This window comes from Oncorhynchus mykiss, chromosome 8, assembly GCF_057628025.1.
Source record: "Oncorhynchus mykiss isolate SJ-2025 chromosome 8, ASM5762802v1, whole genome shotgun sequence".
NCBI classification, from domain to species: Eukaryota; Metazoa; Chordata; class Actinopteri; order Salmoniformes; family Salmonidae; genus Oncorhynchus; species Oncorhynchus mykiss.
The window spans coordinates 13,048,478-13,120,566 of record NC_143029.1 but is presented as its reverse complement, the minus strand read 5'-3'; the positions used below and the strand labels follow the sequence as shown (position 1 = coordinate 13,120,566).

The 72,089-nt window shown below is 41.3% G+C and overlaps 3 protein-coding genes across 3 annotated transcripts; 1 reads left to right on the top strand and 2 right to left on the bottom strand.

Moving 5' to 3' along the window:
- The first annotated feature begins 39,910 nt into the window (after positions 1-39,910).
- rd3 (retinal degeneration 3, GUCY2D regulator) lies at positions 39,911-52,245 on the top strand. The gene is made up of 3 exons (XM_021611563.3): positions 39,911-40,435; positions 47,457-47,783; positions 49,001-52,245. The coding sequence occupies exons 2-3, from the start codon at positions 47,491-47,493 to the stop codon at positions 49,368-49,370; spliced, it is 663 nt and encodes a 220-aa protein (XP_021467238.1). The 5' UTR covers positions 39,911-40,435; positions 47,457-47,490; the 3' UTR covers positions 49,371-52,245.
- si:ch211-22i13.2 (uncharacterized) lies at positions 50,089-54,886 on the bottom strand. Its single transcript, XM_036984797.2, has 7 exons — positions 54,456-54,886; positions 53,595-54,267; positions 53,345-53,479; positions 51,991-52,052; positions 51,815-51,910; positions 51,611-51,703; positions 50,089-51,468 (listed from the first exon to the last, which is right to left on the bottom strand). Exons 1-7 carry the CDS (start codon positions 54,456-54,458, stop codon positions 51,418-51,420), a joined length of 1,113 nt encoding a protein of 370 aa, XP_036840692.2. The 5' UTR covers positions 54,459-54,886; the 3' UTR covers positions 50,089-51,417.
- Positions 54,887-55,131: 245 nt separating this feature from the next.
- rhag (Rh associated glycoprotein) lies at positions 55,132-70,856 on the bottom strand. Its single transcript, XM_036984796.2, has 10 exons — positions 70,454-70,856; positions 61,307-61,490; positions 60,944-61,094; positions 60,043-60,190; positions 59,279-59,445; positions 58,844-58,981; positions 58,406-58,527; positions 58,041-58,111; positions 57,760-57,833; positions 55,132-57,432 (listed from the first exon to the last, which is right to left on the bottom strand). The coding sequence occupies exons 1-10, from the start codon at positions 70,641-70,643 to the stop codon at positions 57,361-57,363; spliced, it is 1,317 nt and encodes a 438-aa protein (XP_036840691.1). The 5' UTR covers positions 70,644-70,856; the 3' UTR covers positions 55,132-57,360.
- Between the last annotated feature and the right edge of the window lie 1,233 nt (positions 70,857-72,089).

Sequence of the window (72,089 nt, the reverse complement as noted above, 5' to 3'; positions counted from 1 at the left end):
TAGTGCTGATGACTTGCTGGTTTAATCTGACCAGACACCTTTCTGAGGATGTTTCCCTGATCTGATTTTTAATAGATATAGTTTTCTGTTGACTACCTATTCGTTTAGCTTTTGTTGCATACATTGATGATGTAGCCTGTGCTTACAAATGTGCTGGCTAGGAGGAATCATTTTAACCTGTGAGCTTTGGTCCACCTGCTCTAGCCTTTTTTAGAGAGCATTCAATTCAGCCCTGTGTCCCCCCCCCTCAACCACCCCCAAACCCCCTTTTCAAACAACCCTCACCCCACCCACTCATCACACAACCTGGCTGGACTCCAGTGAACAAGGCCAGTGAGACAGATGGTCTGGTCCTCCACGGACATAATGACCAGTCCTACCATGCTTCCCCCATAGACCGCTGGGTGGAGCAACCCAGTGCTGCAGTGAGGCCCTGTGAGGCATAAACCAGTGGTCAGTCAGTGAGGCAGAACCCAGTGGTCAGTCAGTGAGGCTCTGTGAGGCAGAACCCAGTGGTCAGTCTGTGAGGCAGAACCCAGTGGTCAGTCAGTGAGGCCCTGTGAGGCAGAACCCAGTGGTCAGTCAGTGAGGCCCTGTGAGGCAGAACCCACTGGTCAGTCAGTGCAGCTGTGAGGCCCTGTGAGGCAGAACCCAGTGGTCAGTCAGTGCAGCTGTGAGGCCCTGTGAGGCAGAACCCAGTTGTCAGTCAGTGAGGCAGAACCCAGTGGTCAGTCAGTGCAGCTGTGAGGCCCTGTGAGGCAGAACCCAGTTGTCAGTCAGTGAGGCAGAACCCAGTGGTCAGTCAGTACAGCTGTGAGGCCCTGTGAGGCAGAACCCAGTTGTCAGTCAGTGCAGCTGTGAGGCCCTGTGAGGCAGAACCCAGTTGTCAGTCAGTGAGGCAGAACCAAGTGTTCAGTCAGTGAAGCCCTGTGAGGCAGAACCCAGTGGTCAGTCAGTGCAGCTGTGAGGCCCTGAGTCTCCACTGTTGTTCCAGAGAGCTAGCTGCCATCGCTGTCCCCTAACCCCTAACCCTCCCCCACAGAGTACAGATGACCTCTACAGTTTGGTTCAATGGGCTTGGCACACTGCGACTTTAAGGGCAAGAGATAGTTAAATAGTTACATAATACACTGCTGACAGGCCAGTTTCACGTCTGCTTTCTCCACAGAAAAACAAAATAATAAGGGTACCGAAACTACCAAGTTGAGGTCATTGAAAGTTGGTTCTGAATCAGAAGTTTTTTCAAGACATCAGATCACACAGACAACCCTGAATGTGGCCCTACCAGTACAAACACCCATCATTTCCTATAAATAGATTAAGTAACCAAAATCAAACTATTAGTAATGAAATACTCTCTACATTTGTAATAATAATGTCCACGGTGTAGGATCGGGGTGAATCAGGATTTGGGAGAAATGATTGTCTGCAGCCAGTCTGACTTGGAGTGATGATTCAGCCAGTTTGAAGGGGAATGAGGATGAACCATTGAGAATGTCAGTTATATTGACAAGCTCATAAGAATACTCTGTAATGGGAATGATCTAGGCAAGGGGGATATAGACTGAGAGATAGGCATAGTAGGGAACTAACCACTCAACTACATAGTTTTATTGAACTAGTCAGTTAAGAACAAATTCTTATTTACAATGACAGCCTAGCCCAGACACCCCTGGGCCAATTGTGTGCCGCCCTATGGGACTCCCAATCATGGCCATTTGTGATACAGCCTGCAATTGAACCAGGGTCTGTATTGATGCGTCTAGCACTGAGATACAGTGCCTTAGACCATTGCACCACTCGGGAGCCCTATAGGAGGGTCAACACCAAAGGATTAGAAAGAGAAAATAACTGCCAAAATGGATTATACCATAATGCCCCACCCCTCCCCCCACAACACAGCCCCTTCCTCGAAGTCGAATCACATGACAACTGTGTATAGGATCTGTCCCAAATGGCACTCTATTCCCTATGTAGTGCACTACTTTTGAACAGGGCCCCTAGTTGAGCACTATATATGGAATAGGGTGCCATTTGGGACACAGTCCTACTGAGAAAAGACCTGTCCCATCCCTGGGAGATTAGGGAATGTTGTAATGTTACATGTAAAATGATGGTGATGCTCACCCAGGAACGAAGGCTCACATGGTGGCCAACAGTGACACAATACCAGGTTGACACTCTTAGCTCAAAACTCTCTCTGCTGAAATACATTTTTTCTGTCACTCACGTTTGATGTTTTGTCTCACTTTTTGAGATCAAATGTTTTGGGTAGTTACAATAAAATGGAATAAACTCCAACACGGGAGATCTTAGATTCTCCACAAAACATGTAATGTTCTCTATGCACCTGGAAATAGTGTGCAAGCTATACTTTTTTGTGACAGACCCACACTGTTCATTCAATGCAAATAATTGTATTTTACTCAAGGCAGGTCTCTTCTACTGCTTCATAGAACAGACACCATTTTGAAGGAAGGGAGTGAAAGAAGGAAGGAGAGAAGAAACGAGGGGGAGAAAAGTAAAGGAAGGAATGGGTTAATGTTCCCCCAGGGCTGAGTATACTGTATGCCTCATGCCTCACTCAGCATTTTCTCAGACTTTGATCATAGTTGAGTTGAGTGGGTTCAACCTGCAATAATGAACGCCTCACTGATAAACCAACTGCCAACGACATCAACATGACCCAGGTGTAATACTCGCCCTCTTTATTGTGTAATCAATAGATAAAGCATTTAGCACAACACCTTAAACTAACATCTCATGGCTCTAGATCAATTGGCCCATGTGAAAGACAAGCACGGTTATCAATTACTTATACACATGTTGATGTTGTTGTTATAATAACTGTGTGTGTACTGTTATATCTTCAGTTGACTTGAGTTCTGGCCCTTCAACTAGCATGATCAAAAGTAGAGCCAACACCTGTTGGCAGTGTTGGGGAAGCTACTTCTGAAAACATAGTTTACCAAACTACCAATTACTTCACACTGGAAGAACTTAAGCCACACTAAAGCTATCCTAAAGAAACATATAGTTTACTTCACTAAAGTTATTATGAAAAAGTAGTTCACTACATCCAAACTACTTTGAAAAATTATCCTATGTAAATCTGAAATGTCATAGACACAAATTGCAACATGTCACTCTGGAGTATCTGATGATGGCGCTGGGGGGATTCTTGCCGTCTTATTGGCTCTTAACCAAACATGCTATTTTGTTTGTTTTTTCGCGTTGTTCTCAACTTGTTTTGTACATAATGTTGCTGCTACCGTCTCTTATGACCGAAAATATATTTTGGACATCAGAACTGCAATTACTCACCTCAGATTAGAGAAAGAGTTTTTCTTCAATGAGTCGGACGGGAGGGATATAATACAGACACCCGACCAGGCCCAAATCCCCAGCGTTCGCTGGAGAAGGAAACAGAGATTTTGCTGAAAAAGATCAGGGTGCCTTATGAGGATCAGGTGACAAGTGGCTAATCTGCCTTTGCCTTTCGGCATGCTAGCTAACGTTGCTGGAAAATAAATGGGATGAACTGAAAGTATATTTAAAATACCAACGGGACATTAAAAACTGTAATATCTTATGTTTCACCGAGTCGTGGCTGAACAATGACAGTAAGAACATACAGCTGACGGGTTATACACTCTATAGAACAGCAGCCTCTGGTAAGAAATGGGACGGGGGCCTATGCTTAAATGTAAACAACAGCCGGTGCACGATATCTAAGGAGGTCTCTAGGTTTTGCTCGCCTGAGGTAGAGTATCTCATGATAAGCTATAGACCACACTATCTACCTAGAGAGTTTTCAGCTGTATTTTTCATAGCTGTCTACATACCACCACAGACCAATGCTGGTACTAAAATTGCACTCAATGAGCTGTATACCACCATAAGCAAATAGGAAAATGCTCATCCAGAGGCGGTGCTCATAGTGGCAAGGGCCTTTAATGCAGGGAAACTTAAAATCAGTTTTACCTGATTTCTATCAGCATGTTAAATGTCCAACCAGAGGGAAAACAAATTCTAGACCACCTTTACTCCACACAGAGACAGGTTCAAAGCTCTCCCTCACCCTCCATTTGGCAACTCTGACCATAATTCTATCCTCCTGATTCCTGCTTACAGGCAAAAATGAAAGCAGGAAGCACCAATGACTCGGTCTATAAAAAAGTGGTCAGATGAAGCAGATGCTAAACCACAGGATTGTTTTGCTAGCACAGATTGGAATATGTTCTGGGATTCTTCTGATGTCATTGAAGAGTACACCACCTCAGTCACTGGCTTTATCAATAAGTGCCTCGAGGACGTCGTCCCCACAGTGACTGTACGTACATACCCCAACCAGAAGCCATGGATTACAGGCAACATTCGCACTGAGCTAAAAGGTAGAGCTGCTGCTTTCAAGGAGCGGGACACTAACCCGGAAGCTTATAAGAAATCTTCCTATGCCCTCCAAAGCGTCAATACAGGACTAAGATCGAATAGTACTACACCGGCTCTGATGCTCATTGGATGTGGCAGGGCTTGCAAACTATTACGGACTACAAAGGGAAGCACAGCTGAGAGCTGTCTAGTGACACGAGCCTACCAGATGAGCTAAATAACGTCTATGCTCGCTTCGAGGCAAGTAACACTGAACCTCTCTAAACCTCAGCCTCTCCCTGTCTGAGTCTGTAATACCAACATGTATCAAGCAGACCACCATAGTCCCTGTGCCCAAGAACACTATGGTAAACTGCCTAAATGACTGCCGACCTGTAGCACTCACTTCTGTAGCCATGAAATGCTTTGAAAGGCTGGTCATGGCTCACATCAACACCATCATCCCAGAAACCCTAGACCCACTCCAATTTGCATACCGCACCAACAGATGCAATCACTATTGCACTCCACACTGCCTTTTCACACCTGGACAAAAGGAACACCTATGTGAGAATGCTATTCATTGACTACAGCTCAGCGTTCAACACCATAGTGCCCTCAAAGCTCATCACTAAGCTAAGGACCTTGGGACTAAACACCGCCCTCTGCAACTGGATCCTGGACTTCCTGACATTCTGCCCTCAGGTGGTCAGGGTAGGTGACAACACATCCGCCATGCTGATCCTTAACACGGGGGCCCCTCAGGGGTGCATGCTCAGTCCCCTCCTGTACTCCCTGTTCACTCATGACTGCACGGCCAGGCACGACTCCAACACCATCATTAAGTTTGCTGATGATACAACAGTGGTAGGCCTGATGACCGAGAACGATGAGACGATCTCTCCCTCAACATGATCAAGACAAAGGAGATAATTGTGGACTACAGGAAAAGGAGGACCGAGCACACCTTCATCCTCATTGACGGGCTGTAGTGGAGCAGGTTGAGAGCTTCAAGTTCATTGGTGTCCACATCACCAACAAACTAACATGGTCCAAGCACACCAAGACAGTCTTGAAGAGAGCATGACAAAACCTATTTGACATGGGTCCTCAGATCCTCAAAAGGTTTTACAGCTGCAACTTTGAGAGTATCTTGATGGGTTGCATCACTGCCTAGTATGGCAACTTCTCGGCCTCTGACCGCAAGGCACTACAGAGAGTAGTGCTTATGGCCCAGTACATCACCGGGGCCAAGCTTCCTGCCATCCAGGATCTCTATACCAGGCGGTGTCAGAGGAAGGCCCTAATAATTGTCAAAGACTCCAGCCACCCTAGTCATAGACTGTTGTCTCTACTACCACACGGCAAGCGGTACCAGAGCGCCAAGTCTAGGTCGAAGAGGCTTCTAAACAGCTTCTACCCCCAAGTCATAAGACTCCTGAACAGATAATCAAATGGCTACCCAGTCTACTTGCATTGCCCTCCCCCCACCCTCTACTACTCTCCTGCTACTCTCTGTTATTATCCATGCATAGTTACTTTAATAACTCTACCTACATGCACATATTACCTCAATTACCTCGACACCGGCGCCTCCGCACATTGACTCTGTACTGGTACCCCCTGTATATAGCCCCGCTATTGTTATTTACTGCTGCTCTTTAATTATTCGTTTGACTTATCTCTTACTTTTTTTTGTATTTTCTAAAACTGCATTGTTGGTTAAGGGTTTGTAAGTAAGCGTGTCACTGTCTACACCTGTTGTATTTGGTGCATGTGACAAATACAATTTAGCTTATTAAACACAAAAACAATGTTTCAGTGAGGATTGGGCAGGACAGATGTCGGAAAAGAAAACCAAATATTCCCCACTTCACCCATATTTGATATTTCATTTAGCAAAAAAGTAGTGTGTAGTTTTATTAGTTAGCTACAACACATGTCAAAAAGTAATGTGCTGAAAAAACCACCAACATTTGAATTTAGTTCAACTACCACCAAGCTGAACTACATGTAGTTTATTACTCCTCAACACAACCTGTTGTTAAACCTAACACTTTCAGTAAGATGCAAAAGTTCACAAATGATCAAATCTGAACGATTGTCGACATGTACAGTGGGGCAAAAAAGTATTTAGTCAGTTTTAGTTTAGTTTTTTGCCCCACTGTATGTAACAATGAAAAACAAAGGAAATGTTTAGCTGGGGACGTTCCAGTATCTGCATGCTCCTATCAGACGACCTTGTTCCGGTCATCATAAAGGCTTCAGGATTATGAGGAGCTATATCATTAACAATAAAGATGCATTGATTGACAGCGATTGCAAAACAAATGACAGGATGTGCAGAGGAATGTTTGGGAAAGACTGATAAATTCAGTTCATTGAATTCTATTTGGTAACCTTGACGATTTACATTTTCACAGTCTCGCTAATCTTTCAAGATAAACGGAAGTATTGGGTTACTTATTGTACAGGAGATTGGTTACTTATTGTACTGTGCTCCATAGTGTAAAGGCCTTTAGTGAAACTGGATGCAATGTACAGAGCATTGTGGATTACTGTAGTACATCATGCTACTCCGCTTAGCAGTGCACTGAGCATCACACATGTAATTGAGTAACTTACTGTACAATCTACATAGCCAAAAGTACAACATGGAATATTACAAGACTGAAAAACACACCATTCCACAGCAGCCGACCGCGTGGTGTATTCTACTCAGATGGCAGACACCGCTTGGTGTATTCTACTCAGATGGCAGACACCGCGTGGTGTATTCTACTCAGATGGCAGACACCGCGTGGTGTATTCTACTCAGATGGCAGACACCGCGTGGTGTATTCTACTCAGATGGCAGACACCGCGTGGTGTATTCTACTCAGATGGCAGACACCGCGTGGTGTATTCTACTCAGATGGCAGACACCGCGTGGTGTATTCTACTCAGATGGCAGACACCGCGTGGTGTATTCTACTCAGATGGCAGACACCGCGTGGTGTATTCTACTCAGATGGCAGACACCGCGTGGTGTATTCTACTCAGATGGCAGACACCGCGTGGTGTATTCTACTCAGATGGCAGACACCGCGTGGTGTATTCTACTCAGATGGCAGACACCGCGTGGTGTATTCTACTCAGATGGCAGACACCGCGTGGTGTATTCTACTCAGATGGCAGACACCGCGTGGTGTATTCTACTCAGATGGCAGACACCGCGTGGTGTATTCTACTCAGATGGCAGACACCGCGTGGTGTATTCTACTCAGATGGCAGACACCGCGTGGTGTATTCTACTCAGATGGCAGACACCGCGTGGTGTATTCTACTCAGATGGCAGACACCGCGTGGTGTATTCTACTCAGATGGCAGACACCGCGTGGTGTATTCTACTCAGATGGCAGACACCGCGTGGTGTATTCTACTCAGATGGCAGACACCGCGTGGTGTATTCTACTCAGATGGCAGACACCGCGTGGTGTATTCTACTCAGATGGCAGACACCGCGTGGTGTATTCTACTCAGATGGCAGACACCGCGTGGTGTATTCTACTCAGATGGCAGACACCGCGTGGTGTATTCTACTCAGATGGCAGACACCGCGTGGTGTATTCTACTCAGATGGCAGACACCGCGTGGTGTATTCTACTCAGATGGCAGACACCGCGTGGTGTATTCTACTCAGATGGCAGACACCGCGTGGTGTATTCTACTCAGATGGCAGACACCGCGTGGTGTATTCTACTCAGATGGCAGACACCGCGTGGTGTATTCTACTCAGATGGCAGACACCGCGTGGTGTATTCTACTCAGATGGCAGACACCGCGTGGTGTATTCTACTCAGATGGCAGACACCGCGTGGTGTATTCTACTCAGATGGCAGACACCGCGTGGTGTATTCTACTCAGATGGCAGACACCGCGTGGTGTATTCTACTCAGATGGCAGACACCGCTTGGTGTATTCTACTCAGATGGCAGACACCGCTTGGCTGGCTTATTATGGACCACATTCCATACTCCTCAACCCCCCCCCCCCCCCTCCCTCATGACATCACTGGGCACTCCGATAGACCCGCTAAGCCCAAGATGAATAGAGCAGCAGGCTGGATGGAGGGCGCAGGCAGAGGTGCCACATTCTCTATCTCACTGCTCCCAATCGAGAGGCAGCCTGGATTCAGGCCTACAGGACAATAGGACAAACCAAGGATGTACAAAACCAGGGAAGCTAAACTTAAACGGACTGATCATCTTTTGACTGAACATCATATGTGTAAGTTTGTGTTGATTTCTGTGTGAAATGTTCACCTCGTTTTCCCTGAGGCCTATAAATGGACAACATGTTATTTCATTGGGCCGTCGTTGTTTTTCTTTTTAATGGTGCAAAGATTAAAAGGATAAGGGCCCAAGAACTGATAAAACCTTTGACCAAAGCAATAATGTTGGAGTGATGCGATGAGACAAGCATCTTCCCTTTTACAATCATATTACTACAGTAGATACATTCTAACATACACTTGAAAAAGTATTTATCGTATCAATCAATTAATCAACAAAATACTATGTGTATTGCGCTGTTAAAAAAGTATATTTATCATAGGGAGTGTAATTTATAATCTCTCCTTCTCGCTCTCCCTCTCCTCCCTTGTTCAAAGAGCCTTGGGGGGACATTCAGTGGCTCTTTTATCTGAGGAAAGCAAGGTCAAAGCCATTCTAGAACACACACGTGCAAGCACACACACTCCTTGTCACGGGGATGTGCAGGAGAGAAACAGGAGATACAGAATAAACAACACATTATCAAACAACCTCTTGCTAAATTTTTCACAATTTATATGGAGCTCTCTCAACACAACACAGATCTAAACAGGGCTCTGGTCAAAGGTATAGCACTATATAGGAAATAGGGTGCCATTTGGGGGGGATGCATCCCCTCTCTCACTAACTTATTTTCTCTCCTTCACTTCCTGTTCCTGTGTGTGTTCTTCCTGTTCCTGCCTGCAGCCAGGGTGGGTCTTTCTGCAGTAGTCCACTCCTCCTCAGAAAACAGAAAGGTGATTAATAACTATCTCTCTCTCTTTCCTATGTACTGCCCCCTCTATCTAACACAGTGTTTCCCAAACCTCTCTTCCAGCACCCCTAGCCATTTAACATTTGTATTTATTTTTTACTGAACTAGCACATCTGATGAAACTAAAGAGGAACTTGGGCATTAGTTGAATCAGGTGTGCTAATTCAGGAATAGTTGAAATACATGGAAGAGCTTGGGGTCCCAGAGGAGAGGTTGGAGAACCGTTGGTCTAACACGGCTTTCTCTAATGCTGTGACTGGTCAGGTAACGACTGTTACAGTGGTCCTCTTTAACACGGCTTTCTCTAATGCTGTGACTGGTCAGGTAACGACTGTTACAGTGGTCCTCTTTAACACAGCTTTCTCTAATGCTGTGACTGGTCAGGTAACGACTGTTACAGTGGTCCTCTTTAACACAGCTTTCTCTAATGCTGTGACTGGTCAGGTAACGACTGTTACAGTGGTCCTCTTTAACACGGCTTTCTCTAATGCTGTGACTGGTCAGGTAACGACTGTTACAGTGGTCCTCTTTAACACAGCTTTCTCTAATGCTGTGACTGGTCAGGTAACAACTGTTACAGTGGTCCTCTTAAACACAGCTTTCTCTAATGCTGTGACTGGTCAGGTAACGACTGTCACAGTGGTCCTCTTTAACACAGCTTTCTCTAATGCTGTGACTGGTCAGGTAACGACTGTTACAGTGGTCCTCTTTAACACAGCTTTCTCTAATGCTGTGACTGGTCAGGTAACGACTGTTACAGTGGTCCTCTTTAACACGGCTTTCTCTAATGCTGTGACTGGTCAGGTAACGACTGTTACAGTGGTCCTCTTTAACACGGCTTTCTCTAATGCTGTGACTGGTCAGGTAACGACTGTTACAGTGGTCCTCTTTAACACAGCTTTCTCTAATGCTGTGACTGGTCAGGTAACGACTGTTACAGTGGTCCTCTTTAACACAGCTTTCTCTAATGCTGTGACTGGTCAGGTAACAACTGTTACAGTGGTCCTCTTTAACACGGCTTTCTCTAATGCTGTGACTGGTCAGGTAACGACTGTTACAGTGGTCCTCTTTAACACGGCTTTCTCTAATGCTGTGACTGGTCAGGTAACGACTGTTACAGTGGTCCTCTTTAACACGGCTTTCTCTAATGCTGTGACTGGTCAGGTAACGACTGTTACAGTGGTCCTCTTTAACACGGCTTTCTCTAACAAGATGCTGTTGGGGGAAGAGGAGGAGGGATTAGAGGACCACCCCACCGTGGCCTTTACAGGTGAGAGACAACAGAATACTGGAACACACCCAAACCCCATGTCAGACCTGTGTAGTTTGTGTATGCCGTAATGGAATTAACAAATCAACCCCATGTCAGACCTGTGTAGTTTGTGTATGCCGTAATGGAATTAACTTTCAGACTATGAATTCATGCCTCTAAAGCCATAGGCTGTAGTGTGACTAATCTTGGTAATGCTTTCCTAATATTTTCCACTGCTAAATCTTGATATATAGCCCAATAAGCCTGTACAACCCAATAGCTGAGACCAAAGCTCCCCAGGTTAAATGTGCTTTTGGCCAATCTGGTGGCTTAACTCCTTCAGCTAATCCATGGCCTATTCATACTTATTTCTCAAATAAAATATAGCTTATCATTTCATCCATGGACAGGAGGTTATAAAAGGTTGGGTGAAAGTAACTCAAAATGCCCCAAAGGGCAGATTACCAGGTCAGAGAGTAAACAACTGGAGGTTCTACAGTGTGCCAGGTCTAGAGTGGTCAAATAAGCACATGCCAGTGGCCAGGCCATGCCAAGCCAGTGGCGAGGCCAAAAGCCGATGGCTCCTCTAGAATCCTGGGACCACATTCATTAACTGTGAACAACAATCATTTGTGTGTATTTGAGCAATTTCAGCATTAACCAAAATTGTAATTTCTTGAACAGGTAAACTGACAGCTTCCATCAAGATGACCTTTGACACATCTTTTGTTTTGTGTAGCTTGTGATAAATCTTGTGTTTTGTGTGTGTGACAAAGTGGAAATTCCATCCCGACTGGAGAGTGAACTCACACTACCCTCCACACTGTTGCACAACTACATACTCAATAATAATAGTACAAATATTTTTTTAGGGGGGGGGGGGGGGGTGCTTATATTTGTCCTGTTACACACTGGTACAAGTGTCAGTGGGTCATGGAAATGTGTTTCTTCATATCCCAACTCCCCCTGAGACACCCGCAGGGAGTGGGGTCACGGTCAGGGTCACAATTGTCTGGCGCCCCTGGAGCAATTGGGGTTAAGTGCCTTGTTCAACATCGCTCCCCAGGCCTATCAATAACAAAGACCCAGAAAAACCAAGGGGTCCATAAAGTTGTTCAATTGTGTTTCTTTCGGGCGAAACTGGACGAGACGCTGACTTGAGCTGTGGTCAGTGTATTGCTGTGAATACTAGAAAAATATAACATAAAAAAAACATTCTCAGTCTCAAAATGCCTCTCTTGGTTGCACTTCCCTTTGCAACACACTAACACAATAAAGGCGGGTTGAATAAAGAGAAAAAATACCTTAAAAAATCCATAAATGTATAATTATTTTGCAATTTATATCTACAGGCTACATGGAGGTTTTTCTTTCATTATTTAAGGCATTAGTGCATAAACCTAAACTTTAGGGCTTAACTGTTTGCGTGCCAAATAGCCTACACAGCCAATCGCCAAATAATGATTTTGAAACTGTTAACGTCAATCCATGGAGGCAAAAAGGACATTATCGAAGTTTAATTCAAGAAGACAAAAGCTGCAAAAGGAGAGTTGAAAATAAGGGAGGGCCAGAAAAGTCATGTTTGGAAAAGATTTGGTGAAGTGGTAAAAGACGACGTTGTGTGTGATGATTGTTTGGAGCCATGAAAATTCAACAGTCACAAGACGGGACTTCAAATAGGCCTATGGCATGTCAAGAGAACTGTAGACTACTGTTAAGATGTGTTAAATGGAAACTGAAATCTGGACACTGACTGTAGATCTATAACCTCTCACATAGCCTTAATAATAACTCCTGCAGAATTAAGCAATTCATGCAGTAAAACGATACAACGAATGTAGGCCAAATTTGGGCTTGAGAACAAGAGTGGAGAAATATGATTTCTTTCTTTCTGCATCTTGAGAGAATGCAATGCTCAGTTTGATACCATCTAGAGTAAAGCATTCATTATATCGATCTATTACATTATTCTGTTGAGAAAGGGTTTATTTAGTCTACTACGGCAACATACAGGAATACATGTAAGAGATTACAAAAAATGGTAACTGTAATCCGTTACATGTAAGGGATTACAAAGGGATTACAAAGGGATTACAAAGGGATTACAAAGGGATGTAAGGGATTACAAAGGGATGTAAGGGATTACAAAGGGATGTAAGGGATTACAAAGGGATGTAAGGGATTACAAAGGGATGTAAGGGATTACAAAGGGATGTAAGGGATTACAAAGGGATGTAAGGGATTACAAAAACCGTAACTGTAATCCGTTACGTTACCAGCAAAAATATTGTAATCAGATTACAGATACTTTAAACGACGGTCTACCCCGGCCAAACCCTAACAACGCTAGGCCAATTGTGCGCTGCCCTCTATGGGACGCCCAATCACGGCCGGTTGTGATACAGCCTGAAATCGAACCAGGGTCTGTGTGAAGTGGGAGTGAAGCCTCTAACACTGAGATGTAGTGCCTTAGACCGCTGCGCCACTCGGGAGGATTCATTTTAAATTCAGAAAGGATGTTTGCGAAGAAATATCTTTGACACTTCTCTGTTTTCTCAATGACATTCAAATCATCATTGAAAAAAGGTGCAAGTTTAAGTTTGCTCCACCTGAGGGAGTCGGATTGTGGATGTTGTGGATGGCTGTCTAAATCTAAATGTGTATTTGAACCCAATGATGGTTAACTTCAAAAAGTTTAAACTGACTATTAATCATTGTTTTTGAAACCAGTGGATAGCCAGTGAAAAAGGTGCTCTTAAAACAGCTGCACAGTGCGGATCCCAGCCTATGGAATAACAGCTGCACAGTGCGGATCCCAGCCTATGGAATAACAGCTGCACAGTGCGGATCCCAGCCTATGGAATAACAGCTGCACAGTGCGGATCCCAGCCTATGGAATAACAGCTGCACATTGCGGATCCCAGCCTATGGAATAACAGCTGCACAGTGCGGATCCCAGCCTATGGAATAACAGCTGCACAGTGCAGATCCCAGCCTATGGAATAACAGCTGCACAGTGCGGATCCCAGCCTATGGAATAACAGCTGCACAGTGCGGATCCCAGCCTATGGAATAACAGCTGCACAGTGTGGATCCCAGCCTATGGAATAACAGCTGCACAGTGTGGATCCCAGCCTATGGAATAACAGCTGCACAGTGCGGATCCCAGCCTATGGAATAACAGCTGCACAGTGTGGATCCCAGCCTATGGAATAACAGCTGCACAGTGTGGATCCCAGCCTATGGAATATAAGTGGGGCTTTTATTGCTCAATCTAATTGTCCTAATGGACACATGCTCAAACTCACACACTTCTGATAGACTTAGAGGTAATCTGTAGTTGCTACATCCATTTTTGGACTTTTGAATTTATAAATAATAAATATATATATATATACACACATATATATCCATTGATTCTTGAAGAATATAACTTATAAATGCCTTATGAGTTTAGTTCAACTGTCCTACCCCTTTAGAACCCAAAATATAAGCGTGTTTACTCCAATGTTTGTAAACATTGTAAACAAACACTGTATAGCCTCATAACCTGGTTAAAACAATAATGTTGATATCATGGATGGTCATCCTTGCATCTATTTTTCTGTCTATTAATCTGAGAGTGGTTACATTTGTCCAGGCCCAACCCTCTGCTTTTTACCAAAACACAGGAGGGGCGACCGTTTTGTTATTGTTTCATCTGTGGAATTGCCCTTTAAACAGCTGCATACTATCAAGACATCAAAGTGTCACCAACAAAAAGGTTAACAATAGGCCTATAGAAAATGCAGCATATGGTATTCATTGTTCACATGTAAATATCACTTTTCAGTAGTGCTCAAAGCATGCCATTCCACGAACGCAGCATTTATTTATCAACTCGAATCAATGAGCCCAATCAGTCCTCCATGACAACAACATCCTAAACAACAGAATAGCGCTGGCTAATAAGTCCTTAGTTTTGGGGTCATGCTCAGGTAAAACAATTTGGCTAATCTGTACTTCCATATTTCCAAGTCTTATTCTTGGAGATCAAGGGGTATAACATTTTTTGGAAGTACTGGAATTCTGATAGACTTTGGTTTTTAATGTAAATATATAATTTAATCATATTATTATATGTAGTAGAAAGCGATGGGTTAGAAGAAGCCTACATAACCAACCCATAAAGTAAAATGTAGCATCCATATATGGCCAGCTACAGTATGTAAACTTTAACATTGATTTACCTTGCAATATAGGAACGCACAATCCCTCCATCATTGATCAGACTGTCCGCAATAGGCTGAGAGAGGCTGGACTGAGGGCTTGTAGGCCTTTTGTAGGCCTGTTGTCCTCAACAGACATCACCGGAAACAACATTGCCTATGGGGACAAACCCACCGTCGCTGGACCAGACAGGACTGGCAAAAAGTGCTTTTCACTGACGAGTCGCGGTTTTGTCTCACCAGGGGTGATGGTCAGATTCGTGTTTATCGTTGAAGGAATGAGCGTTACACCGAGGCCTGTACTCTGGAGCGGGATCGATTTGGATGTGGAGGGTCAGGTCATGGTCTGGGGCGGTGTGTCACAGCATCATCGGACTGAGCTTGTTGTCATTGCAGGCAATCTCAACGCTGTGCGTTACAGGGAAGACATCCTCCTCCTCATGTGGTACTCTTCCTGCAGGCTCATCCTGACATGACCCTCCAGCATGACAATGCCTCCAGCCATACTGCTCGTTCTGTTCGTGATTTCCTGCAAGACAGGAATGTCAGTGCTCTGCCATGGCCTGTGAAGAGCCTGGATCTCAATCCCATTGAGCACGTCTGTGACCTGCTGGATCGGAGGATGAGGACTAGGGTCATTTCCCCCCTGAAATGTCCAGGAACTTGCAGGTGCCTTGGTGGAAGAGTGGGGTAACATCTCACAGCAAGAACTGGCAAATCTGGTGCAGTCAATGAGGAGGAGATGCACTGCAGTACCGAATGCAGCTGGTGGCCACACCAGAGACTGACTGTTACTTTTGATTTTGAACCCCCCTTTGTTCAGGGACACATTATTAAATTTCTGTTAGTCACATGTCTGTGGAACTTGTTCAGTTTATGTCTCAGTTGTTGAATCTTATGTTCATACAAATATTTACACGTTAAGTTTGCTGAAAATAAACGCAGTTGACAGTGAGAGGACGTTTCTTTTTTTGCTGAGTTTATAATGACAAAAGAGAAGCTACATGTATCTAATTATAGACGAGTTGTCTAACAAATAGCCAAATGGGGTGGGGGGGGGGGGGGTAGACGTGACAGATACCGGAAATAATCACTGCCACCTAGTCAGATTAGCATAAAGCTAAATGTGCCAGGTTCTGTAATGGGAACAGCTAACATGAATTGTTTACTACGTCAACGATTTTAATTAGCTGATGCGCATTTTGAGTCAAGAAAAAGCTTGACTGTAAAAATGTTTTAATGTTCGCAAGTATGAACCCAAGATGTTGCACAAGATCCACATTTTTATAAATCAAATGTATTTTGTAAAGCCGTTTTTACATCAGCAGTTGTCAAAGTGCTTTACATATACCCAGCCTAAAAGCCCAAAAGAGCAAGCAAGCAAGTACAGTAGCTAGGAAAAACTCCCTAAAACGCAAGAACCTAGGTAGAAACCTAGAGAGGAACCAGGCTCAGTGGGGTGGCCAGTCCTCTTCTGGCTGTACCGCGTAGAGGTTTAAGAGTACGTGTGTCCAATTAAGGCCAGATAGTTTTTCAAGATGTTCAAAGGTTCGAGCAGTGTGAAATAATAACCATGATGGCTACATCAGAGCAGCAGAATGGGATACAGCAGCATGACCAGGTGGACTGGAGACAGGCACAGCCAGGATGTCCTGAGGCAGGTTGTCCTAGGGCTCTGGTCCTCCGGGAGGGGAGACATAGAGAGAGAGATAGAGAGGAATTAGTGGAAGCATGCCTAAGATCACACAGTACACCAGATAGGACAGACTGACCCTAGCCCCCGCGGCACATACAAGCAATTGCAGCATAGATACTGGGGACAGAGACGGGGGTCGGGAGACACTGTAGCCCCATCCAAAGTCACCCCTGGACAGAGCCAACCAGGTAGGAGTTAACCCCACCCACTCTGCCAAAGCACAGCCCCCACACCCCTTAAGGGATGTCAACAGACCACTAGTGCTACCTTGAGACAAGGTCGAGTAAAGCCCAGGAAGGAAAATAACATCAGAGACTCAACCTACATTATGGAGTTGAGCATAGTGAAAAAGACCTGGCATGATGTAATGTGCCCTCCCAAAGACAGTATGGAAGAGCGCAGAGGCTAGTAACTCAGCCCCTTTAATATGGTCATAAATAAGTAAAAAATAAGCACATTGTGATTCATTCATCATAATCATCATAATCCAATTCCATGTATTCAATACAACGGTTGGTTTGCTCATAGTTTTCCATTGGCGCAAAGAACAAAACTGATATGATATGATTGTGTAGACCTCAATCCACACCCTAAGCAAAGCTCTATAATGGAAGGTCACAATGTTGGAGGTAGAAGTAACCCGCCCCCCAGGTGGCACAGCAGTCTAAGGCGTCACTACAGACCTGGGTTCGATCCCAGACTGTCACCACCGGCTGTGACCAGGAATACCATAGGGCGGTGCCAGATTTTGGGCCCCAAGAAAATATATCATATTGGGCCCCAAGAAAAGATATCACATTGGGCTCCACCACCACAGGCCACTCAAACCCTGCGCAATTGCTGTATCTACACACTTCCAGAACCCAATCGACCATTCAAAGCAGTAGCTAGGATAACTCTATCTTTGCAGGCTTGCAACTCTCTTGTAGTCCAATATTTACTGTACGATATTTACCGACAGTGAGCTGTGAAAATATAACACTGTGCAGACATACATGCAACATTCTGCATGCAGTGGAATTCACTATTTGATACAAGACTGATCCCCTCTATAAGAAATGTGCTAAAGGCCATCTTCTACAATCTAAATGTCATTTTAAATGGAAAATTCTTGAATTGAAAATTCTCTTAACATTCATGAATACCTTAAAATAAATATAAATTAAATATATATATATATTAACCTTCAATTAAAATAAATTAACATTATCATCTATAGAATGATATAACAAATCAAATAATAAAATCAGGAGCAGATTTTTGAACTTAGTATACATACCAACTAGAAAATAAGCAGCAGATTGTTGAACTTAGTATACATACCAACTAGAAAATAAGCTGCTGATTGTTGAACTAAGTATACATACCAACTAGAAAATAAGCAGCAGATTGTTGAACTAAGTATACATACCAACTAGAAAATAAGCTGCTGATTGTTGAACTTAGTATACATACCAACTAGACAATAAGCAGCAGATTGTTGAACTTAGTATACATACCAACTAGAAAATCAGCAGCAGATTGTTGAACTAAGTATACATACCAACTAGAAAATAAGCAGCAGATTGTTGAACTTAGTATACATACCAACTAGAAAATAAGCAGCAGATTGTTGAACTTAGTATACCTACCAACTAGAAAATAAGCAGCAGATTGTTGAACTTAGTATACATACCAACTAGAAAATAAGCAGCAGATTGTTGAACTAAGTATACATACCAACTAGAAAATAAGCAGCAGATTGTTGAACTAAGTATACATACCAACTAGAAAATAAGCAGCAGATTGTTGAACTTAGTATACATACCAACTAGAAAATAAGCAGCAGATTGTTGAACTAAGTATACATACCAACTAGAAAATAAGCAGCAGATTGTTGAACTAAGTAAACATACCAACTAGACAATAAGCAGCAGATTGTTGAACTAAGTATACATACCAACTAGAAAATAAGCAGCAGATTGTTGAACTTAGTATACATACCAACTAGAAAATAAGCAGCAGATTGTTGAACTAAGTATACATACCAACTAGAAAATAAGCAGCAGATTGTTGAACTAAGTATACATACCAACTAGAAAATAAGCAGCAGATTGTTGAACTTAGTATACATACCAACTAGAAAATAAGCAGCAGATTGTTGAACTTAGTATACATACCAACTAGAAAATAAGCAGCAGATTGTTGAACTAAGTATACCTACCAACTAGAAAATAAGCAGCAGATTGTTGAACTAAGTATACATACCAACTAGAAAATAAGCAGCAGATTGTTGAACTAAGTATACCTACCAACTAGAAAATAAGCAGCAGATTGTTGAACTAAGTATACCTACCAACTAGAAAATCAGCAGCAGATTGTTGAACTAAGTATACCTACCAACTAGACAATAAGCAGCAGATTGTTGAACTTAGTATACATACCAACTAGAAAATCAGCAGCAGATTGTTGAACTAAGTATACCTACCAACTAGAAAATAAGCAGCAGATTGTTGAACTAAGTATACCTACCAACTAGAAAATAAGCAGCAGATTGTTGAACTAAGTATACCTACCAACTAGAAAATCAGCAGCAGATTGTTGAACTAAGTATACCTACCAACTAGACAATAAGCAGCAGATTGTTGAACTTAGTATACATACCAACTAGAAAATCAGCAGCAGATTGTTGAACTAAGTATACATACCAACTAGAAAATAAGCAGCTGATTGTTGAACTAAGTATACCTACCAACTAGACAATAAGCAGCAGATTGTTGAACTAAGTATACCTACCAACTAGAAAATAAGCAGCAGATTGTTGAACTTAGTATACCTACCAACTAGAAAATAAGCAGCAGATTGTTGAACTTAGTATACATACCAACTAGAAAATAAGCAGCAGATTGTTGAACTAAGTATACATACCAACTAGAAAATCAGCAGCAGATTGTTGAACTTAGTATACATACCAACTAGAAAATAAGCAGCAGATTGTTGAACTAAGTATACCTACCAACTAGACAATAAGCAGCAGATTGTTGAACTTAGTATACATACCAACTAGAAAATAAGCAGCAGATTGTTGAACTAAGTATACCTACCAACTAGACAATAAGCAGCAGATTGTTGAACTAAGTATACATACCAAAAAGAAAATAAGCAGCAGATTGTTGAACTTAGTATACCTACCAACTAGAAAATAAGCAGCAGATTGTTGAACTTAGTATACATACCAACTAGAAAATAAGCAGCAGATTGTTGAACTAAGTATACATACCAACTAGAAAATAAGCAGCAGATTGTTGAACTTAGTATACATACCAACTAGAAAATAAGCAGCAGATTGTTGAACTAAGTATACATATCAACTAGAAAATAAGCAGCTGATTGTTGAACTTAGTATACATACCAACTAGAAAATAAGCAGCAGATTGTTGAACTTAGTATACCTACCAACTAGAAAATAAGCTGCTGATTGTTGAACTTAGTATACCTACCAACTAGAAAATAAGCAGCAGATTGTTGAACTAAGTATACATACCAACTAGAAAATAAGCTGCTGATTGTTGAACTAAGTATACATACCAACTAGAAAATAAGCAGCAGATTGTTGAACTAAGTATACCTACCAACTAGACAATAAGCAGCAGATTGTTGAACTAAGTATACATACCAACTAGAAAATAAGCTGCTGATTGTTGAACTAAGTATACATACCAACTAGAAAATAAGCAGCAGATTGTTGAACTAAGTATACCTACCAACTAGACAATAAGCAGCAGATTGTTGAACTAAGTATACATACCAACTAGAAAATAAGCTGCTGATTGTTGAACTAAGTATACATACCAACTAGAAAATAAGCAGCAGATTGTTGAACTTAGTATACATACCAACTAGAAAATAAGCAGCAGATTGTTGAACTAAGTATACATACCAACTAGAAAATAAGCAGCAGATTGTTGAACTAAGTATACATACCAACTAGAAAATAAGCAGCAGATTGTTGAACTAAGTATACATACCAACTAGAAAATAAGCAGCAGATTGTTGAACTAAGTATACATACCAACTAGAAAATAAGCAGCAGATTGTTGAACTTAGTATACATACCAACTAGAAAATAAGCAGCTGATTGTTGAACTTAGTATACATACCAACTAGAAAATCAGCAGCAGATTGTTGAACTTAGTATACATACCAACTAGAAAATCAGCAGCTGATTGTTGAACTTAGTATACATACCAACTAGAAAATAAGCAGCAGATTGTTGAACTTAGTATACCTACCAACTAGAAAATAAGCAACAGATTGTTGAACTAAGTATACATACCAACTAGACAATAAGCAGCAGATTGTTGAACTTAGTATACATACCAACTAGAAAATCAGCAGCTGGAAAAGTGGAAATGGAAAATGGAAAACAAAATGGAAATGAAACGGCCTGATGGTGGCGCTAGAGGAAAGGTCACGTGGTCATCAAATCAATAGGTTTCTTCCACTTAGGGTCTTGATTGTGCACATCAAATTGTATGGCAATCCAGCCATTACTTTGAGATATATCTTGTTCTTAGTCTGTTCTCAGTCTTGTTCTCAGCCTGTGGGCATCATGTGTGTAGTGATCCAATATCCATAGCCATGCCATTTAACAGTTCTCACTGGATCAGGTATCAAGGTAAGACCCAGATGCAGACCGTGTCAAAGTAACAATGTTTATTACAGCAACAGAGGCAAAGGTACAGGATGGCAGGCTCAGGGTCAGGTCAGGCAGAGGTCGGTAATCTAGAGATGGGGCAAAGGTACTGGACGGCAGGCAGGCTGAGGGTCAGGGGCAGACATGGTGGTCAGGCGGGTGGGTACAGGGTCAGGACAGGCAAGGTTAAAAAAAACAAGAGGACGAGAAAAGAGAGACTGGGGAAAAGCAGAGGCTGACACAAAAAAGGCTGGTTGGCTTGACAAATAAGATGAACTGGCAACAGACAAACAGAGAACACGGGCCTAAATACTCAGGGTATAATGGGGAAGATGGGCGACACCTGGAGGGGGGTAGAGACAATAACAAAGACAGGTGAAACAGATCAGGGTGTGACACACTGGCCCTTGCTCAGCCTGGTGCAGCGCCTTCTTGCTCGCAAAGTCACTGATCAAGTCTTTGAAGTCCAGCTTTCTAGCAAACTGACTTTCAGTGGACAGCATGGCAAGACTACAAAGCCTGTCCTGGGACATAGTGGACCTCAAATAGTTTTTTATCAGTTTTAGCTTACTGAAAGCGCTCTTGCCACCAGCTACATTCACAGGCAGTGTGCAAAATATACGTAAAGCAATGCACACTTCTCCATAAATGCTTTGCAGCTGCATCTTACAAATTGCATTCAGGAGACCAAGAGGGTACAAGTTAGGGGAGGAAGTGGCAGCATATGAAACTTCAACTTCAACTTCCTCACTAATCTGCCCAACTTTCAGAACAGCAGAAAATGATTCTACAATTGTTGCAGTGGTGTGGAGCCTAGTGTCCAAGTCACTAATGATGTTGTCCATAGCAGTAAAAAACACTGTGTTCTGAAACACCGTTGCTGCACTGTCCTGAGCTGTCTCCTCTTGAGAGGTCTCATCGTGGAATCTCTTCCTTTTCCTCTGGCGGCTGTGTTCCTTGCTAAATTGAGTTGCAACATCCATTTGCGCAGCAATCAGTATTGCCTCAGACAGGAGAGACTCCTATCCATCTCAAAGAGCCTGCATCTCTTCCTTTAAGGCTCTGATATTGGCTGCCTTGGCACAAGTAATATTTTTCTTGACTAGAGAATCACATTCCTGTCCTCAATGCATTGCAGTACTTTCAGCCAGACAATGAGAAGGACAATAGCGTTGAATGACATGAAGTAGTTCTTCCGACCACTAGCTTCTGTTCTGGCCTCGCTGGTGAGACTGCATGTTCCTGGGTATGCTATCAAGGGCCTTGATGACGAAGGTAGGTGTTTTACTACAGGTATAACACTGTCAATCCCTGCCCTCCAGCGGGTATCGGAGAGGCGATACAATGAGCAACCTGTTTTCCCTTTGTAGATGGCCCATCGCTCTGGGCTGGCACTAACAGGTGTGTAAAGGCGATTGATGTAGCCAAAAAATGTTGATACTTCTGGGCTTGACTTTGCAGCATGACCACCTACAACATTTAAGGTATGGGAGGCACAAGGAGAGAATGTAGTCAGATGATTTTTCTTTCATATTTGGGCTTGGACTCCCTTGACTTTCCCTGACATATTTGCCCTGTTGTCATATCCCTGCCCTCTGCCATCTCCGATGTCTATCCCTTGGTTATGAAGCACGTTTTCAATCATCTCTGCTATCTCACTTCCTGTCTTTTTGTGAAAGTTCTTGAATTCAAGAAATCGTTCAGTGATCTCCCAGTCATCTGTTTCTCACATTTCTTATGAGCGCAACATTCTGCTCAGTATGGGAAATGTCTGGCACAGCATCACAGATTACAGAATAATAAATAGCATCCTCCCTTTCCTTTAGAATTATTTTCAAAACTCCTCTGCCACATAATTCAATGAAGTAATTTTGAATGTCAGAGCTCAGATAATGTGTCAGCCTGTCCCTGATGGTTTGTAAGTGTTCATTCAGCAGTGGATCGTAACGAGACAAGAGCTCTAGTGTGCCCAGGAAATTACCATTGTGGATGTCATTTAGGTCTTTGGTTTTAACCACTGAAAGGTAAATTCCTTGATGCCAAGTGCAGTGTTTCATCTAGGATTCTCTGCAAGAGAGCTCTATTTTTCTCAGTTTCTGTTTGTATCTGCTTCTGCAACTGACCGTCAATGCCACTAACTGCCATTACAGATTGTTGCAAATTATTCCACTTCAAGTAGCAGTCTCTGTGTGCCTTATTCCTCTCATGGCTTGGGAATTTATCATATATACGACGCCACTTCACATCGGACATTTTATATCCATGTTGACTGTTCAGTGCATTAAGGGAAGGTATTTTTTGTCCACGAGAGAAAAGCACACATGGGATGCAATATAGTGCATTAGTACTTTTGCTATGAATGACCCAGTCTCTCTTCACCTTCTCTCTTCCATTGGCTGCCTTAGTATACTGCAAGTATTCTGGGAATGGGTTTCCGTCTGAATCCTGTGGCATTTCTAGGTCTTCATCTCTTGTGGCCAATTTCCTAACAATAGTCTCCCTGTCCATATCAGTTATTTTTGCTGGCCACAAACCCGGATCATCTGATAGAAAATGATCTTCCTCTGAATCTCTCCCACATAACTCGCCATCTACAGCTTGTTTTTCAACATCCTCACTTTCGGTCTCTTTCTGTGCACCTTCTCACATTTGCTCCATCCTCATCATCTGCATTGGTACTGCCGGCACTGTCTTTCACCTCCTCCTCCACTTCCAGACTCCTCCCTAACAAAACTGTATCACTTGAAGAGGGTCCTGGCTCTGTAGAGTGTACATGACGCATATGATAACATATCCTATAATATAATACCATTTGTAATAACATCATAACCAACATTTCAGTTACTACCATTTTGTTGACTTAAATTAACTGCATGCAACACAGAAAAAATGTAACAGCACTGAATCCTGTAGAATATTGACCCAAATGACCTGCAGTTGTGTATCACCACCACTAGATGTCAGTAAACGACCATATTTCAGTCTGCATCAAAGCCATGGAGACATACCATGGCCATATGACTTGAAGGTATTATTTTATCATTGGCTGTCACTTATACAGACTGTCACTCAATGCTTCAAACTGTCCAGCATCCAATACAGACTATATGCTGTTTTTGTTTCATATAAAGATCATTATGTGGAAACATAATTACAGTTTTTGAATTCTTATCATTGAAAAGGATTGAATCATTTTTATTTTTTTGATAATAATAAATTAAAAAAATCCCACGGACCCCCTGCAATTATGCCATGGGAGTGGAGCTGGTTCAGGGGTACGGGGATGGGGGACAGAGATGCTGAGCCTGAAGCTGCATCTGTTGAGCCTGGCACAAGGCAGAGGCAGGGACAACTGATTTAGTATGAATAGCTTGCTAAAAGTTGAAAACAAGGCCAAGTGACTCAACTATGCATAAAAACACAGGAACTGGCATGCAGAAACATGGCAGCAGGTGCTCTGGACTGATGAGTCAAAATGTTTAATATTTGGCTGTAGCAGAAAGCAGTTTGTTCCTCGAAGGGCTGGAGAGCAGTACACAAATGAGTGTCTGAAGGCAACAGTGAAGCATGGTGGAGGTTCAACAGTGAAGCATGATGGAGGTTCCTTGCAAGTTTGGGGCTGCAATTTTACAAATGGAGTTGGGGATTTGGTCAGAATTAATGGTCTCCTCAATGCTGAGAAGTACAGGCAGATACTTATCCATCATGCAATACCATCAGGGAGGCATCTGATTGGCCCCAAATGTATTCTGCAGCATGACAACAACCCCAAACATACAGCGAAAGTCATTAAGAACTATCATCAGAGTAAAGAAGAACAAGGAGTCCTGGAAGTGATGGTATGGCCCCCACAGAGCCCTGATCTCAACATCATCGAATCTGTCTGGGATTACATGAAGAGAGAAAAGCACCTGAGGCTTCCTAAATAAACAGAAGTTCTGTGGTTAGTTCTCCAAGATGTCTGGGCCAACCTACCTGCCGAATTCCTTCAAAAACTGTGTGCAAGTGCACCTAAAAAAATGTATGCTATTTTGAAGGCAAAGGGTGGTCACACCAAATATCGATTTGATGTAGATTTTTCTGCAGTTCACTCACTTTGCATTTTGTTAATTGATAAATATAATCTATTAACATGTCTATTTTTGAAAGAATTCTTACTTTACAGCATTTTTTCACACGTCTAAAACCTTTGCACAGTACTGTATACAGTACCAGTCAAAAGTTCTCATACAAAGTATTCATACAAATAAAGAAAAACCATTGAAAGAGTAGGTGTGTCCAAACTTTTGACTGGTCCTGTATATAAATATCTATGTTCATAAATGAGGTCCCCTGATCCTACCGACCCCAGGGGCAACCTCAGCAGAGGGACAGGATTCTGCTTGAGGTCAAATCAAAAGAAATTGGTCACATACACATGGTTAGCAGAGGTTAATGTGAGTGTAGCGAAATGCTTGTGCTTCTAGTTCCAACAGTGCAGTAATATCTAACAAGTAATCTAATAATTCCCCAACAACTACCTAACACACACAAATCTAAAGGGGTGAATGAGAATATGTACATATAAGTATATGGACGAGCAAAGATCATTGACACAGCACATCTTAAATTACATCTGCTCTGATGGATTTCCTTCTAAGGTCACAAGATCTTGTATTTTGTCTATGTGATTAGACTAACACTCAAATTATATTGTGGTCATGAATAGAAGAATTGTTTCGGGATTGTGCTTTTTTGGGATGTACACTACATGGACAAAAGTATGTGGACACCTGCTCGTCAAACGTCTCATTCTAAAATCATGGGCATTAATAAGGAGTTGGTCCCACCCTTTGCTGCTACAACAGCCTCCACTCTTCTGGGAAGGCTTCCCACTAGCTGTTGGAACATTGTTGCAGGGACTTGCCTCCATTCAGCTACAAGAGCATTAGTGAGGTTGGGCACTGACTCACAGTCGGCATTCCAATTCATCCCAAAGGTGTTTCGATAGAGTTGAGGTCAGCGATCTGTGCAGGCCAGGCTCCATATTAGGAATGTCCCCAACACAGTGCTCACCAGTCACTAAGGAGCCTATCAGTCTATTATACACTCATAATAAGCCAACAAGTGTTAGCTGTTGGCATACCAAAAGCAGTAGTACAGCTGTAAATTTAAGTACGAGTTCAATGTAGTCCACTGTTTTTGAATTGGAGAGGTCACAAAATAACACCCTGAGGTATTCCTCATTAAAGAATACCCAAAACTAAGGTGCTTCGATAGAATATTGGCAGCCACAAACCCACAGCCCTCCTGGTGCCCCATCCCTCTCTTGCATAATGGCTGAGCCCTCGCTATCACAGCAACAGTCTGAGGAGGGCCATCACCCCTAGCACAAACACCAGGCTCTGAAGCAGCAAGCCAGCTTGTGTGAAAGGCCAGGAAAAAGACAGTCAGTAGTCAATTACACTGCCCACCACCTTGCTATTTTGACACCTTGCTGAATCCACTTATCCAAGAGAGAGGGGCCACAAATGCACAACACTGCCATAGTTGGTTAACTGATGGAAGGCTCACTTTCCGTGAAATCAATGGATTGAAAAATGTTGTTTGACTATCCAATAATTCATCAGAACACAGCCCAGAACACAGCCATCAGAACACAGCCATCAGTACACAGCCCAGAACACAGCCATCAGAACACAGCCATCAGAACACAGCTATCAGAACACAGCCATCAGAACACAGCTATCAGAACACAGCCATCAGAACTCAGACTCATTTGTTTATGATTCTTTTCCTTTGTTTATCTTACCAATAGCAAATCATTCCCATCGTAGCTCATTCAAGTGACCCAGTAAACCACTTGAGCAATGTTTGTATTATGAATATTTCTCAATTTCACATATTTTTATCCATGACCCTGCAGCCAACCCTGTGGTCACTGGTCACAAGACTGAATTATACTCTTCTTTCATTTGGACCCACTGATGAGTCACCTGCTGTGTGTTGCCACAATGTGCATACCTCCTCTGGCGTGCAGGGGTGGACTTAGTGATTTGGAGGCCCCAGGCAGAGGCCAGTCTGTTTTGAACATGATTTTGAATGACTACCTCATCTCTGTACACCACACATACAATTATTTGTAAGGTCCCTCAGGCAAGCAGTGAATTTCAAACACAGATTCAACTACAAAGACCAGGGAGGGTTTCCAATGCCTCGCAAAGAAGGAAATCTACTGGTAGATGGGTAAAAAAAATTTGACATTTAATATTGCTTTGAACATGTTGAAGTTATTAATTCCACTTTGGATGGTGTAACAATACACCCAGTAACTACAAATATACAGGCGTCCTTCTTAACTCAGTTGCCGGAGAGGAAGGAAACCGCTCAGGGATTTCACCAAGAGGCCAATGGTGACTTTACAACAGTTACAGAGTTTAATGTGATAGGAGAAAACTGAGGATGGATAAACAACATTGTAGTTACTCCGCAATGCTAACCTAAATGACAGAATAAAAATCCAAAACATACATCCTGTTTGCAACAAGGCCCTAAAGTAAAACTGCAAAAACAATTGGCAAAGAAATTAAATTTATGTCCTGAATACAAAGTGTTATGTTTGGGGCAAATCCAACACAACATATTACTGAGTACAACTCTTTATATTTTCAAGCATGGTGTTGGCTGCATAATGTTATGGGTATGCTCTTGGTATGCTTGTCATTGGCTAAACACAGGAAAAATCCTAGAGGAAAACCTGGTTCAGGCTGCTTTCCAACAGACACTGGGAGACAAATTAAACTTTTAGCAAGACAATAACCTAAAACACACGACCAAATATACCCTGGAGTTGCTTACCAAGACGACTTTGAATGTTCCTGAGTGTCCTAGTTACAGTTTTGACTTAAATCAGCTTGAAAATCTATGGCAAGCCTTGAAAATGTTGTCTTCTTAATCTTCTCAACAATTGCCTCTATTGTTTTTTGTGGAACCAGATTTATCAGTTCATTTTGGATACTCTTGCCAAGATAATGGTCACTTATTTTGTGATTTTCAAACTTTCTCAAATGTTCACTAATTGTACAAATGTTTGGTCGCTACATCTGGAGAAATTACGGACCATGTAAAAATGGTTGGCTGGTATGCCCTCACCCGTCTGAGCGGTCGGCTGTGAATTCCCTCACCCGCTATATACTTCTAACTGATTGGTTTGGTTCTGACCACTTTAGTGCTGTCCGGTTATAAGATGATGTTGAGGCCCATCACTGTACTCTTGATAGTCACCATCACACACGTACACGCAGACACAGCAGTTTCCATTTGAAGATGTTTATGTGATTTTGGCAATCCAAATGACTTGGACTCTTATTGTTGTGGTTCTTTAAGACAAAGATATACACTTTTTTGGGGCATCTAAAGCTTATTTCCTGAATTTTTACACAATCCAATATGCAGTCTCCATTTAAAATAAAAAAGTAAACAAAAATGGCCATCGTCATCAAGCTAGGTTGGAGATCATTTTAAAATATGTTTAAGTGATTAATAAGACTGAACTTGATCAAAGGTCATTCAATAATAAATATTGTGTTGCACCTTTAACCAATAACCTAACAAATGAACAAATGAACTCTTGAACAAAGTCAAAGACTTTTCATTGTCTTTATTAAGACATCCTCTATATCATATTTCAGCCAGACTGACCAGCCAAACCGGCCAGCCAGACCGAGCCGTCTGCACGCCCGACCCCCACAAGTCTAGTCAATATCTCAACTCTCTGCCAACACAATTTCCTTCCCAGTTCACGCCCAAGGGAAAGGTTTAAATATATATATATATATATATATATATATATATATACATTAACACACAGAAACAGCAAATCCTCCATATAATTAATCTCATAGGACTAACAGCACTTTAGAGCTATTTTTACTTGCACACAGCTGGGTCGCCCCGTCCTCTCCCTAGGGGTCACCACCCTGCAAGCGCCCCTACCCAACACTCCAACACTCTTAGTGAAATGTTAATTACTGGTTTTGTGTGTGTTAGGCAAAGGCCAGAGTGACAACCCACAGGACGCCAGACCCCCAGGGCCAGGACTGACCAGCCCAACAGCCTAAATAGGTATCTCCCCTGACGTGGGCATGTTTTCAATACAGACTCCTTATGAAAGTTGCTCAGTATACCCTTAATCTTATAATGCTTCTAATATAGTGATACATAACTTGACATTGTGGGAGGATAGTCAACCTTCCAATTAATGGCCATGCATTTCTTAGCCGCTATAAATGTTTGGTTACACAGTTTCTTCAGATAACAGTCTCCAGTATCAACAGTTCCAAGTAAACAAAAACAGGGAGAAGTGAGAATCTGTAGATCTGCTGAGATAAAATAACATACTCTTTGCCAGATTTCACACCATAACATATGCAAATATGTCCCTTTTTGTGTTTTACACCTCAAGCAGAGGAATGACATTTATGACTGCATGTAATTCAGTTTCACTGGCATATAGTACGTTCTGTGGATGGCCTTCAACTGCAGTCATTTATTTTTGAGATGATATGAACCTGACTGGACATTCAAACACATCTGTATCCATTCATCATCATCAATAGCTTCTACCAGGTCTTCCTCACATTTTTATTTGACATGTTTTGTGTCATTGGGAAAAGCCTCTGTCAACCCTTGGTACAGTTTGGAAATCAACTTTGGTGGTTTGACAGACTGCCTTAAAATAGTATCTGGCTTGTACAGTGTTTGCTGCACAGAGAGAAGAAAGTGTTGTATTTGCAATATTTCACCTCACCTCCATCACAGACTGTTCTTCCCTGGCTGCCTGTCCCTGCTGAGACCCCTGTCACCATCTGATCCTCCGAAAATGAGGCATGACAAAGAATTACATTGGTGTACATTTATTCATGATATTGTTTAAGAATAGAATTAACGGTTCAATAATTGAAATTACCATTATTCCCAGATCCCAGACTGTAGCTTTAAGTTTAAGCTGCTGTCTTGTAGCTACTGTAGGTCTACCCATCAATTCAAGATGGAATGTATCATTCACTGATATTGTTGATAGAGGCCTACTGCAAAATTCACTTGAGCTCTGTAGACTGGTCTTACCTGGCTGTCTGGCCCTGCTGGGACCACTGTCACCATCTGATCCTACTAGGACTTGATGAGCATAGTGTTGTGTAATTACTGCGCTAGAGGGCTGCATTCCCACTGGAATGGGAATGGGAATGGGCATTTTTCATGCTACGGGCGGGAGTGGGCGGTCGGACAAACAATCTTGGGATTAAAATAGTTTTGTTGTCCCGCAGATTATTTGGAAATGGTCCTCTTTCTGCTTTGTATGCGTTAGTTTACCTATTGAATTAAAAGCTAAATATATATATTTTTTTAATTACATGCTGCCTAGACCGCATGCACGTGTGCGTCTGCGTGCGCCATCACTCGCATTTTCATTTTGTCCTCCCACACCAGACGCGATCAGGACACAGGTTGAAATATCAAAACAAACTCTGAACCAACTATATTAATTTGGGGACAGGTTGAAAACTATTAAACATTGATGGAAATAGCTAGCTAGCTTGCTGTTGCTAGCTAATTTGTGCTGGGATATAAACATTGGGTAGTTATTTTGTCCCGTTGAATAAATATTGTGGATCTTAATAAATCCTCTTTGGGCTAGGGGGTAGTATTTTGACATCTTGTTGAAAATCTTGCCCAAAGTAAACTGCCTGTTACTCAGGCCCAGAAGCTAGGATATGCATATAATTGGTATATTTCGATAGAAAACACTCTAAAGTTTCTAAAACTGTTAAAATAATGTATGTGAGTAATAATAGAACTGATATGGCAGGCGAAAACCCGTGGAAAAACCATCCAGAAAAAAAAAGTTCAGCCTACCACTGGGTATCATGTTTAATATTGCAGTTCCTAGGGCTTCCACTAGATGTCAGCAGTCTTTAGAAAAAGGTTTCAGGCTTGTTTTTGTAAAAATGAGCTAGAATTTGTAGTTTTTCTAAAGTTTGGCTGTAGTGTTTTCATGTGCGTGGATGACAGCGCGTTCTTTGTTTTTTATCTCCGGTAAAAACAATAACGATTCTCCGTCTTAAATGTTATCGTTTATTTACGTATTAGGGTACCTGAGGTTTGATTATAAACGTTGTTTGGCTTGTTTGGAGAAGTTTATTGGTAACGTTTGGGATTCATTTTGTATGCATTTTGAAGGAGGGAAACCAGTGGATTATTGAATGAAGCGCGCCAGTTAAACTGAGTTTTTGGGGATATAAAGAAGGACTATCGAACAAAAGGATAATTTGCATGTAGCTAGGACCTTTTGGAGTGCCAACAGAAGAAGATCTTTAAAGGTAAGGCATTTATTTTATCGCTATTTCTGACTTTCGTGGCGCACCTGCCTGGTTGAAAAATGTTTTTAATGCTTTTGTATGTGGGGCACTGTCCTCAGATAATCGCATGGTGTGCTTTCGCCGTAAAGCCTTTTTGAAATCTGACACTGCAGCTGGATCAACAAGAAGTTAATATTTTTCTGATGAATGACACTTCTATTTTCATGAATGTTAATATTCTTATTTCTGTAATTTGAGTTTCGCGCTCTGCAATTTGTTGTCGAGGTGGGTCGCTAGCGCCACGCCTAGCCATTACAGAACTATCGGACCACCATTTTATTACCTTTGCAATCGCAACAAAGAATCTGCTCAGACGCCAACCAAGGATCATCAAAAGCCGTGCTATAAATTCTCGGACAACCAAAAGATTCCTAGACACCCTTCCAGACTCCCTCCACCTACCCAAGTAAGTCAGAGTAACCTTGTGTAATACCCTCGATGCTGTCACACCACTAAAAACAAAAAACATTTGTCATAAGAGACTAGCTCCAAATGTACCTTTGTGGTGGCCTTTTTTGTCAACAATGTGGCCTCATTAGCCTGGGCACAGTGGCCACAGTGGCCTCAAACTGAGTTTTTATTTCATTTATATATATTTAAAAAATGAATGCCCAGCTCATGAGTCCCCTTGATGATGTGGTGCCTGAGATAGTTTCCTCTTCTGCCTAATGGTAAGTCCGTCACTGCTGGTGTGAGAAGCTGTGGGCTGCTTCGGTTTTATCAGATGATGCTGGGATGAAAGGGACAGGAAAAAGGGCTGAGTGCAAAGAGACCGGATGTACTGACGCAGCTCTGATGCCTTTGTGTGTGTGTGTGTGTGGTACAGACTGAATGAGAATAATGAGGTAAATTGAAGTGACTAATGCAGCTCTGTACAGTACATTCAGTAGGTGGGGAAGAAGCCTTAACAGTAGAACATTCATAAATCAGAAAATGTGATGTATTGATCATTTGCATTACACATCAATATCAATATACATGATTTACATATTGACATATATACAAGAGTAGGTATAGTGCTACTGACACAACAACAACAACAACTGGTGTTATTGTAAATCTTGCCATCACACTAGGAACTGTGGATGGATGTCACAGTGGAGTATCCATCCAACAATTAGCCATAAACATTAGTCCCATTATCTTTAAAGGGATACTTCCGGATTTTGGCAATGAGACTTTTCATCTACTGTGTGTCCAGTATGAAGGAAGTTAACAGGTAGTTTTGCGAGCCAATGCTAACTAGCGTTAGAGCAATGATTGGAAGTCTATGGGTATCTACTGTGTAGACTACCTTTAACGTCCTTCATACTGGACACAGAGATACCCACGAGTTCAACTGACTCTGGGGAAGTAGATAAAGGGCCTCATTGCTAAAATCGCAAACGTATCCCTTTAACTTACAGGCCAGTAAGATAATACAGCATGTGGCAGCAGGGGAAACATGGCATGTGTTTGCTGAGAGATTTGTTATGGGTGAATTTATTACTTCATTTCAAAACATTTTCAGCCATCTGTTCTTCTCTGGGTTTGCTCATGTAACAGGCTGTAATATGGGCTCCAGGGACTCCATTAGAAACAGATTCACTCTGACTAAGGCAAGCTTGCCTGGCACACGGTTCTCCACTGAGAAGAATTTGCCTATTCACTAAATAAAATGTTATAATTAACTAAAGGAGCAACAGCTTTTGCATGAATCATCGATATTGTACATGCCAGATAATATAGTTAACTTTTTTGAAGTTTTAGTTGATTTTTGACTTCCCTGTGGGGTTTTTGTTTCCTCCAAAACGTGTGTTGATTAGTTTGCACAAAAAACAGAAAAAAATTAAAGAGACAATCAGCAAAGTAACACCCCACCACCTTTTTGAGTAAACAGCTTAGGGATGGGTCTGGTGAAATGTAACCGAATTCATAGATGGAACTATGGATGCAAGGACCATCCATGAGATCAATATTGTAGTTTTAACCATGTAATGAAGCTGTACAGTGTTTGTTTCTAATTACATTGCTTACACACAGAGTAAAACAAGCTTATATTTTGGTGCATTATTGGGTTAGACAGTTGATCTAAGGGCTCTATTCAATCTGCATCCCTAAAGCGTTACAGATTATTTTATAGAAATGTAAAGTTAACTTCTAATTAAGATCATATATACAGTGTTTCAAGTGAATGCAGTCTCTAAACTTCTGAACTTCCACAATATGGAGTGAATAGAGCCCTAAATTCATGATGCATTTATAATACATATTCTTCAAGAATCAATGGCTTCCTAATATTGAGTTGCAACCCCCTTTTGCCCTCAGAACAGCCTCAATTCATCAGAGCATGGACTCTACAAGGTGTCTAAAGCATTCCACAGGGATGCTGGCCCATGGACCATTCTTGATACACACGGGAAACTGTCAAGCATTAAAAAAACAGCAGCGTTGCAGTTCTTGACACACTCAAACCGGTGCGCCTGGCACCTACTACCATAACCTGTTCAAAGGCACATAAATATTTTGTCTTCTGCATACTCCACGAAGGCCCAAGCTATCAAAACAGGACATTGGGCAAAGGCCAACTAAGAAAGAGGTTGTCAGCAAATCCAGAGATTTTTCACAGCAGTGCTCGTCATCGGCACCGAACTTCCTTCCCTATAGCTTAGCTACAGGAACAGGACAAATCACACATTTTGCTGTCTTATGATATGGGAATTTTATTTTGAATCTAATATGGATAGTTGAAGATTTTATTTCCAAAACGCCACATCCACCAATATTTTTCAGTTGTGTTTTTTCATAAAAAAATGATTGCTTACGGGTACCTTCATATGTGTGTATGACTGTTTTCACATGTTTAATTCACAGATTTGAGATGTGTATGAATGTGTTGTTCTGCAAAACGCAACAGTATCCATCCATTGTTTAGCTGGAAGATGAGATGAATGCACTTACTGTGTCACTCTAGATAAGAGCATCTAAACAACCATACAACATGATTAGATAGTGAAAAAACACTTGTGTCTCTTTCATCATTTCTTTAAACAATAAAAGCTAATTTACCAATATTTCTCAAAATACAGTGCATTCAGAAAGTATTCATAGGGCGGCGCACAATTGGCCCAGCATCGTCCGGGTTTGGCCGGGGTAGGCCTTCATTGTCAATAGGAATTTGTTAAATGACTTGCCTAGTTAAATAAAGGTAAAAAAAATTATAAAATAAATAAATAATAAATACCACTTGACTAATTCCACATTTTGTAGTGTTACAGCCAACAACAAATCTCACCCATCTACACACAATGCCCGAATAATGACAAAGGGAAAACGTGATTTACATTTTTTTTTTCACATTTATTGAAATATCTTATTTAGATAAGTATTCAAAGCCTTGAGTAAATACATGTTAGAATCACAAATGGCAGCAATTACAGCTGTGAGTTTTACTGGGTAACTCTATAAGAAGTTTGCACACCTGGATTGTGCAACATTTGCCCATTATGCTGTTCAAAATTCTTCAAGCTCTGTCAAATTGGTTGTTGATCATTGCGAGACAACCATTTGTCTTCCCATAGATTTTCATGCAGATTTAAGTCAAAACTGTAACTCGGCTACACATGAACATTCACTGACTTCTTGGTAAGCAACTCCAGTGTAGATTTGTCCTTGTGTTTTAGGTTATTGTCCTGCTGAATAGTGAATTAATCTCCCAGTGTCTGATGGAAAGCAGATTGAACCAGGTTTTCCTCTAGGATTTTGCCTGTCCCTTCTTTGTATTTTTTATCCTGAAAAACGTAATGATTACCCGCATACCCATAACATGATGCAGTCACCCATATGCTTGAAAATACTCAGTAATGTGTTGTATTGTATTTGCCCCAAACATAACACTTTGTAGTCAGGACAAAAAGTGAATTGCTTTGCCACATTTTTTGCAGTATTACTTAAGTGCCTTGGAAACAGGTTGCATGTTTTGGAATATTTGTATTCTGTATAGGCTTCCTTATTTTCATTCTGTCAATGAGGTTAGCATTGTGGAGTAACTACAATGATGTTGATCCATCCTCAGATTTCTCCTATCACAGCCAATCAACTCTGTAACTGTTTTAAAGTCACCATTGTCCTCATGGTGAAATCCCTGAGCAGTTTCCTTCCTCTCCGGCAACTGAGTAAGGAAGGACATCTGTATCTTTGTAGTGACTGGGTGTATTGAGACACCATCCAAAGAGTAATTAACAACTTTACCATGCTCAAAGGGATATTCTATGTCTGCTTTTTTATTTTTACCCATCTACCAATAGGTGCCCTGCTTTCCGGGGCATTGGAAAACCTCCCTGGTCTTTGCGGTTGAATCTTTGTTTGAAATTTACTGCTCGACTGAGGGACCTTACAGATGTGTGGGGTACAGAGATGAGGTAGTTATTTAAAAAATAATGTTCAACGCTATTATTGCACACAGAGTGAGTCCATGCAACTTATTATGTGACTTGTTAAGGACATTTTTACTCCTGAACTTATTTAGGCTTGCCATAACTAAGGGGTTCAATACTTGTTGATTCAAGACATTTCAGCTTTTCATTTTTTATCAAAGTGTAAATATGTCTGTGTGTGAATACTTTCTGAAGGTGCTGTAGATATATAGCATTTTGGAATGAAACTTCAGTTATTTACATTGTGCTTGTAATTATTTTTGTCAGTAGGTGTTCTAGGTACAGTGATATTAAATCTGGACCCAGTTATGATAAAAGATAACAGCCAAATATGTTTTTTTTATTTGATTGGATACAAGGCATTTAAAATAATAGAGGATAACACAAAAAAGTAAAAAATAAAATAATTTTCCTTTGTGGTCCTCTAAGTTCTAGAGAAGAGCCACCTCTGCAAAATAACTCTACCAATCCGGAGTACTACATTTATTCATCAATCATTCATTCCATTCATCATACCTCAACACCTTCTACTCATGAGACCAAGCCCATGCACATACAGTTATACAAACTTGCAGGAGAAAACAATAGTCCAGTGTTTTCTAAGGGCTCAGCAGTAATTTTCCATTCCAGTGTGGCTTACAGTGGTGTGTCTGACTTGCCTCTTATCTCTTAAAAAAAAAAAAAAAAAGTAACACAATAAAATAACTATAAAGAGGTTATATACAGGGGGTACCGGTACCGTGTCAATGTTTGGGGATACATGTTAGTCGAGGTAATTTGTACATGTAGGTAGGGGTGAAGTGACTATGCATAGATAATAAACAGCAAGTAGCAGCAATGTACAAAACAAATGGGGTGGGGGGGGGGGGTCAATGTAATAGTCTGGGTGGCCATTTGATTAATTGTTCAGCAGTCTTATGGCTTGAGGGTAGAAGCTGTTAAGGAGCCTTTTGATCCTAGACTTGGCGCTCTGGTACCTCTTGCCGTGCTGTAGCAGAGAAAACAGTCTATGACTTGGGTGACTGGAGTCTCTGACAATATTTGGGGCTTCCTCTGACACCGCCCAGTACATCACTTGGGCCAAGCTTCCTGCACTCCAAGACCTATTTTGATTTGTCTCACACTTTTTTTGCTTACTGCATGATTCCATATGTGTTATTTCATAGATTTGTTGTCTTCACTATTATTCTACAATGTAGAAAATAGTAAAAATAAGGAAAAACCTTTGAATGAGTAGGTGTGTCCAAACTTTTGACTGGTACTGTACATTCAAAGGCAGTTAACTGTAAACCATGAGCTGTTCAGTTTTCATAAGATTCATAACTCAGATGGTTGCTTTTGTGTGCCTGTTGAATACAGCGTGGGGGCAATGATAATACCACGTTCAAGGAAAATGTATTTGCTTACTAGGTTTGGTCTGCAGATTGCTGTCTTGGGAATGAGCTGATCATTCCCTCCTTCTCTATGAGCACATTTTTTGTTTCAAAAGACGCTGAAAATACGTGGAAAAGATGTCTTTCAACCAATTTTGCTCACTGGGTTACTTCCTGATAACGTACCTTCTGACTCAACATTTTAGGGACAGCATGAATTTCCCCACATAGGAATGTAAAATCAATTTTGATTCATTAAGACAACATTTTAAAAGGCAAACTTTAGAAAAGGGTAACACGTATTTTTTCCTACTTATTTTATTGTGTGCCCTTACTAGAAAAAAAACAACTACAAATGCTTAGGCGTTAACTTCAACTGCACGTTAATTCAAACTTGCTTGTTTTGTGGATGATAGGTGACAGACGACAGAGCACTCGTGTTGAATATGAATTTACAGAAAGTTATGAAAGAGCTCTCTCTAGTGGTGGAGCTGTGAATAGCGTATACTTCTTGCTAAGGACGACATTGAGACCGTTATGGGTTGGTTATTAGCAACGGAGCTGACACATGCGCAGCTATGGGGCAAAACAGAGCGGGTTGGCTTAGATTGTTGACAACGTGTAAATCAATATTTCGTATCCAATGTTTTTTTGAAAACATAAATAAATGTGCACAATGAGCACTTGTTGTCTCTCAAAGACATCATTACAGTTGTTGGTTATCTAGCTAGTGATTTTTTTGCCATATTAGCATTGACATGAAATCAGTCAAAATACCTCAAAACAAGAGATGGTATCAAGAACAAGATGAAACTAGCTGAAACCAGTCACTTATGATTGCCAACGTTGCAGTTTCTTGTCGTTGTTGGTAGCTATCTGGCCATCCAGAAATACAACAGATGGACTGAAGCTGCGCATTGTTTTCGTAATGTTGTCAGCTAATCCATTATTCCCATGGCGTAACTTCTTCAGAAAGTTGCAAGAAATACAAATAATAAATTCTTTAAAACATTTTAGGCCTACATTTGGGTTTTGGTTAAAAAAATAACAAAAACTTCCCAAATGCTCTGTGACCACCCGCCAATGCCTAAATATACCTGCATTTCATTTCCCACCCTGCCCCTATGAGATAAACTAATAAGATACACTGTTCTCTTGCTCACATCAAAGAGTGATATGAATATTTTAAGTTAACCAACCTTGATTGATATAGGAACTGGTTTAACTCACAGAAGCTGATTTGTCTGTAGACAATGTTGTCATTTTGATCAGTGTAAGTTTCAATGAAGTACCGTTCAACATCACTGTTATGAAATTACTCTTCACTGTTCAGATGAATAAACTCTAAATTGATTTCAAAGAAGTCTAATACAAATTCGAGTGTACTGTATTTTAAATGACTATGTTTTTTTTCCAGACACATCCTTTCTATTTAAAGGATGGGTGGGTCAAGGAAGCTAGTGACGTGTACTTGGGGATCAGGCTAAACCCCAGAGTAAAGATGGTCTTTAATCTATAACAGGCTATCTCTGGAGTAAACACCACATCATCCCTCCGTCATCCCCCTACATATAGCACCCAAAACCTAGAAACTGTGGGACGACTCCGTCACCACCATGGACCTGAGAGTGTCACTTGGTCACATGGCTACCTGATCTTCATGATCTTACCTGCCAATCTGTCTGCTCCAGACTGAGTCTCGGCCGTTCTCGCCAAGGCAGAGAGACGGCCTTACGGCCATGTCAACACAACCTAGATTTGGGAATCGTCACTCACGGGAAGGGGAAAGATGGAGAGATGCTGTCTGCATCCCAAGTGGCACCCTGTTCCCTATGTAGTGAACTGCTTTTGACCAGGGTCTACAGGGAGAGAGACAGGAAGAATCTCTCTTTTAGAATGCTCTGGAGAAGAGCTTGCAGGTGTTTATTCTCACAAGTGTTTATTCCATGGACAACCACACTCCTACACACTAACCCAACAGTGCAAGCAAGCGAACAAGCAAACATAAAAAAACACCCACACACAGACTTCAATGTAAATGCTCTCACACATGCACACGAATGCACATACATATAATACTGAAGCTCATTTCCTTCTGTATTTGTAACATACTCAACACATACAGCATATGAACAAACCGTTGCTTTAATGATCATGCAGGAACAAACTGTGCCGACTGAGCTCATTAGGTATGGGACAAATAATTGATATTGGACTGACCTTTAAAAAGCTATTAAAAGGCGACCACGTCAACCCATCAGAAAGCTGTCTTGTCATGTTTAGCCCACATACACCATCTCTCTCATCATCTTACTCTCTCTCCTACCCCCTCCTTTTATCTCCCTCCCTCCATCTCCATCCCCATCTCTCTGCCTCCCTCTCAGCTGATAAAGCTTATTGTGGCCAAATAGGCTTAGGAGCATCGCTATGGCAACAGGGAGTCCGTAAGAGGCTTCACAAGGCACTTCATCTGGGGCTGTGATCTGCCGTTGCCCTCTGAGACACTGCCCCCAATCTCTGAAAACAAGCAATGACAGGCCATGCCTCCGGGGAGGAGGGGACTGTGTGTGTGTGTGTGTGTGTGTGTGTGTGTGTGTGTGTGTGTGTGTGTGTGTGTGTGTGTGTGTGTGTGTGTGTGTGTGTGTGTGTGTGTGTGTGTGTGTGTGTGTGTGTGTGTGTGTGTGTGTGTGTGTGTGTGTGTGTGTGTGTGTGTGTGTGGAATCAACCACAGGCTGTGGCTCCAGGTAGGAGGGGACTGTGTGTGAAAGGGGTGGGGTTTATTGTATAAGACTAAGTGATAGTGTGTGTGCTCAAAGACTTCACAAGCAAGACGAGAACTATCGGAGTCTGTGCGACCGACAGGAACACATCTTCCAACAACATCTCTCTCTTCATCTATCTTTTGGTCATAATATACATCATATATTCACTCCCTTGTGAATTCACTCCTGCTATAGCTTCCAAGAGTGACGAGAGTTCAGGTAAGCAGAGTTTATTCATACAATGTTTTGTTTTAGTTTAAGGGGAGATGTGCAGTATTAGTATGGACTACAATATGTGCCAAGTGAGGTTTCTGATAGTCAGGGTGTTAAAAGTGGACAATTTAGTTTTAAAATATATAATTTATCCAAATCAGTAACATGCATATATATATATATATTTATTGTCTTAAGAAAGACGCACTATACACTAGATGAGAACGTCTTTAACCTGAAATCTAATCACACCTACCTACAATTACGTAAAAATTAAATAACAGGGAAGCCTATCTACTTCTGGAAAGTTCCATGAAAAATCACCCTTCTATTCCATGTTTGAGCAAATTAGTACAACATTAGCACCGTCTATACCAGGTGCTAACATGCAGCTTGTGTCTGGATCATATCCACATTCTGATTGTGCCCACATTTTCAGACGGGTATAGACAATTAAAATATTAATTGTGAACTGATTTTGATGAAGTCTAAGTTTCAAATCTGTGTTAAAGGGGCAAATTCAGGACGAAGGTCACATGTTAGCACCAGGTATAAGCAGGGCTATTCTGGGCAGGAGGACAGAAGAGAGTGGGACACATTCCAGGAAACAGGAGTCAATGCAGGAGCCCTGTTTATACCAGGTTCTGAGATGCAGCCTTTATCTTGATCTTGTCCACATTCTGATTGTGCCAACATTTTTAGACAAGTGTAGATGATCAAAAGAAACATTGTGATCTGATTGTGATCAGATCTTAAAAGTGTAAACAGACAAGGTCAGGTCAAGACCAGGATGAAGGATGCATGTTAAGATCAGGTATAAACAAGGCTTAGGAAAAACTTGAATATTCATGAGTTAACCTTACAATTACACTCGATCAATATGGAAAGTGGTTGGGATTAGCACTGATGGTAGGATGGAAATACTCCATTAAGCGTTTATGAATACTCATAACATTATTATCATTATAATCATATACATTTGAGCTCACTGAAATTCTAAATAAGGAGTTGCAGTCAGTATCATAATAGGTGATAATAATAATAATAAACTGGTCTGAAATACATCGAAAACTTAAAGCATTGTATTTGGTTCAAAGTATTTTCTAAAACCTAAACCTTAGCTGAAGATGTGTATAAAGGGTGTGACCATTGAGCAAGTTAAGGGAGCAAAACTCCTGGATATAACATTGGATGGTCACGTATCATGTTCAGGCTCTTGGGGCCCATATGCGCCGGTCATCAATGTCTATTTTCTTTTTTATTTATTTAATAAAGACTTTTGACAGTACTGTATGCTGTGGTTAAGGCTACGACGGCGCCAGTCCAATGAGTGGCGCTTACTCAGGTGTTCAAAAGCCATATCAGACCCGAAAGATGAATGCTTCTTAGGTAGTTCTTTATGAGGTTCCATTTAGAAAACGATCTCTCTGCAGAAACGACAGTTACAGGGATGGTAAAAACAGCTTGATTGCCGTAGCAACATCAGGGAAACAGAAGTGAGTGGTGCTTCAAACACAGCAGTTCTGCAACATCTTAAGCCTAATTGAGCCTCTCATTCTCCTTAATTGCCGGCCTCAACACGTTACAGAAAGAGATTAACTGTATAGGATGCTCTGGGGAAAGATTGTCTGGATACTGAACAGCCCAAAATGTGTTGGTTGGATTTAATTTGATTTAATTTATCTGGAATATAACAAGACAAAACCCGCTGAGTAGTGGCTGAATGTATCCTCAAGCCTACTACTGTTTTTTCCTAATTGTTATGCTATTTGATATGTAATTTGTATTAAAAGTTTATAAATAGTAGCTAAATAGTAACTAAGTAAGGTATATAGCTATATAAAGTACACTGCATAATGAAACAATCCCTTGTGAACTAGTGTTTTGAGGGTGGACTGACTAATATTTGCAGTGGCAATTTTAGCATGTAAATCTTGGTCGGCAAACCATTTTTGGGGGTGGGGGATGCATGCCAGCAAAGCCACAACACAACACGAAACAATACATGAATTGTACTATAACGGTGACAAACTTTGCCCACAACCTGTTAGGGCCTACATAAAGAAAGTTGTCCTAATAGCAGAGTCCCAACAGCAGGCCGAACACCTTACCACCACTACACCTGGCTAACAGCCTTGTCTGGCAGCGAAACAGTTTAATTTACTGCCATTAAAAAAAAAACAGCTGATATGGTTGACTTGTTTAAACAAATGTGGTTTCTACTGACAATTGAGATGTACAAGCTATGGCATAAGGGGGCAACAAGCGGATAAGAGGCAATCTGTAATTTCGATTAAGACATTAATGAGTGAGCTAGGACGGATGTAAATCATGTAATCAATATAACTATTTGTTCAGTGCTTTTGAAATGTACAGGACAGAATTCAGAACATTGGCCATTCTTAGTGTTCTTCGTGTACACCAAGTTAGAACCATAGGATAAATAAAGGGGGCATATAAGCAGACAATGAAAGCTCTTACAATATTTGATGATTACATTTCTCTAAAACAGATTATAGGCTACATGTGCACCACCAAGTCAGAACAGTAGGCGAAATTAAGAGGGGTAAATAGACCAAATTATTAGGGTGAGGCACATGGTCTACTAACAGCTTACTACACAACATACACTTAGTATTACTTTCTTAGCTACAGTATGCATATCTCCCTGGTATTTTACAACATTTATGTTGCGGCATACAAGACATTTTTGGACTCATCTTGTTGTGCTGTGCTCTCTTGAACAGGAAGATGGCGTGGCGGTCCTTCATGTGCAAATTTTGTCATCAAAGTCTGGCATTCTCTCAATTTTATGGTGCTTTCAAGACAACTGGGAACTGGGAAAAAAACAAGGTCGAAACATGATGACGTCAGTGATCTAGAACGCTCTAGAAAGAGGCTTTTAGTTCCCGACTTACATTTCCGAGTATGATGACCGTTGAAAACGTATTTTCCCATTCGGATCTCGTTTTTTCCCCCGAGTTCCCTGTTGTCTTGAACTCACTGAAGTCAGATTTCCCAGTTCTGAGTTAACAGTTGTTTTGAGCGTGGCAGGAATCATTACCAACCCCTACGCTCAGTATTTTCCGCTGGCTGCCCCACACCACGGAAAGCACTGAGCTAGGCTGAAACACCTGCCTTTTAGTGCTGCCTTACTCAAGAAAGCAAAAAAAGAGACTATGTTAGTATGCTGCTTTATTAATTAACTCAATTATTGTAATAATGTTTTTGTTTACATTGTTTGCAAATTGATATGTCAATTTAACATGCAAAACAGGCAACTCCCCCAAAATAATGTGGGGTTTAAAACAGGTGGGGCTCTGCACTGAATGATGGGTCGCCACTGATTATGTGGCATTAATAGACTGGTTTTACAAACAACTTTCCACCCAAGCTGAGAGAGAGCGCGAGGACGGCTCATGTCATGCAGGGTCAGGTACAATCTGCAATGTTTGAATTTCCAACTTTAAGTCATTATATTATTGCCAGAAGCCAACAGTCTAAAAGTGGCAACATTGCGACACATTGTATAGATTGTGACATGTGAGAAAATTAACACGAGAAGAATACAACCAAATAGGTCTACCAATAAACATTTATCCATTAGCCAAAGCAAAGCTAAACATAACATTGGGGGTGCAGAGAAACTGACTCCAGTGACAACGTGGTACTATACAGAGCCATGATCGCATGGAACTCCCTTTCATCACCAATTACTCAAGCAAAATGATCTTTCAAAAAAGATTCAACAGCATTTAATGGAACGTCGGGGACTGTAAGGGGACACACAAAAACACGCACACATAGACAGACTTAATCTTGTTTTTACTATAATGTTTTATTTGTTGTACTGTTTGTATTTCGTTGTATTTTAATTTGTGTGACTGTCCTTGTCTATCAGTGTATCGGTGTTTTGTTACTTGTCATGTTTGGTGTTTTTTTGTGGACCCCAGGAAGAATAGCTGCTGCTGGGGACCCAAATAAATCAATATGCACCATTTAAGTCAAAAAGCTACCTACCAAAAAGCTGCACTGATCTGATCATCGGTCTGTGGTGGTATGTAGACAGCTACGAAAAATACAGATGAAAACTCTCTAGATAGATCATGTGGTCTACAGCTTATCATGAGATACTCTACCTCAGGCGAGCAAAATCTCAACCTTCCTTAGATATCGAGCTCCAGCTGTTGTTCACATATATGCATAGATCAACGCCCGTGTCTTACCAGTGGCTGCTGTTCTGTTCTGCCGATGGAGTGTATAGCTCACCAGCTGTATATGTTCTTAATGTCGTCGTTCAGCCACGACTCGGTGAAACATAAGATATTACAGTTAACGTCCCGTTGGTAGAATATATACTAGCGTTCAAAAGTTTGGAGTCACTTCGAAATTTCCTTGTTGTTGAAAGAATCAATTTCAAAGATTTTACTAAGTTACAGTTCATATAAAGAAATCAGTCATTTTAAATAAATGTATTAGGCCTTAATCTATGGATTTCACATGTTGGTCACAGATACCTTAAAAGATACTGTAGGTTAGTACAGTGCCTTGCGAAAGTATTTGGCCCCCTTGAACTTTGCGACCTTTTGCCACATTTCAGGCTTCAAACATAAAGATATAAAACGTTTTTTTTGTGAAGAATCAACAACAAGTGGGACACAATCATGAAGTGGAACGACATTTATTGGATATTTCAAACTTTTTTAACAAATCAAAAACTGAAAAATTGGGCGTGCAAAATTATTCAGCCCCCTTAAGTTAATACTTTGTAGCGCCACCTTTTGCTGCGATTACAGCTGTAAGTCGCTTGGGGTATGTCTCTATCAGTTTTGCACATCGAGAGACTGACATTTTTTCCCATTCCTCCTTGCAAAACAGCTCGAGCTCAGTGAGGTTGGATGGAGAGCATTTGTGAACAGCAGTTTTCAGTTCTTTCCACAGATTCTCGATTGGATTCAGGTCTGGACTTTGACTTGGCCATTCTAACACCTGGATATGTTTATTTTTGAACCATTCCATTGTAGATTTTGCTTTATGTTTTGTTGGAAGACAAATCTCCTTCCCAGTCTCAGGTCTTTTGCAGACTCCATCAGGTTTTCTTCCAGAATGGTCCTGTATTTGGCTCCATCCATCTTCCCATCAATGTTAACCATCTTCCCTGTCCCTGCTGAAGAAAAGCAGGCCCAAACCATGATGCTGCCACCACCATGTTTGACAGTGGGGATGGTGTGTTCAGCTGTGTTGCTTTTACGCCAAACATAACGTTTTGCATTGTTGCCAAAAAGTTCAATTTTGGTTTCATCTGACCAGAGCACCTTCTTCCACATGTTTGGTGTGTCTCCCAGGTGGCTTGTGGCAAACTTTAAACAACACTTTTTATGGATATCTTTAAGAAATGGCTTTCTTCTTGCCACTCTTCCATAAAGGCCAGATTTGTGCAATATACAACTGATTGTTGTCCTATGGACAGAGTCTCCCACCTCAGCTGTAGATCTCTGCAGTTCATCCAGAGTGATCATGGGCCTCTTGGCTGCATCTCTGATCAGTCTTCTCCTTGTATGAGCTGAAAGTTTAGAGGGACGGCCAGGTCTTGGTAGATTTGCAGTGGTCTGATACTCCTTCCATTTCAATATTATCGCTTGCACAGTGCTCCTTGGGATGTTTAAAGCTTGGGAAATCTTTTTGTATCCAAATCCGGCTTTAAACTTCTTCACAACAGTATCTCGGACCTGCCTGGTGTGTTCCTTGTTCTTCATGATGCTCTCTGCGCTTTTAAGGGACCTCTGAGACTATCACAGTGCAGGTGCATTTATACGGAGACTTGATTACACACAGGTGGATTGTATTTATCATCATTAGTCATTTAGGTCAACATTGGATCATTCAGAGATCCTCACTGAACTTCTGGAGAGAGTTTGCTGCACTGAAAGTAAAGGGGCTGAATAATTTTGCACGCCCAATTTTTCAGTTTTTGATTTGTTAAAAAAGTTTATGTTTGAAGCCTGAAATGTGGCAAAAGGTCGCAAAGTTCAAGGGGGCCAAATACTTTCGCAAGGCACGGTACATTGTTCATCTACATAATGTACAATAAAAACCAACACAAACATACAAAATATATATACATTTTTAATCAAAATCCCACTTTCGATAATAAAAACAATAAAAAATCATGCCAACACAGAGGCACTGATGGTCAAATGAGTTTATTCTGATTATTTATGCGTATAACAAACAATATCTTGTGTATTTTTTTCAGTTTTATAAATGCATAGAACAGCCCCCTTCAGTTTAAATGGACACCCCTGAAAGAGGTTGACAGGAAGTGGGAGTCATGAAGCAGAGAAGACTGCATCCCAGATGGTACCCTATTCCATATATAGCACTACTGTTGACCAGAGCCTATAGGGTAGTGCACTATGTAGGGAATAGGGTGCTATTTAGGACAAAGACGCAATGAGAGTGGATGTGAAGGAAGGGACTGGATATGAAAGGCTTTAGCTTGTACAGACAGACACCTGAGTAAAAGGATTGTGCCTGTGAAACACCTCTCTCTTTGTGCTGTTCTCCTTTGGGAATGTTTTTTGATCTGTGATAATAGCCTGTCCAGGGAAGACAGGTGTAGAAAGCCTCCAAGCTGTTGGCAACAAACAGATTAGCTAGCGAGGTACGCACGTGACCTGTACCTCCCATGGATTACATTGATGTGATGGCAACCCATGCTAAACAGACTTTCTAGACATCCACACAATCCATCCAACAAAATCGTAAGATTACAAATGATCCTCTCTTATACAATATGGGGAATATCAATAGGAGTACTTTGTAGGATTCCCTCCCCTTCCATTTACAATGACCTTTTTCATTAAAGAAATATTGAGAAAACCTCATTGTGGAAAACCAACCCTATAAGACAAACAGTCCATACCACAACCTAGCAAACACAGTAGACTTTTCTTTTATTGCATGCACTGTACTAGAGAGGCACTGTACTACAGATTTACATCATGGTCTGTTTCCTCCCATGCAGCACGGGGCACGAGGGGAACAAGGCGTCGGTGGCGATGGCCTCGTGGTTCAGTTGGAGCAGCGAGCCGGACTACCGAAGTCCGCGGCGGGACCCGTCTGACGTGGTCATGGACACCCTGATGCTGGAGCTCAACTGGCAGCTGAAGGAGGCCGAGAGGATGCAGCGTGAGAGGGACAGTGAGTACCGGCGCCTCCAGACTGGCGTGGACTACAGCTGGCTGGTCAACACGCCACGCAACACCTATGACGTGTCACCTGGTGAGAAGCTGGGCCTGGAGGACCTGTGCTCCAAGGTGCATCCATCCTACTGCGGAGCTGTCATACTGAGGTGAGTAACCTTTGACCTTAGTTGTTTCTGTACTTAACCCCCTAACCTAACGTATCTGGCGTAAAAAGACGTCCCCACATCCGTTTTTCAGGGAATAATACTGTATTCTGAAAACTAGAAACATCTGCTCCTTCCGACCCAGCGGAGAGTGTTATCCCCCTAATCTACACTGGCCTTTTGGTTAAGTTCTCTATACCACCCCTGACCTTCGACACCCATTGATTCAACGCTGTCCTCATAATTGATTACCCTCTTACTCTGACCAGGTTTGTGTGATTTTCCTTCCGTGGAAAGAAAATTCACACACAGTAATGTGAGGCAGAGAGAGAGAGAGAGAGAGAGAGGGACAGACAGAGAGAGACAGAGAGAGAGAGACAGACAGAGAGAGACAGAGAGAATATAAAAAGAGCTGGAGGCCAATCGGCCAAATCAACAGGAGCAAGGGTACAGGTGGGGGCTGACCTATTTGAAGGCCTAAGAACTTATCAGCCTAATCTTGAGAGGAGTAAGTATCTTTAAGTATCCAATCTCTATGGGAAGACATAGGGGCCACCATTAAATATCCCATCTGCTAGCAGCCAGCCGATGAGCAAGGGACGCGAGAGCACTGATGCTGTCACAAAAGCATGGTGGAAAAGCAGAGAGAAGCTCTTCTGATATAATAGGCTTGTTTGGATCAAAGGTTTTTCAAGTGCATTAGTGATAGCACGTTGTGGTGGTACAGTGGCGATGGTAAACGCTGCTGAGTGGAATAGTACGAGCTCATCTCCTTCCCACGCACGTACTCTCTGAACCCTCCACTAGACGCCCACATAGTTTCTCTCCTGTGACTATAACTAGGCAAAGTGAAACAAAGCTATTGATTACAGCGGATGGCTTAAGGTCTCTTGGTTTTGTACTATTTTTAAATCTATAGATAAGTCATCCATTTATCCTGATGCATATGTATTGGAGGAGGTTTGGAACCACACTCACTGAAGTCCTGAAGACTTGCGTTGGCTTCTTGTATGAATGCCTAGGCTTGAGCTTGGTGGGCTAACAGTCTTGTGGTGCGCAAGATACCTAGGTTTGAACCCTGGCCAGTAATATGAAGACCTGTGTTGGCTCTCTGAGTCAATTCCTAGGCTGTAGCTCAGGGGCCTAACCTAACACAGCCACCCGACCAGTCACACATGGGTCTAGCTGAGACCGATTTGACTTCTCTCTCTGACATCCAGGTTCCGCCAGTTGGTGACTGAGAACGAGCCGGAGGTGCAGGAGGTACCTGCCCTTTTCCGCACAGTCGTCCTCGAGGCCTTGGACCGCATGAGGGAGGAGCAGGAGGCGCAGCGTCTCTCGCGCCAGTGGAACAACAAACGGGCCATGAGCATGTCTCTCATGAACTTCAAGTCACGCGTCAAGATCAACCCCTTTGGCAGCACCTTGGGCCTGACCTCGACTGGAGGGGGAGGGGAGGGTGTGTGCGAGCTGAAGACGGTGTCAGAAGACGTGGAGAAGGCGCTGGAGGAAAGGGCTGACAGGTCCCAGAGGGTGTGGAGCATGCCCAACTTCAGACATAAAGGGCTGTACACTACCAAGGCCGTCTGAGCTGGGAATCCACAGGACAGTATTGTGGTTCAGTGGAGGATAGAGCAACGCTAGTGAGAGGTAGCCTATAATAAACCCCTGGAACCTGCCCAGTCTGCTTTGAACAAGAATGGGGAGAAATAGGAGACATGCCTCTCCCATCCTCTCCTTCGGCAGTGTGGGGTCATCCACTATTGAAAGCTTTTGACTTATGAATTTGATACGGGGAGCTATGCTAAGGATATTTCACAATGTTTTGAGATGTGTTGCATGCACTTCCTTTTACTGTGCTTTTTTTTCATTATAACAACATAATACTCCGGAGCTACATGTATTTAAATTGTAGTTAACCAATGAGACTTACACATGAAACAATCAACAAGTTCTGTTTTTTTCTCAAGCATTTTTTTGGCACTGTAAAGGGAAGTGCTGCTTATCATGGCTTTTTAGTGACCTTTTTATAACTTGAAAAATCAACAGTAAACTGACTGCTCTATTGGAGTGGTTACCATGACATTGTAGATTATATCAATCTTCGTTCAAACTCTTTACAGTTGGAATACAGTGCATCTTGATCTCTTTGTGTTGTCGGTCTTACTTTATTGCTATTGACTTATCAGCAAAATACAATTGCTGTGCAAATATTTGAAATGCCAAATATTTCAAATCACTTTCTTACGGCAAAAAGCATAGAAATCCACATCTAAGCTATGGGGTAAGCATGAAAAAAGCTAGGCGGTAAGCACAAAGGCACTGTTTTATTGCTCAGCAACCAAGGTTGAGGTGCCTGGGCTATTTGCCTTGTCCAATAAGACTGACAAAGCCTGGATACAGGACAAACTGTGTCTCATAAGAGGCACACAATGGCAGCAATAATTCATACACAATGGAAATGAATGCTTGATTGTACTGTAACATTTCAGATGACTATTGTAAAGAATCTCTATAACAGCAGCAGTTTATTGCTGTTGAGAGAAGAGCTGTTTTATTGGGTGGACTGTAAGCAGTTTGCCACATCAAGTGGGCTTCACAAAATATAAAAAGCTCATCCAAAATAATATTGATTTATAGTATTACATGTGATGACATCCAGCTTCCAGTCTCAGATTTGTACATACTATACATTATTCTCTGATAATCAATATATCTAACAATAACTACATTCCAGGGGACCCGAGTTTAGCTGCAGGACTGTTTTGGACCTTCTTAAAATAACTAGAAAAACATAGATCATCATCAAACACAATGCAATGCCGGACTGGTGTTCTATTTGACAGATTACGTTACAATAAAATGTACCCAAATCTCTTTGTTCATCAGACCTGGGTTCAAATAGTATTTGCTTTCAAATACTTTAAGCTCTTGAGCCTGCTGGCGTGTAAGATGGATGGGTTGGCACTTTTCCTTTGTTCCATTGTGCCGGGCAAGCTTAATCAACTGAAGTACTTAAAAGAAAACCAATACTATTTGAACCCAGGTATGTTGTTCATCACTCAGATCTTTGCTGATCTGTAGTCTCCACCACAGCAACACTGTTCTAACTTGCTTAGCAACACCTTGTGCAGCAAACATACTGATAAAAAGTCAGTGACTGGCTCCTTTGATGTTATAGTAAAATTACAATTCTAAAGACCAAACACACAGACATCAGTTACAAACAGTGTGAAGCACAGGAGGTTGGTGGCACCTTAATTGGGGAGGACGGGCTTGTGGTAATGGCTGGAGCGGAATTGGTGGAATGGCATCGAATACACATGGTTTGATGCCATTCCATTGGCTCCGTTCCAGCCATTATTATGAGCCGTTCTCCTTCAGCAGTCTCCACTGGTCTGAAGAAAGGGGCTGACAACCACAGGAGTGACAACACGCTTTTTCTAAAAGAGAGACATGGCACATTCTGTCATTTTGAGATTACAGGCCATGTCCCACATCTCTTGCAGTGATAATAATAACCCTGTAAATGGATATTAGTTCAGAGCTTCATCAAAATGGTCGTCATTCCCTGAGTTCTGTTCTGGACAAAAATTGGAAGTTTCTGGAACATAACCAACGGTGACGGCCCTTTGCATTACAACGTGGAGTTGAGGAACTCAAGCAGTTCGGCGCGATTCTTGTCCCTCTGTTGAAACAATGTGTAGTATGCACACGTTTACATTTTAGAGAGACTTACAATCAGTGCTTTCAACTATGGTAGGTAAAATAACCCTCACTTTTCATAACCACTGTAAGTAAAAACCTTTATGTATCACACTCATACACACCAGCTTGTCTTTCTTGGACTTCTTTAATTTCATTTTGATCTTCTTTCCTGTGATCATGCTGTACTTGCCTTTTCTCCTCCTCTCCTTTAAATACTGAAAGATAGATATTTCATTTCAAAATGACAGCTTTCAGAAAGCTTCAAACCACTGGTATGGATGTAGCTAACTTGGTTAAGGATAAATAGTCCCATAAATGTATTCTACCTTGGAGATCTGAATAGGTCCAGGTCCAGCGCTTTCCTCCTCTGGTGTCATTTTCTTGTCCTTCTTTTGTCTATGCTTCTTCTCCTTTTTCCCTTTCTATAAAAAAAACGACATAAGTCACAAACCACACCTTTATCAAAATAAATAGTGAAAACAGAATATTTGAAGAAAAATACCTTCTTGTGTTGTTTTTCCTTTTTCCTTTTCTTAGAATTCCGTCTGGATTTGTTGTGGGAATCTAGACAGGAGAAAGCAAAATCTAACTGAAACACAGTCCTTCAGGCTTTGACTATTAGCTATACATATACAGGGCTCTACAGTACTACCATTTTGGGGGCATACGCTCCTAAATATTTTGTTGTTCTACCTGAAATGTTTATTTGGGAGCACCAGTGCCCCTAGATGAAAAAATAAAAAAATCACCCTGTTAATAATTGTTGTAATGATTTCTTCACTGTTCCACAGCCTCAGAAGAATACAAATGTGGTAGCACAGAAGGAAAGGACAGGGGAGAGCTTCTTCAGGAGATGTGCTTCAAAAGTAGCTAGGATTCATATCGGCACAATGTAGCCTACATCTCAATCTTAAAAATCTATTTGCTTGTGCTCCGAAACCCTGTATTTTGTAATTGCTGGCAATTATTTTCATTAATACCTCAAATATTTTTCATTGTGCTCCTGAATTTCTTTGTGGGCTGCTACATTTTTCAATTTAGGAGCACATGTGACTGTAGAGCCCTGAAATAATATGGTCATCTTTCTGATACAGTGCATTCAGAAAGTATTCAGACGCCTTCACTTTTTCTACGTTACAGCCTTATTCTAATATGGATTAAATAAATAAAGAATCCTCATCAATCACACAATACCCCATAATGACAAAGTGTCAGGGACTGGGAGATTAGTCAGCATCAAGGGAAAGATAAACAGAGCAAAATACAGAGAGATCCTTGATGAAAACCTGTTCCAGAGCACTCAGGACCTCAGACAGGGTGAAGATTCACCTTCCAACAGGACAACGATCCTAAGCATACAGCGAGAATGCAGGAGTGGCTTTGGGACAAGTTTCAATGTCCTTGAGTGGCCCAGCCAGAGCTTGGACTTGAACCCGATCGAAAATAGCTCTGCAGCGATGCTCCCCATCCAACTTGACAGAGCTTGAGAGGATCTGCAGAGAATAATTGGAGAAACTCCCCAAATACAGGTGTGCCAAGCTTGTAGCGTCATACCCAAGAAGACTCGAGGCTGTAATCGCTTCAAGTCGCTTCAACAAAGTACTGAAAAGGGTCTGAATACTTATGTAAATGTGATATATTTTAAATTCACTTGCGAAAATGTATAAAAAAACATTTTTGCTTTGTCATTATGGGACACTGTGTGTAGATTGATTAAATTGTTTTTTACTTTCATCAATTTTAGAATAAGGCTGTAACGTAACAAAATGTGGAAAAAGTGAACGGGTCTGAAAACTTTCCCAATGCACTGTACATGCGCGTCTTTACAATTACGGGACAAGTACTGGCACACTCACCACTACTGCTGGAACATCTCCTACTGTGGGATGAAGAGTGGGATGAGGATGAGGAGGATGACGAGGATGATGATGATGAGCTGGATGAGGAAGATGATCTACTGTGGCTCCGTTTCGTTTTCCTTTTTTCTTTCCCTTCAATAGAAAAATACAAGAGAACAGTGACTATTTACCATGACTCCAAGGTAGGCGCACGCCCACACACTTGTGATATAATTTAATAAGTGATCACAATAGACCATTAAATTACCTGTGCTTGGTGATCTTCTGTCATCTCTTGTGGCAGACTCAGTACTCCTCCTGTCATTTCCTCTTGTGGCAGACTCAGTACTTCTGTCATTTCCTCTTGTGGCAGACTCAGTACTTCTTCTGTCATTTCCTCTTGTGGCAGACCCAGTACTTCTTCTGTCATTTCCTCTTGTGGCAGACTCAGTACTTCTTCTGTCATTTCCTCTTGTGGCAGACTCAGTACTTCTTCTGTTTCCTCTTGTGGCAGACCCAGTACTTCTTCTGTCGTTTCCTCTTGTGGCAGAATCAGTATTTCTTCTGTCATTCCCTCTTGTGGCAGACTCATCAGTACTTCTTCTGTCATTTCCTCTTGTGGCAGACTCAGTACTTCTTCTGTTTCCTCTTGTGGCAGACCCAGTACTTCTTCTGTCGTTTCCTCTTGTGGCAGAATCAGTACTTCTTCTGTCGTTTCCTCTTGTGGCAGAATCAGTTATTCTTCTGTCATTTCCTCTGGTGGCAGACTCAGTACTTCTTCTGTTTCCTCTGGTGGCAGACTCAGTACTTATTCTGTTTCCTCTTGTGGCAGACTCAGTACTTCTTCTATCATTTCCTCTTGTGGCAGACTCAGTAGTGGTACTTTTTCTTTCAAAACGTATTATACTGGACTCACTTTTCACTTTGTCTTCTTTGCTGGACTAACAAAGACAAAGTAAAGGGAAATGCCTTGTAAATCTATCTGCATTGTGAGTCCAAATCTCTATTATAAGCCCGTCAGATTTTAAACATAGATCATCAGTAGCGTTATTTAGCTAACTAATTAGCATTCCTAAATGCAAAACAAGTTGCTAGCTAGCCCGATAACGTTAGGTACCTAGGTACTTACCATGGTGGCTGTTGTCTCGACCAAAAGAGGCGAATGCAATAAAAAGTTGCTGTTTATCAAAGTGATATTCTCTAAACAATTATTAGCAATACTTTATCGACTGTACTTATTTGTAAATGTAACAGTATGGCTATAAGAGATAACTGGCTGGCTACTCTGCTGACAACACGATTGAGCCATTTTGCATCCCACAATGCACCATTGATTTCTTAAAGCAACACAGCAATGTTTTGAACAGCAATATAATTCAATTTCTATGGTTGTAAACCTCGTTGGGCTCAAATATTATTTTTGCATTTGACGGCTTGGAAGAGGTAAGGCAATAACGCTGTATTTCCTTAATAAAAACAACATTCAATCAGAAAGAGAGAAAAAAAACTATCCCTAATAGGATACAGTCACTGGATACTGCACACACAAGTCATGAATCTACAAAATCATTCAGTGACAGTAATAATGCTCCTCGTGCAGAATAAACCTGACCTTTGAACCCCTGGCAAATCCTGCCAAATCCTGTGTGGCCAAAGGATGCACATTCATTAGTGCATGGGTCTTGACCCTGGAAAAGTTACAGCACTCCATCACCACTTCTACTAGCCACAACTTTCTGGTTGTAAAAATAATGTTGATGTTGATTATGCAATGGAATCATGGCAAAAACCACACACAGAGTCACTCTGATATTATATATAATCATATTTATAAGTGCCAGTATTAGTATTTATACATTAACAACAGTGTCATACATATTCATTTTCTGTAACCTAAAAAGCTAATGCCATGTCAATCATTTCAACAAAGTCTTGACTGCTGGTGTACTAAGCTTCAGGCCTACGTTTATATCACACGTTGGCTACTACATCAGCCAAATGAAATACTAGGCTATTTATCTATCTGTAGTCAGTTTAATCTTTCCTTGCAACAATGGTCTAGTACAGGAACTATTGCAGGCTATTTTCCTCCTGCATTCTAAAGTATAACCTTCGCTTTATTCAACAAAATGTTTGAAATATATAAAGACATACTTTTTTCTCTGATACACACTGTACCAATTGCTAGTCCTAGGTGCAGGGATTTAAAGAAACTAACTATATCCATTGTGTAACTAACTACACTGTACATTAAGAGGTTACAATAAGAAGTGAAAGAAATAAAGAAAGATTATCAGTGACTATCTTTGTCATGCCCCATTTATTCTGTATCCATATTATAATTGTGACATGTAGCCTATCCGTTTTTTAATTGGACGTGTCAGATTTCAATGCAGCCTTTCTGTATTTGAAAAAACTTAGAGGGAGAAATTAAAATGGAAGACACTCTACTTTAGCTTTGAGGTGACTGGGGCTGAAGAAGGAAAACCACAGAGTGTTGGGAGCACACAGAGAGTAGTTTAATGCAGGACCAATCCTTGCCCTGCGCCAATCCCTGTGAGCCATGGTCCCATATTTATCAAGAGTCTCAGATTAGAAGTGCTGATCTAGAAAGGCAAAACTGATCCTAGATCAGCACCCCAATATCAGACGCTTGATGAATACTATCCCTTACCCACTGGGCCAAAAATGGTTGAATCAACGTTGTTTCCACATAATTTCAACTAAAAAAATGTAATGTGATGACGTTGAATCAACGTGGAAAACTGATTGGATTAGCTAAAAGTCTTCAAGGTAAAGGGATTTCAATGTTAACCTAAATTGATTGATGTATTTTTGTTGTTGTTGTTGATTTCACGTTAAATTCACGTTAGTTGACCACTCAAAAATATGTCAATCAAAACTAGATGTTGAAATGATATCTGTGCCTAGCGGATAGCTACTGCCTATACTTCACTGGTCTGGGATCAGATTCTCTCCAGCAGGAGTAGTGGGCTCCAGTGAGATGGACTTGCTCTGCAGCAGGCCAAAGTAGCAGTTGATTCTCTTCATGAAACAAGGCTTAGCACACAATATCGGTTATGTCAGTTGGATGGCGAAAAATATACAATGTATATGAGGAAAAACAAATGTCTGTTAACATTTTGAGGAGGATTGGTGATATAATTGAATGTCAGCTTGATATACTGTTTCTACTATTTCTATACTGTTTCTACTGTTTCCAGTGGCTCAGAACAGTGGCACATTATTGGTCATCAAATTCAGTTAAAAAAAATTAATCCCTGAAAGTATCTTTCCTCCGAATGTGTGAAAGAACAGTTCATGCTTATATGCAAGTTATTAAGGGGCATTTATATCAAAATGCTGCTTCGCTGAAATCAATTTTCAGACTAACACATCCAAAAATCGGCAGGCATGTAAGGTTTGATATGATTTTCTGTAAACAAAAATTCTTACAATGCTATTTCAATTACATTGAGACCTGATAATACATGTTTTGTATGTAACACACCCACCTCTTACACTTATAATGAGCTATAACATTTTCCCCAAATGCTTTTCAGTCGACCTATTCTATTCAATTGAAGATTCAAATATTTAATACAAATCTATGGACAATGGGGACGTAGTTTGATACACAGAAAAGTGCAACATGAGCTTCCTTGCTGTTCGGATTGAATTAGTGATGCGTAAATAAGGTAGCTTGAACCACTTCAAATATGATTTGATATGATCTCAAATCAATACATTTATGCTCTGGGTAAAAACAACTGACAAGTTGATAGCACTGGTCATTCTGGGTTGATCTCAATGGCATAACTTGGCTTCCTTTCCTTCTCTCCGTCTGCACTGATGGTCAAGACATTAGACAGGTTATGCAGGAAGTCCTGCTAGGGATCCACCACTTAAACGAAGGAGAGGAGACGAGGAGAGGAAGCCAGCTAAGAATATTAACATACACCCAAGGTCTAATGTCTGGTTCATGATAGCTCCAAGGGTTGTGGATAATGTATTTGCAGCACAGGGCAGGAGATTTAGGCCTCTGCTTTGTTCATGGAATGGTCTCCGTGAGCCAGGCTCTCCTCGCCCTCTTCCTCTTCAGGAACCTAAGGACAGTCACATCTCAGTCAGTAACAGATCTTACAGTTTAGCCCAATTTCATCTACGCCAAATCATATTTGTTATAAGATAGTTTTTTTTTTTTTTTTACAAATGTAACATTTTTTTTGCATGTCACTAGGTGGTCACGTGACATGTAATACAATACAATATGCCATTATGGTATTGGATATCTCAAATGTTAAATGAGTGTCACACCAATACATGAAACATCATGTACCGTGTACTATATAGCTCAGGTGTTTGATTCAACTGTAAGCTAGTGATGTTCAAGGATGGAACAGTATGATGTGTTTTATCTCTCAAGTTCTTACCTCCCAATAGATTGAATCATCAAAGCAGTTCTGATCTGGAGGCTGTCCCCAGAATGGAAGTTTCATTATCAGACCTGTACAAAGAGATACGTCAATTACAGTATGACTCAATACGTTTCATGGAAGAAAGTCAATTGTTATGACCTACGATTTGATGATGAGTGTAGTAATATAATATTTATATTACCACACGAAAACCGACACGACAGTGTGTTCAAATTGATTTTGTGATGTCGATTTTTTTGAATGACAAAACATTTGACTGTGTTTTGTCCACCCACCTGTCATGGCTCCTCCAACCAAAGCAAACCCAAGGGATGAGGCCAGGGCTGCAGCCTGCATGACAGCGCTCCTGAGGGAAGAAGGGCGGAGAAGAGAAAATGAGAAGGGTACAGTACTTTTTTTTTGTTTTTAAGATACCCTTACTTTGACACTTATTATTATTGAGGCCAAGGTCATGCCTTCACTGAAAAGTGAATTACTATAGACATCACAAATATGGCCACTGGTCAAAGATGCTGAGTTTCCCATTTCTGTTGAACATGAAAATGACTACACATTGTAATTTACCGAAAGTCTTTATAAAATCCTTCCTGTTTCTTAATCTGCTTGTACAGTATGAAGAGTGTGGTTAGATGAGCCTTACCCATCCTTCTTGCCCAGAGCGACAGCCACAATGCCAGCGATACCCCCAAGGATGCCAGGCATGCCGTGCAGATTGTGAACGCCACAGGTGTCCTGGATGCACAGGTTGGATGCCAGGATGGGCTGAAATGCAGAGAGAAACAGTTCTCATTTACATTATTCCCTACTCATTTAAAAAAAAAATAGAGTTATCTGATGGTAGGTGTTTGTTTTGACTAAAATGCAAGTTTCTCCCAGCACGCAAAACTGGTTTCACCAACCACAACCAGAACCATTTTTGCTCATTAGGCTCATTATTCAAAAGAATGTAGGTGTATTGCCACTCACAAGACACATTACAACCCTAGTTAACTATGGCATTTTCTAGACAGTTTGGTGTCCTGGTCCATCTCAGGATTGTCGTCCTATTGGTTCAGACGTGTGTGACCTTTGTACTCACAGTGAGGAACTTGAAGCCCAGGGTGGAGACGATGCCAGCCACGAAGCCGATGATCATGGCACCGAAAGGCCCGATATTCATGTCAGCGCAGGTTCCCACGGCAACACCTCCGGCCAGAGTGGCATTCTGGATGTGGACCTATGGAAGCATCTATTAGCTTTGGTATAGTAGGTGCTGTGTGAGATTCTATTGTCTCTCTCCCAGAGACACACATGCACACACACACACACACACACACACACACACACACACACACACACACACACACACACACACACACACACACACACACACACACACACACACAAACACACAAACACACAAACACTCAATAGCCTTGTTTGAATATTTCAAGTCAAATAAATTGAGGAGGTAAACAATCTACAGCTTTGCTTCTGACTCTTTGTGGTTTGAGTGAAGCATGTGATATCTCACCATGTCCAGTTTCCCTTTGTGCTCCACCAGGCTGGAGACGGCATAGGCGGAGAGCACACAGGCAGCCAGCGAGAAGTAGGTGTTGGTGACAGCCATGAGTTGATCAGCACCGGGTTCTGCAATGGCAGAGTTGAAACTGGGCCAGAACATCCAGAGGAACACGGTACCTGGAGAAGATATTCAAGTAGATTTTTATTTGTCTGCTACTTCAATTGATTCTGAAATATATAAAACAAAATGAATGCATTAAATGTATCAAAACTATGTCAAACAGAAGTTGGCTGGCTAGTCTGAAGCAGTTAACGTTTTTGTCCACTAGGTGGCATATATGACTATGATATGCGCAGGAGCCTCCACTTGAGCCACACACATACAACGCCGTTGTGAGAAAAGTATAAATATACCGTGCAAACAGACACCAGGGGCTAAATGTATCAAGCATCTCAGCTTTGGAGTGCTGATCTAGGTTCAGGTCCCCTAGTCCATATAATATCATTAATTTTGATCTAAAAGTCAGAACTTGATTTCAAATCAGCACTCCTATTCTGAGATGCTTGATACAAAAGGCCAGGCATTCCCTAGGCATTCCCTTAGGCACGTATTGCAACATTTCTATTTCTAGTGCTCCAAAGATACATAAGGGGACATTTGATCAATATTTAGCTAATCTATCTTTTAATAGTAGTTAGTGACTGACTACAGTAATAAGATCAACTGAATTTTGCATTGACTGTGATGACTGCCATGTGAGTTGCTGGTCCTACCGATCATGGCGAAGAGGTCAGAGTGGTAGACAGAGCCGTCGTTCTCATGACCGTTCCCCAGAGCTGGCCTGTACAGCATGCGGGCCACTGCTAGACCGAAGTATGCTCCGAAGGCATGGATAATCATAGAGGCCCCAACATCATTGGCCTGTGAGTTGGACAAACCACATAAACTACTTCATTATGTTGTAAAACAAAATACAACAATTCAAATAAAAGCCCTCCCAAACAAACTTTCTGCTTCGCCTGCTAGTTGTCTCAATCACTTGTCACTCATCCATCCCGCCTCTGGCCATTCCCAAGCAAAACTAGTGCACTGATTGGTTGGGAATAGGAATGGGACAGATTCAAGAATAAAATTTGACCCCTTGACCTTAAATGTATTTTTTCCAATGGTAGACTCATCCCTATGAATTAACGGCATGATTATATTTATATGAGCCCATTTGGTAGGATGAATCTTGTCTAGTTGTTTTGGGCTGCCACTTCTCACCACTAGAGAGAAATCTCACTGGGGTTAAGGGTCAGGTGGTGGGGTCGTGGGGTGAGGTCGTGTGTGTAAGGGCCCAGGTAAACGGGTAGTAGTCATGCACAGTAGGGGGTGGCATGCACCTTAAAAGTTTGTTTACGGACCGCCATGATACCAAGGAAGAAGAAGAAGAAGAGGTAGCTATGCATGGATCAACAGGAGATTCACCTTTTTTTACCATTACTCACAAGTTTGCACACAATATTGCTCATTGGACTGTATTAACAAATATACTTTTTTTTGCATAGTGTTGTCTTTCATGTACACGAGTGCTTAGATGAGTGGTTGTTGGGGGTGAAGTTAGTCTGTTGTGACTGACTGTTAACATAATGGTTGGTTCTGGGTTCTGAGATTATGGTGAAGTGCACTGACCTTCAGGACTTCGGCCACCAGATGTTCATTGATGCCGAAGATGGTGATTTCAAGGAGGGTCATGATGAGGAGCTGGACTGGGCTGGTTTTTCCCAGGACCGCCCCGAACGAGATCAGAACCGTGGCTGTACTGAAGTCTGCATTGATCATCCTTTTGGTGAGGAGTAAGAGGAGGTGGAGGTGGAGGTGGGGAGAGAGAGCGAGAGAGGGAGACAGAGAGAGAGACCGAGAGAGACAGAGAGAGAGAGATGCATTATTAACACTAAAACAGACCACTTCCTCGGGTGTCCTCTATCATGTGGACATAATGCTGCTACTGCTAGCTACATTCCTTCTGACCGTACTGTGTTTTATTGTATTTACTTGAAGATGGAGACTTTGATCTTTCCTTCGTCCAGGTGCCAGAGGCCTTGCACGAGGAGACCCCACTGCAGAGCGAAGGCGGCCAGGAGCAGGTTGAGGCCCACGCTGCTGAAGCCATATCTCTTCAGGAAGGTCATCAGGAAGCCGAAGCCAATGAAAATCATCACGTGGACATCCTGGAACACTGTGGACCAATGAGAATGCAGGTCAGAGGTCAGCTCAGGGGAGTTTGACTATTTGAACCTTAACACAACATGGTTTTATTGAAGGTCCATTTTGGCCAATCTGGTCCTATTTGATTTATTCATCACATTGAATGAATGCTGAATGAAAACAGAGAGGATGAAAACAAGGACACTGAATGAAAACAGAGAGGATGAAAACAAGGACACTGAATGAAACTAATAAAGGGTGTCAACAAGACAAAAAAAGAAAGAAATGCAACTGTAAAGACATTCAAATCGGTTGACAGACCAGCAATTGATCAAATACATGACTCACGGAGCAGCCACATTGGACTGTGCAGCAATCGTAGTAACCCCTATCCCCACAAGGGGTCATTGTAAATCCGGACTTGTTAGAGGATGGAAGACCAATTCAATTTGTCTGTGAATGGGATACTGAGAACTGAGGCTCCCGATCAACGTGTCGTGTCAGTAACCTCACGCTGTTCCATTCACGGACTTCACATGATTTTAATCAAGTCTTCTGAACTTATCAGAGGGTCTCGGGGAAGCAGACACTCCACAGTTAAACACATTCCTCACTATTAGTTTCAGTTACTGGAATTATAAGGACAGGGGTCTTGAGTAGGGATCACTGTCCTTGCACTTTATGTACTGTATGCTTAGATTGATTTTACATAAGAGGACAGAGACTTTAGAGGGTGTATGAGGGCTCTAGTTCACTGTGTTTGTGGACAGTAGGACGTGAGCTCTGTCCTATCGTCTGCAGATAAGGATCAGGCTACTAGCCCAAGAGACTGACCAGACGTGTATGTGTGTGTGCATCTGGTGTGTGTGTGTGTGTGTGCATCTGGTGTGTGTGTGTGTGTGTGTGTGTGTGTGTGTGTGTGTGTGTGTGTGTGTGTGTGTGTGTGTGTGTGTGTGCGCATGCCTGTGTCTGTAGCGTAGAATGGTATGTCCACTGCCGCCAGAGGAATGATCCTAATTCTCCAAGCTCCACTCTCGCGCAATGCTCACAAAAGGTTCCCTTCCCTGAAATGCCTGACAACAGGAACTTCCTAGTCCCAAAAGCCATGTGTGATGGATGATGGGTTCTCATCTGGAAAGTACATGAAGGTGTGGCAGAAAGGGAAAACAATAGGCCTCATTTCTCCAGGTCTGGTTAGCATTGTGGTGAGCAGTTAGCATTGTGATGAGAAGTTAGCATTGTGGTGAGCAGTTAGCATTGTGATGAGAAGTTAGCATTGTGGTGAGCAGTTAGCATTGTGGTGAGCAGTTAGCATTGTGGTGAGCAGTTGGCATTGTGGTGTCACGGCAGGACCTAGGGAGACCGTCACTACTCAGAAAGTCCTGGCTGGGGAAGTGATGGAATATAGGGTGTGTGGTGGGGGGTTTGGGGGCTTAGTTGCAGCATAGACTAGCCCATACGTCCATTGTCTTCTTTTTGTCTGTGACTATGTACAAGCATTTCGCTACTCTCACAATAACATCTGCTAACCATGTGTATGTGATCAATAAAATGTGATTTGATTTACTGTATGACTGTCTACCAGAATGCCATTCTAGAGCTTATATACATCTCTATCTTATATTGCGGTCTTGAAATACAAGACCTTGCTATAAGTATAACTGATGCTGCATTGTACAGTTGTAGAGGGATTGTTGTAACTGGCAATTAATTTTAGAGTTGAGTTAGTTTGGAGGCTCCCTGTTTCTGCCACACCTTGATAGAGACAGAATAAACAGGAAGGTTAGCTCTTCTAAACAGATATTGTCTCCGATTAGAAGTCTGTGAATTCCTCTCTCTCATTATTGTGTTTACATGTGACTGGCTCCTTCTCCCCAGTAGTGCATTGTATTGCAATGGATGATATTCAGCACACTACACCATGATTGTAATCAGGTTTAGTATTACTTACGCAATGCCTCCGAGACGTCATAGGATACATTATAACCCTTCGGGCACTGGTCAGAACACCCGCACCCATCCGGGAACAAACAAATAACTCAAATCTATTCAATCTTTTCCCTGATATCGAAGTCTGAACAATGTCAAATATGTAAGATATACAAATAGCCTTGTAAAATATATATAAAAGGTAAGATATACAAATACCCGTGTGTTGACTTGACTTTTGTTACGGAACAAATCTGCATTTTTGTTGTTAATACATTGCATGCAATATTTTCTGTTCTTTGGCACTGATTGTGGGTACTTATTATTGGGAATGTGCAAATCAAACATCTCAGGGTGGATGCAAGGGAATGGACCGTATGCTAATAATGCTAATAATACAAACTAGAATATACATGTATCGTGTAAAGCTGCTGAGAACTGCCTTACCTGATAACTTCCTGGCGTTGCAAGCACAGAGCACCAAACTTTAGAACATAACAGCAAAACAAGTCTTAGCTTTTGTCTTGTCTATATTGCATATCTTTTTTTTGGGCCCACCGCTACACATTGTCATCTTAACCAGCACTGTCATCTAAAATCTCTAATGTTTAATTTATTTGGATTGGTAAGGTATGCACTATGTAGTGATCCATTGAGGAAGCCCTTGGACGGTCCTATATCACCTGAATACTTGATCCCTTGGCGACATCATACCAGTTGGCGTCTCTAAGAAAAGGATGTGGTGGGAGCTAGAGAGGTCCATTTGGAACTCAGCCTCGTAGATGACCTCTTTGCCCAACATTTTAGGTCTTCCCCCATATGGTAGTTGTATTGTGCTAGCACTCTAACCAAGATTTCAAGCATTTTCTGGATTGCTAGTCTTCAACATTTTCAATAATGTTGAATCCTGGCATGTTTGGAGGTCAGTGCACAACGATCTGCCGAAGACGCTTGCTCTGAAACGTGTCAGCATCAAACATCATTGAAGGGATTCAAATTGCTGTTCCTCAACCGTCCGTCAACATTTCAGTAATCCTAAGTGTGCTCATTCTGTCTCCCGGGCATGAGGACCTAGTGCCAACGCCACTGCATTCACTAGGGCGGGCGCCCGTGACAGTATGGATCATGCAGATACAGTTGAAGTCGGAAGTTTACATACACTTAGGTTGGAGTCATTAAAACTCGTTTTACAACCACTCCACAAATTTCTTGTTAAGAAACTGTAGTTTTGGCAAATCGGTTAGGACATTACTTTGTGCATGACACAAGTAATTTTTCCAAAAATTGTTTACAGAGAGATTATTTAATTTATAATTCACTGTAACTCACTTACACTTATAACTCACTTACCTTCAAACTCAGTGCCTCTTTGCTTGACATCATGATAAAATCTAAAGAAATCAGCCAAGACCTCGGAAAAAAAATCTAGACCTCCACAAGTCTGGTTCATCCTTGGGAGCAATTTCCAAACGCCTGAAGGTACCACGTTCATCTGTACAAATAATAGTACGCAAGTATAATGGGACCATGCTGGGACCATGCAGCCGCCATACCGCTTAGGAAGGAGACGCGTTCTGTCTCCTAGAGATTAACGTGCTTTGGTGCGAAAAGTGCAAATCAATCCCAGAACAACAGCAAAGGACCTTGTGAAGATGCTGGAGAAAACAGGTACAAAAGTATTTTTATCCGCAGTAAAACGAGTCCTATATCGACATAACCTGAAAGACCGCTCAGCAAGGAAGAAGCCACTGCTCCAAAACCTCCATAGAAAAGCCAGACTACGGTTTGCAACTGCACATGGGGACAAAGATTGTACTTTTTGGAGAAATGTCCTCTGGTCTGATGAAAAAAATTGAACTGTTTGGCCATAATGACCATCGTTATGTTGGAGGAAAAATGGAGAAGCTTGCAAGCCGAAGAACACCATCCCAACCGCGAAACACGGGGGTGGCAGCATCATGTTGTGGGGGTGCTTTGCTGCGGGAGGGACTGGTGCACTTCACAAAATAGATGGCATCATGAGGCAGGAAAATTATCTGGATATATTGAAGCAACATCTCAAGACATCAGTCAGGAAGTTAAAGATTGGTCGCAAATGGTTCTTCCAAATGGACAATGACCCCAAGCATACTCCAAAGTTGCGGCAAAATGGCTTAAGGACAACAAAACTCAAGGTATTGGAGTGGCCATCACAAAGCCTTGACCTCAATCCTATAGAAAATTTGTTGGCAGAACTGAAAAAGCGTATGCGAGCAAGGAGGCCTTCAAACCTGACTCAGTTATACCAGCTCTGTCAGGAGGAATGGGCCAGAATTCACCCAACTTATTGTGAGAAGGTTGTGGAAGGCGACCCGAAACGTTTGACCCAAGTAAAACATCTTAAAGGCAATGCTACCAAATACTAATTGAGTGTATGTAAACTTCTGACCCACTGGGAATGAGATTAAATAAATCATTCTCTCTACTATTATTCTGACATTTCACATTCTTAAAATAAAGTGGTGATCCTAACTGACCCAAGACAAGGAATTTTTACTAGGATTAAATGTCAGGAATTGAGAAAAACTTTGTTTAAATGCATTTGGCTAAGGTGTATGTCAACTTCCGACTTCAACTGTATGGGCAAACCTCCAAGGCACCAGTTTAATTTAGTATCTAACTGAATCTCACTGCAAGTCACTTTTTATGTTGTTAACTGTAATTACAAAATTGAATTCCGTCCGAATAGCGCCTGACTTTGATGATAGGGCTTTACGGCTGTGAAACAACTCTGTGTTGGATAAATTCTTAAGGTCCCACTTCTCTGAGGAAAACAAGTATTTCACAGAGCCACAGAACCCATTGGTTTCTCTCAATTACATTTTTTCAATACTGATTTTGTCCCTTGATGATAAAGCCCAGCAACAAGATAGGTTCCTTTTTTTTTAAATTGCATTTCTCTGCTTATTTCCTCTGCTTTGAACCTGTAATTGTAGAGTTTTGGTATGCACCATATAGACGGACGGACACGGGGTGCAGAGAAAGGAAGTCATTGCCAGTCATTGCATATCTAACTGTATAATTCCTTAAACAATTACTATTTAAGTAATTACTAGCTTGAAATAAACATGTATTTATTGTGGTTTATGTAGGATGAATTTGGATATTTTATTTAACCTTTATTTAACTAGGCAAGTCAGTTAAGAACAAATTCTTATTTACAATGATGGCCTGGGAACAGTGGGTTAACTGTCTTGTTCAGTGGTAGAATGACAGATTTGTACCCTGTCAGCTTGGGGTTTCGATCTAGCAGCCTTCGGCTACAGTGATACAGTGGGACATCATATGAACTGGGACAGCTTAATCCTGATGCTTTTATTTCTTCGTCTGACAAGAGAAAATCAAAACTATTGTTAGGGCTCTTGAGTGGCGTAGTGGTGTAAGGCACTGCATATCAGTGCTAGAGGTGTCACTACAGACACTGGTTCAATTCCATGCTGTATCACAACCTGCCGTGATTGGGAGTCCCATAGGGCGGCGCACAATTGGCCCAGTGTCATCCGCGTTACGGTTTGGCTGGGGTAGGCCGTCATTATAAATAAGAATTTGTTCTCAACTGACTTGCCTGGTTAAATAAAATCAAATGAATTGACTAAGCCCTTGCTGAGAAATCACATCACTTAATTGGAGTGACATCATAGATGGGGGCAGAGCAAGCTTCAAACAGGAAGGTAAGATCAGTGACATAGCTTTTTTTCTGTTTTGATGTTAAGGTCACAAAAACTTGCACTGTGCCAAATTGTGATGTAAATGTGCATACTATGTACTTGTGCATCAAAATACATTAAAAAGTTACCAATATTATGTTTCTATTTGGTCATTCAGTCAGTTTTTGTTGTTGTTCTGCTTCACCAACCATAGTGGTAGGACAGCATGAAGTAACTAAAGTGGGACAGTCTTATAGGCTTTTCCAATGGAGGACAGAGATCCAGTTTACTTTAGGGACCCCCTGTATTTAGGTTAGGCAGGGCTCTGCTTCTTGTAGTACTATATCCTGTTCATTTTTTCTTGTAGTACTGTTATTAGTATTGTTATTAGTACTGTTATTAGTATTGTTATTAGTACTGTTATTAGTATTGTTATTAGTATTGTTATTAGTACTGTTATTGTATTGTTATTAGTACTGTTATTAGTATTGTTATTAGTACTGTTATTAGTACTGTTATTAGTATTGTTATTAGTACTGTTATTGTACTGTTATTAGTATTGTTATTAGTACTCTTATTGTATTGTTATTACTACTGTTATTGTACTGTTATTGTACTGTTATTATTACTGTTATTTGTACAGTTATTAGTACTGTTATTGTACTGTTGTTGTATTGTTATTAGTACTGTTATTGGTATTGTTATTAGTACTGTTATCGGTATTGTTATTAGTACTGTTATTGTACTGTTATTAGTACGGTTATTAGTACTGTTATTAGTACTGTTATTGGTATTGTTATTGGTATTGTTATTAGTACTGTTATTAGTACTGTTATTTGAGTGAATTCAGAAAAAGTGGGGCAGTTTTTACATTTCCGTCTTCTGTAACCTCTTCAGAAATCGATCAAACATATTAGACCAACAATTCAAATCAAATTGTATTTGTCACATGGGCCGAAAACAACCTTACTATGAAATGCTTACTTACTTTTTAAGTAAGTAACAACATTTTAGCAAAAAAAATAAAAAATACAATCTAAATAAATAAATGTAACACAATAACGAGGCTATATACAGGGGGTACCAGTACCGAGTCAATGTGTAGTATCCCAGTTTATTTAACCTGCTGTCTCAGTCTACCAAATGCAAACTGAAAATATGGTTTTGACTCAGTGCACACAAATGGGTGTGTCATGCCTGCTGTGACTATGATTAGGAAACATCTTGACGTTTGCAGAAATGTATAATGTGTTGGGCTTATATGTTGGATAGATGACAAAAGAGGTGACAGAAGACAGAACATTCTAAAAGTGTCCCACTTATTTTGAATTGACCCTATATTGTTTCTCTGATCATTTAGAACAACCTATAGTTATAAAAAATATTAGGATGTCTTTGGATATGACTGAACGTAAACAAAGAGTGGAAGTTCACCCATTTTTACACGTGGCCTAATTTTCACTCTTTCTGTCCTTGTAGTTGATTCCTCCAAACCGTTTTTTGTTTTGTTTTGTTACAGAGAAAATTGGTCAGATTTGGCTGAGTCATCATTGACTATAATGCAATATGCAAACATGTTAGGAAAACACATCAACTCCCATTCTGAATGTCTCTGCACAACATTATTTATGTCCACTGTGCCATAAATCCATGTTTGAATGATTGTGTTTACAACAACAAAAATATGCAAATATGGATTTATGGGACAGTGGAATTTGTGTTTCTGAAATTGAATGCAGAGTCATGGGATGGGATTCTGGTGTAATATGAGTAGGTGTTTTCTAACATGCTTTAGACACATTTTCATAATGCAAATGGTTTTGGGGATCAACTACAATCACAAAAAGAGTGAAGTGTAAGTCTACATGTAAAAATAGGTGAACTTCCCCTTCAGCATTTCTAAACACTGAACTAATCTCTTTGGGTCACAGCTGCCCCACCCATTTATGGTTAAACCTCTGTACTGTAAGTCTTCAAGTATTTATGCTGTATAAAGATTTATGTACAAAAAAAAGGCCATTGTCATATAGGTAAAGTAGTAGGGGTGGGTCTGTGTCACTTTTCCTCTGATAAGTCACAAGATTTACAATAGTCTCCAAACACAAATTCATGTACACATGTGCAAACATTTTTACCCGTAACTCAATCAAATTCCCATTAAAATAAATGAAGAATTTATTTCCCTTCAGCGCATATGCAAGTTGCTCCAGTTACATTGTAAGTATGTGGACGGCATTCATCAGACACTCATGTCCAGAGCGACTTACAGGAGCAATTAGTGTTAAGTGCTTTGATCAACTTTTCACTTAGTTGGCTCTGGGAATTGAACCAGCAGCCTTTTGATTACCCAACACTCTTGACTGCTAGACTAACTGCCACTAAGCTTTCCCTTTGTACAATCCATCTGTGGGTAGCCACAGGGAACCTGCCCAGTATGAGAGAGAGGGGTGCCCCTATGACAACTGGAGCATCTGGCCCGTTTCATACAGAATCATTTTAGGCGTGAGTGTGCTGCAATGGACACATGCACAACCAGGATTGGGTAGCGTACTTTCTAAATGTAATCCATTACAGTTACTAGTTACATGTCCAAAATTGTAATCAGTAACGTAACTTTTGAATTACCCAAGCACAGTAACGCAATCTGATTACATTCAGTTACTTTTGGACACATTTCATCTTAACAGGCATTAGAAGAAGACAAAAAGGATTCCTCAAACACATTTGGTGTGTTATCATAGTGGTCTCTGACTTGTGGTCAGACTCACTCAGGTGGAACAAACTTAAACTTGTGCCTTTTTTCAATTCTGAATTGAACGTCATTGAGAAAACAGAAAGGTGTAATAATGTATTTTTTTTTACTAAACCTCCTCTCTGAAAGTAATCCAAAAAGTAATCATCTAGTTTTTCAAAAGTATCTGTAATCTGATAACAATATTTTTGCTGTTAACGTAACTGACTACATTTTTTCTGTAATTAGATTACATGTAATCAGTTACGCCCAACCCTATGCACAACAAGCTCACACTATGCTAACCCACATCCTTTCCCTCTGATTGATCACAGGAGCTACTGCACAATTATAAAGAGAAGAGGGGTCAAATCATTGAGACTCAATTGCATTATTAACTTCATAGACTGTCATCCATAGCAACCATGGCTGCTATCAATAAGCCATATATAAACAGATCCATTATTCTTCAACCGGGCTCCCACAGCCAGACTGACACACTGACAGACTATGTGTAGCACCACACTGAGGTAGCCTGCTCCCAGATCTGTTTCTGCCTTGCCAACTGCTATGGTCATTGTCATGCGAAGACAACACAAACTGATCTGGGAACAGGCTAACACTGAGAAGCCTTCAGGTGTCACTTACTGGGGTAGAGGGTCAGAGGATTCTGTTCCGTCGTCTCCTCATGGTGTGTGGCATTGTTGTGGGCTCCGTGCCCCCCGTGTTTCCCATCATCGTAGACCACAAACACAGCAAACAGGATGATGGTGATAATCTCCAGAGTCAGAGCCAGGATGGGAAACTTCAGCCTCATGTTGGTGGAGTAAGCAGGCATGCTAGCATGAACTAATTCTGTGTGTGTGTGTCTCTCTCTCTCTCTCTCTCTCTCTCTCGCTCTCTCTCTCTCTCTCTCTCTCTCTCTCTCTCTCTCTCTCTCTCTCTCTATCTCAGTCTGTCCCTATCTCTGGCACACTCTCACTCCCTCTCTCCCTATCTATCTTTTGGGGCTTGTGGTGGTAGTGTGACGGTGGAAGAGCAACTGGTGTCTGGTTTTAAATTGGTGGACGTTTCATGGGGACCAATGGCAGGGCATAACAGGCAGGCCCGGGTGGTTACTCCCACTTCTGGACTTTGCTTATGGGGATTGGTTCCCTCCCTGTTAGGTGTTTACTATTTTTAAAAGAGGGGGCAAAAACAAGACTTTGGCAAAACACACAGTAATGACAACCGGCCAGTGACAGAGCCATAATATGAATGGCTAATGAGCTTTTTCAAACTCATTTGTAATTGTAATGTCATATTAAATTGAGGCATAATCCTGTAAAAATTAAGATTAAAAAGCAGTCTTCATCATGTGCTGTGCAAATATACACTTTAAAATCCTTAAGATTCGATTGACACACCTGTGCGTCAAATCTAATTAACATGATAAAAAAATCCCCATCAAAATCCATCCGTTTAAGATAGAGATATCCGCTAATGTCGGCCTTCCGCATCTGCGGTGGAACGTAGTAGAGCTACAGCGCTGGTTGTCAGAGCAGGTTAAACGACCCCATCAGTGACACTATGTCAATGTAATTCTGTCCTAGTGCAGAAATGCTTGTTTAGTTCCACCCTCCGAACACTGACATGTGGCTCTTTATAAATATTGACAATCATCTCCACCTTCCTTTGTGTGCATAGCTTATATGGTCTCTAGCACAGCCCACACTCCGAGATTTGTAAACAAACCAAAAGCCAGGGTCAGGGTAGCTTCGCTAATAGCTAAGGAGCACAGCACAGCTAACGTAGCTACGACGAGGCGAAGGACCATCTACTCTCCTCCCTCTTCTGCGACGGAATCGAAAGATCAAGTTTAAAGTTTTATTAGTCAAATGTACAGGATACACATGGTATACACCATCCAATGAAATGCTTAAGGATGAATACAGAGTTTAGTGGTAATTCTGAAGTTTTACTGGTGAAGCTAGAGGGTAGCTAACCGTCTCCAATAATGCTAGCTAAAACTAGCTAGCTACTGGTAACTATTATCAACAGTGGATAATTGGTTCCAAAAGTTGTTTCAAGCATAACAGTACCTATAACTATGCTAGCTTGCTACCATTCAGCTGTTTCCGATATCCTACATTTCTTAAGAGTAAAGGTAAACAACATTACCAGTTAGCTTGTATTCTCTGAACAATAACACCAGTGTTTAGGTAACAGAATGTGCATAGTGTAATATAGGTTGTAGCCAAGAGAGGAGGAAGTGGAGGCTTATTAGAGCACAGACTTGGTTCTA

Bases quoted from the DNA above. Each gene is read 5' to 3' on its own strand.
- rd3 (XM_021611563.3), top strand. From the start codon at position 47,491: ATGGCCTCGTGGTTCAGTTGGAGCAGCGAGCCGGACTACCGAAGTCCG. The intron at 47,784-49,000 runs GTGAGTAACCTT...TCTGACATCCAG, and splicing joins TGCGGAGCTGTCATACTGAG to GTTCCGCCAGTTGGTGACTG.
- si:ch211-22i13.2 (XM_036984797.2), bottom strand. The intron at 52,053-53,344 runs GTGAGTGTGCCA...TCTCCTGTCTAG, and splicing joins GAGATGTTCCAGCAGTAGTG to ATTCCCACAACAAATCCAGA. The intron at 51,469-51,610 runs GTGTGTATGAGT...TTGTTTCAACAG, and splicing joins AGTCCAAGAAAGACAAGCTG to AGGGACAAGAATCGCGCCGA.
- rhag (XM_036984796.2), bottom strand. From the start codon at position 70,643: ATGCCTGCTTACTCCACCAACATGAGGCTGAAGTTTCCCATCCTGGCT. The intron at 61,491-70,453 runs GTAAGTGACACC...ATTGGTCCACAG, and splicing joins TCCTCTGACCCTCTACCCCA to TGTTCCAGGATGTCCACGTG. The intron at 59,446-60,042 runs GTAGGACCAGCA...TATCTTCTCCAG, and splicing joins TGACCTCTTCGCCATGATCG to GTACCGTGTTCCTCTGGATG.